General features: G+C 44.2%; 4 protein-coding genes and 2 long non-coding RNA genes across 6 annotated transcripts in view; 2 read left to right on the forward strand and 4 right to left on the reverse strand.

Moving 5' to 3' along the window:
- Nucleotides 1-144: 144 nt before the first annotated feature.
- On the forward strand, nucleotides 145-949 carry mkrn1 (makorin, ring finger protein, 1; the record flags this gene model as incomplete). Its single annotated transcript, XM_042314378.1, is given in 2 exon segments — nucleotides 145-283; nucleotides 498-949. Coding segments are annotated over 2 exon segments (355 nt in total), but the record flags the coding sequence as incomplete, so codon positions are not given.
- A 4,097-nt stretch (nucleotides 950-5,046) lies between these two features.
- tmem121b (transmembrane protein 121B) lies at nucleotides 5,047-6,968 on the forward strand. The gene has a single exon (XM_024406641.2). It carries the CDS (start codon nucleotides 5,311-5,313, stop codon nucleotides 6,538-6,540), a length of 1,230 nt encoding a protein of 409 aa, XP_024262409.1. The 5' UTR covers nucleotides 5,047-5,310; the 3' UTR covers nucleotides 6,541-6,968.
- Nucleotides 6,969-7,634: 666 nt separating this feature from the next.
- LOC121844355 lies at nucleotides 7,635-9,086 on the reverse strand. The gene is made up of 2 exons (XR_006081956.1): nucleotides 8,894-9,086; nucleotides 7,635-8,852 (listed from the first exon to the last, which is right to left on the reverse strand). It is a non-coding gene; the product is annotated as an uncharacterized LOC121844355 (long non-coding RNA).
- A 232-nt stretch (nucleotides 9,087-9,318) lies between these two features.
- Nucleotides 9,319-10,833, reverse strand: LOC121844354. Its single transcript, XR_006081955.1, has 5 exons — nucleotides 10,189-10,833; nucleotides 10,052-10,133; nucleotides 9,524-9,933; nucleotides 9,431-9,471; nucleotides 9,319-9,390 (listed from the first exon to the last, which is right to left on the reverse strand). It is a non-coding gene; the product is annotated as an uncharacterized LOC121844354 (long non-coding RNA).
- A 2,105-nt stretch (nucleotides 10,834-12,938) lies between these two features.
- On the reverse strand, nucleotides 12,939-37,338 carry il17ra1a (interleukin 17 receptor A1a). Its single transcript, XM_042314377.1, has 14 exons — nucleotides 36,916-37,338; nucleotides 35,741-35,765; nucleotides 33,876-34,022; nucleotides 31,863-31,984; nucleotides 31,646-31,772; nucleotides 31,397-31,444; nucleotides 29,675-29,829; nucleotides 26,147-26,221; nucleotides 25,939-26,005; nucleotides 23,031-23,165; nucleotides 21,894-22,135; nucleotides 20,854-21,183; nucleotides 13,927-14,596; nucleotides 12,939-13,805 (listed from the first exon to the last, which is right to left on the reverse strand). Exons 1-14 carry the CDS (start codon nucleotides 37,012-37,014, stop codon nucleotides 13,096-13,098), a joined length of 2,952 nt encoding a protein of 983 aa, XP_042170311.1. The 5' UTR covers nucleotides 37,015-37,338; the 3' UTR covers nucleotides 12,939-13,095.
- A 29,594-nt stretch (nucleotides 37,339-66,932) lies between these two features.
- rergla (RERG/RAS-like a) overlaps nucleotides 66,933-72,089 on the reverse strand; it is a 10,918-nt gene continuing 5,761 nt past the window's right edge. Inside the window, exons 4-5 of the mRNA XM_042314379.1 lie at nucleotides 71,554-71,702; nucleotides 66,933-67,604 (exon numbers count right to left, since the gene is read on the reverse strand). Coding sequence (XP_042170313.1) covers nucleotides 67,319-67,604; nucleotides 71,554-71,702 — 435 coding nt within the window. The 3' untranslated portion in view covers nucleotides 66,933-67,318. The remainder of the gene's footprint in view (nucleotides 67,605-71,553; nucleotides 71,703-72,089) is intronic.

A 72,089-nucleotide genomic window follows, 5' to 3' on the forward strand; every position in this document is an offset into this window, starting at 1 on the left:
TATATTGAGATATGCACTCAATCCTTTTTGTTTCAATATGAACCCTTTTCTTTTACAGGTTAATATGTTTAGGCCCTGTTCCTCATCTATATCTGTAATAATCACTGTCCTCTGCTGACGGTCCCGTCCGTCTCTGTTCCTTAGGACTAAAGCCTGTCGTTACTTCGACCAGGGTCGGGGCACCTGCCCGTTTGGCTCCAACTGCTTCTACAAACACGCCTTCCCTGACGGGCGGCTGGAGGAGCCCCAGAGGAGACCAGCAGGGTGCAACGGCAGGAACAGGGTAGGACGCTTCCCTGACAAATGTCCTTTCTGGCAGAAATAGATTGAGACCAATTTTGGTTTTCCTATGGGGGTTCATACGTTTCACTGATCTGGCATTTGGACATTTTGTGTCCAGAAGTTCTCAGCCCTATCGTAAACGCTTCCTGTTCTGCTTTCGTAAAACCGAAACGAATTCCTGTTTTAAAAACAAATATTCCTGTTCTCCCCTCCAGAACTCGAGGAGGACACCCCTGTGGGACCTGTTTGAAGAGCGGGAGAACAGCAGCGACTCTTTGGACAACGAGGACGAGGAGATGGTGACCTTTGAACTGAGCGAGATGCTCCTCATGCTCCTCGCCGCGGGAACCGACGACGACGTCACGGACTCGGAGGACGAATGGGACTTGTTTCACGAAGAGCTGGACGATATCTACGAGATTTACCTATAGCACCACTCCCTAACGTTAACGTTGAAAACCCCTTTATCGTTTTTGACTACCCCTCTTCACCTTTACCGCGCTGTAGAATGGACTGTCTTGTGTGTTTGGACAGTAGCTTCTCTCCTCTGTGTTGTGGCAGTGCCTTTGGGGCAGGCCTTTGGGGCAGGCCTTTGGGGCAGGCCTTTGGGGCAGGCCTTTGGGGCAGGCTTATGGGGCAGGCCTTTGGGGCAGGCCTTTGGGGCAGGCCTTTGGGGCAGGCCTTTTTTATGGGGCAGGCCTTTGGGGCAGGCCTTTGGGGCAGGCCTTTGAGGCAGGCCTTTGGGGCAGGCCTTTGGGGCAGGCCTTTGGGGCAGGCCTTTGGGGCAGGCCTTTGAGGCAGGCCTTTGAGGCAGGCCTTTGGGGCAGGCCTTTGGGGCAGGCCTTTGGGGCAGGCCTTTGGGGCAGGCCTTTGGGGCAGGCCTTTGGGGCAGGCCTTTGAGGCAGGCCTTTGGGGCAGGCCTTTGGGGCAGGCCTTTGGGGCAGGCCTTTGGGGCAGGCCTTTGAGGCAGGCCTTTGGGGCAGGCCTTTGGGGCAGGCCTTTCATTCAGAAATCAACTACATCAAGAAGAAGAAAAATAATTAACAGGTGAAAAAAACAAATGTAAATGAGAAGCCGGTGGGTGTGAAACCATTTCTCTAGAAACATCCTGTCCTTGTGAATTTATCCGTGTCAGGTTCATGTAAAGAAAAACAACAAAAAAACAAGGGGAAAAAAATTACAAACATTTTTGAAAATATCGCTAATAAACAGTGTTTATTTGTGGACGTGGGTTTGACTTACCGTTTTTACCCAGGTGATGTTTTTAAGACTTGTTTTTTTTTGTTTTTTTGTTTTGAGGATGATGCACCAAAACCAACTCTACACAACTATACTTTTTGGTGATGATGTCTGTGGTGGTCATGGGTATTGTAGTCCTCTGGTCATGCACTGAGTATATTGGGTGGAGGGAGACAGCAGTCCTGTCGACTTCGTATATTCACTCTCTTTCCCTCCGCCGAGGGTGGTGGGAACTCCCTCCGTCAGGGAGGGGGGGGGGACTTCGGGGAACAACTTACAATATCTAATGTTGTTTGTTTTTAAATGGGCCCAAGTCCACTTTCATTTTGTCCCCCCCCCCTGTCCCCTGTCCCAATCAAATCGCAGCTATTATTCAGGAACACCTGTGGTACCTAATGACAAGTCTCTCCTCAGAACCGAGCTGATAGTGACACTCGATGACTCTGTGTCCCTAGTGGCGCCATATTGTGACGATACACTGAGTGGACAAAACATTAGGAACACCTTCCCAATATTGTTGCACCCCCTCATTTCTTCGGGGGGGGCATGAACTCTACCAGGTCTGATCCTTATAGCGTAGGGCTCTAGTGAACTACCAGTGGTCTAGAGAGGGTGCCATTTGGAACACAGTCCGGTCTGGTCACTACTACTTCTCTTTGAACTCCCATTAGAATGCACTATATATTAGGTTTCTCTTGTTGTTTTTCTATGGTCCACAACCATCCATCATGACTTGAAATTAAAGTTTATTATCAAAGTTACCAGGGTTGCTTTACTGAGTGGAATTCATTATTGATCATTAAACTTGTGCTCTGATATTATGGCTTGTAGTACCACGTGTGTCTATATATACATTTTAGAATTTCACTTACATTTCTACATTTTAAGTGGGGGCTCTGACATGGTGGTTCTATGTGATCTGTTGTGTTACCCAGAATGCATTATTTTGTTACCCAACTAACTCAAGTCCCTACTCGGGAGGGGGGGTCAGTTGTTCAAGGTTTAGCATTCTCTGCCGTGCTTTGTCCTCACTCTGAAGGTCTGTTGTCGTCCCAGCCAATCAACCTCGGCGTGTTTAATGACATGTCTGTGTCCGGTGGGGAATTGATGTGACATGGGGGAGACGTCGGTCCTTATTACTGTCTTCTCTCTGCTGTCACTCTGAATGTCTCATGTCCCAGAATCCACCTCTGTTCCATATAGTCAACTATCTATTACCTGGGTCCTGTGGATCATAGTTAAAAGTAGTGTAGTTCACTACAGGGATCAGGGTGGGACGAAGCCTGGGTAACGGAGGTTCTGGATACATGGAGCCTGGGTAACTGAGGTTCTGGATACATGGAGCCTGGGTAACGGAGGTTCTGGATACATGGAGCCTGGGTAACTGAGGTTCTGGATACATGGAGCCTGGGTAACTGAGGTTCTGGATACATGGAGCCTGGGTAACTGAGGTTCTGGATACATGGAGCCTGGGTAACTGAGGTTCTGGATACATGGAGCCTGGGTAACTGAGGTTCTGGATACATGGAGCCTGGGTAACTGAGGTTCTGGATACATGGAGCCTGGGTAACTGAGGTTCTGGATACATGGAGCCTGGGTAACTGAGGTTCTGGATACATGGAGCCTGGGTAACTGAGGTTCTGGATACATGGAGCCTGGGTAACTGAGGTTCTGGATACATGGAGCCTGGGTAACTGAGGTTCTGGATACATGGAGCCTGGGTAACTGAGGTTCTGGATACATGGAGCCTGGGTAACTGAGGTTCTGGATACATGGAGCCTGGGTAACTGAGGTTCTGGATACATGGAGCCTGGGTAACTGAGGTTCTGGATACATGGAGCCTGGGTAACTGAGGTTCTGGATACATGGAGCCTGGGTAACTGAGGTTCTGGATACATGGAGCCTGGGTAACTGAGGTTCTGGATACATGGAGCCTGGGTAACTGAGGTTCTGGATACATGGAGCCTGGGTAACTGAGGTTCTGGATACATGGAGCCTGGGTAACTGAGGTTCTGGATACATGGAGCCTGGGTAACTGAGGTTCTGGATACATGGAGCCTGGGTAACTGAGGTTCTGGATACATGGAGCCTGGGTAACTGAGGTTCTGGATACATGGAGCCTGGGTAACTGAGGTTCTGGATACATGGAGCCTGGGTAACTGAGGTTCTGGATACATGGAGCCTGGGTAACTGGGGTTCTGGATACATGGAGCCTGGGTAACTGAGGTTCTGGATACATGGAGCCTGGGTAACTGAGGTTCTGGATACATGGAGCCTGGGTAACTGAGGTTCTGGATACATGGAGCCTGGGTAACTGAGGTTCTGGATACATGGAGCCTGGGTAACTGAGGTTCTGGATACATGGAGCCTGGGTAACTGGGGTTCTGGATACATGGAGCCTGGGTAAGCCTGGGGGTTCTGGATACATGGAGCCTGGGTAACGGGGGTTCTGGATACATGGAGCCTGGGTAACGGGGGTTCTGGTTCTGGAGCCTGGGTAACGGGGTTCTGGACATGGAGCCTAACGGGGGGGTACATGGAGCCGGAGGTTCTGGAGACATGGAGCCTGGGTAACGGAGGTTCTGGAGACATGGAGCCTGGGTAACGGAGGTTCTGGAGACATGGAGCCTGGGTAACGGGGGTTCTGGAGACATGGAGCCTGGGTAACGGAGGTTCTGGAGACATGGAGCCTGGGTAACGGAGGTTCTGGAGACATGGAGCCTGGGTAACTGAGGTCCAGGTGTTCTGGACACATGGAGACACCAGTAGTCCATTTACTCTACTGGAGGATTCAGCTAGAAATGCTTCAGACCAGAGGGCTAGACTAGCTCTGGTCCAGGGTGTCTTCAGGCTGCTAGCTCATTATAGATAGTGATGGATGGTGAGAGCACAACGATGCCCTGCACCAGAGCTATAGGGCTAGAGCCTCAACTTCCTGTCACCTCTAGACATGGAGCCTCTACTTCCTGTATGACACCTCTGAAGAGGTGATGGAATTATAACTAATCTATTCCTGGCTACTCACTTTATAAATAGCCTTGCCTATCAATTGCCAGGCACTCCTATAATACCAAGGGATTTTGCTTAACAAATCCTAGGGATAAATCAACCGTTATATCAACAGTATGATTCGTGTCCAATGTTGCCGAATATTGGGAAAGGAGTCTCAATTTTAAAATCCTGGAAAGCTCAAATGAACAAAACGATTGGTGATACGCATCTGCACACAGCAATAATTCCGTCCACCGCATTTCATTCCAGTGGGAGAGAAAATCCATGCCTTGGTTTACGCCGCGCCCCCTATCGCTCTCCAACCTAAAAGCAAAGACAGTACAGTAGGAAGACGGATAGAAACTGCTTCTCCAATAGAAATCTCCGATCGCGCTTGTAGGCGATGTCATGACAATGTTGGCAAGCTAGGCGCATGCGGAAAAATTACGTCATTGTGCACGCCGTCAAATTAAAGGCACTCCTTCAATATAAAGTCATTTTTTAAGGATAATTAAAACGTGTCAGTTTGTCACTTTCACGAAGTTGGAGTGACAACACGTTCAACTACTTAAGACATTGGCTCGAATATAGGTTGTGCCTTTAGATTTTGAAAAAGTTAACTAAGGAAGAATTTTTCACGTCTCATTGACTTCTCAAGCCCTCAACACTGGCTTGTTCCCGGAAGTATCGCGATATTGCGCCTCTGGGTTTAGAAACTCTGTGCTAAAAGCATCTCTCACTACCAAACCAGAGAAGAAAAAGAAGAGAGGAGAGAAAGGGAAGCGAACGCGCAAATACATGCATACAATGATAGCAGAAATTGGTGCCGCCGACAATCCCAAGGCCAGCTCCAGCTATCCCCATCCCCAAGCAGCTGTGATCTGCCCAGACTCACCGGTTTCATTCGCCCCGGACTACGGAGTCGGACAGCTGTTCATACGTAGCGCCTCGTCCAGGAGGGACACACAGACGTCCGCGGGGAGTATCAACCCAGACGAGAGCTCCATCAAGCCGCTGGTATCCGGAGTATCCTCCGCTATTACAGACGCCTATATCATGACCTCTGAGGAATTCATGCAGACCGCTCCCTTGTTCGGCCAGAGGTCCAAGAGGAACGTTCTCTACAAGATCCTGTGTTTCCTCATTCTGATATTCCAAGGAGGCATTCTAGATTTCTACCTCATTATCTTCACGGATCTGTACTGGTGTTCGTGGATCGCCACGGATCTGGTGGTGATCTCTGGCTGGGGGATCTTCTTCATGAAGAACGCCAGGAGCAAGAGAGAGCGGGCGTGTGGGTTCCACCAAAAGAGCTCTATATTCGGCTGTAACCTCGGCGAGTTTACCTACGCCTACCTGGCCTGGTTAATCTACGTGATCGCCTGCACCCCTAAAATAGTCCTCATTCTAGAGACTTCGATATTAGATCTCATCGCGCTCAAAGTTCCGTTCGGTGTAACCGGATTTAAGATTATCACGTTGCTCTCGGTCCCGTTACTCTACTGTCTCGTCAATTCTATCACCGAGGACCAGAACGGAGCTACGCGCCACCGGTCCCAAAGCTGCTTCATAACCACCTGTCTGGACCTCGCAGACTGTTTTACCCTGGTGGAGTTGTTTCTGAAGAACGAGATACCGACGGTCTATTTAAAATACACGGTCATCTCGGTGTATTTCATCGCCCTGGGCGTCCCAGTGGTGTGGTTATACGAGTTGACAGCCTCCGAGATGCGCTGTCGCTGGGTCTGGGCTAGGTTCCTGGTCGGTGTGTTGGTCAACGCCCCACTTCTGGTGGTGCGGTGTTTCCAGGTGTATGTTTACAAGATGCCCGTCTCAGTGTTCATGTTCAAGAATATGTTCTTCCTGGCCTGTAAGTGTCTGGAGCTGATAGAACAGTGTTTCACAGTGCGGGGAGTCAGGAGGTTCGGTGAGGGAAGCAACCCGGCGCAGTTCTCTCACTGTGTCTCAGAGAACGAGATGTGTCCCCATGGATATGTTAACACCCTGGCGGTTACCACGCAGTCATAGGCCCGGCTTGGATCTCACCCTGGCCGTCACTACCTAGACCTAAAACGGCCTGGATTTTATTTGATCCCCCTGGAGGGTGGAAGGCACATGAGTGATGCTGAAGGAAGAATTTTGAGGGACAGGGATACGCCCTTAAACGGCACCCTATGCCCTATATAGTGCACCTACTTTTGACCAGGGCTAATAGGATTCTGATCAAAGGGAGTGCACTATATAGGGAATAGGGTGCCAATGAGGATGCACACCCACAGGTGTCAATCAACGACAGCCTTATTGACGATTTTGTCATTTATTCAGATGTGAACATTTGATAACAACAGGTGCTACAGAATCATTATGCATCAACTACACCTGCTTAAGACCTGGCTGACCTGGCAGACCTGGCAGACCTGGCAGACCTGGCTGACCTGGCAGACCTGGCAGACCTGGCAGACCTGGCACCTGCCTGGCAGACCTGGCAGACCTGGACCCAGACCTGGACCTGGCTGACCTGGCAGACCTGGCTGACCTGCCAGACCTGGCAGACCTGGCAGACCTGGCCACTGGCAGACCTGGCTGACCTGGCAGACCTGGCCACTGGCCAGCGATTGTCGTTTTGAAATGGGAGTCTTGGATATGGTGTCAATGTCGATGTAAAGTCATGTTTTACATTGGTGAAGTCTTGTCTCTCTGTGAAACTTCCAAATAGCATTTCCTAATCAATGAATAGATGGAAACCTTGTGGTAATATAGATACCTAATTAGTCTGTAATTGCGGTATACGTAATGATTCTAATGTTTAATCATGTCCTCTCATTTCCTAAACTATTTTGGGGGGAATATTTCATGTTATCAATATAAATCAATTGATATTTCTTAAAGAATTTGACATCACTATGTGTATTTTACTGTATGCTTTGAAGTAGCACGACAATGTGTCATGATGATATGAGATGGAACAGGCAGCTATAGAACAACCTCTTTATTATACTGTGTCTCTGTCTGTCTGTCTGTCTGTCTGTCTGTCTGTCTGTCTGTCTGTCTGTCTGTCTGTCTGTCTGTCTGTCTGTCTGTCTGTCTGTCTGTCTGTCTGTCTGTCTGTCTGTCTGTCTGTCTGTCTGTCTGTCTGTCTGTCTGTCTGTCTGTCTGTCTGTCTGTCTGTCTGTCTGTCTGTCTGTCAACATGTGTACTGACAGTCTTGACTGATGGCATTTATACAGTGTCAGCCTTGCCAATTTGTCACCCAGAAATGAACGGAGATTCAAAAAAGTGAATATAAATGTGATATTGTTTAGATCAAACATGATGAGACAATCTGCTCCAAGGTGCTATGAAGGAATGTGTAGCTGTGGAATCAGATGGGTGTGGTGTTGATATGCGTAATCAGATGGGTGTGGTGTTGATATGCGTAATCAGATGGGTGTGGTGTTGATATGCGTAATCAGATGGGTGTGGCGTTGATATGCGAGGTGTTTGACATCCTATTGCCGGAACTCTGGATTTAAAAAACAAAACAAAAAAAACACTGCTATTAATACCTAACAGAAGACCCTTATGTGGATGAGAGAAATATAGGTCACTGTGCAACCAATAGAACAGGGTTGAGAGAATGCAGGAATTACAGACAGATCGGAGAATAAATCACAATCGTACACTTGTCATCCCAAAATGTAGGTTTCTGTTTCTCCTTATTGATCTTCTCATACAGTGAAAAACACCAAAATGATGTTTGATAAAAAGTACCCAAATACATATTGGTAATGACTGCAGTCTGCAGAGAAGACACTATTGTACAGTTACGCAACATCAGCCGCCATCTTGTATTTACTGTGTTACAAAAAGTAGTCCCTTTAGTTTCCAGTGCCTCGGCCTCTGGTCATTAAAATAGATCTTGGCTGTGATATAATTCATTCAACCTAATGGTGATCTGTGACATTTCCTGTTCCTGTTTGTCCTTCACTTTCTTTTTTCCTGATGGGGAAAAAAAAGAGTGAGCTGAATATAGCCTGAGTTCCAGTCTGTATGTGCCATCACGCCAGCTCCTTGTTACTCAGCCTCAATGCACGCCAAACTGTTTGTGTTGTATGGAGTTGGCTAGAACACCAACTGATCTGAGACCAGGCTATGATGAAGATGCAGGTAGGTGATGAATAGGAATGAAAAAAAAACACTTAAGAAAGAAAATGTGCCTTTTTGAGTGCAGTGTGAAGTGAACAGGATTGTTGATGGGTTCCTTCATGAAGTGTTGTGGAATAAAAGGAAATTATATTTTATCATATAAAGTCAAATTAGGATATTTATATTGAGGGATTTAAAATGAGGAGTCCTTCTACCTAGCCTTATGTTGGCTGATGGGACTGAGGTGTCCTTCTACCTAGCCTTATGTTGGCTGATGGGACTGAGGTGTCCTTCTACCTAGCCTTATGTTGGCTGATGGGACTGAGGTGTCCTTCTACCTAGTCTTGAGTTGGCTGATGGGACTGAGGTGTCCTTCTACCTAGTCTTGAGTTGGCTGATGGGACTGAGGTGTCCTTCTACCTAGCCTTATGTTGGCTGATGGAACTGAGGTGTCCTTCTACCTAGTTCCTTCTTATGTTGGCTGATGGGACTGAGGTGTCCTTCTACCTAGCCTTATGTTGGCTGATGGGACTGAGGTGTCCTTCTACCTAGTCTTGAGTTGGCTGATGGGACTGAGGTGTCCTTCTACCTAGCCTTGAGTTGGCTGATGGGACTGAGGTGTCCTTCTACCTAGTCTTGAGTTGGCTGATGGGACTGAGGTGTCCTTCTACCTAGTCTTGCGTTGGCTGATGGGACTGAGGTGTCCTTCTACCTAGCCTTATGTTGGCTGATGGGACTGAGGTGTCCTTCTACCTAGCCTTATGTTGGCTGATTGAACCAGGGTTCCTTCTACCTAGCCTTATGTTGGCTGATGGGACTGAGGTGTCCTTCTACCTAGCCTTATGTTGGCTGATGGGACTGAGGTGAACTGAGGGTGTCCTTCTACCTAGCCTTATGTTGGCTGATGGGACTGAGGTGTCCTTCTACCTAGCCTTATGTTGGCTGATGGGACTGAGGTGTCCTTCTACCTAGCCTTATGTTGGCTGATGGGACTGAGGTGTCCTTCTACCTAGCCTTATGTTGGCTGATGGGACTGAGGTGTCCTTCTACCTAGCCTTATGTTGGCTGATGGGACTGAGGTGTCCTTCTACCTAGCCTTATGTTGGCTGATGGGACTGAGGTGTCCTTCTACCTAGCCTTGAGTTGGCTGATGGGACTGAGGTGTCCTTCTACCTAGCCTTATGTTGGCTGATGGGACTGAGGTGTCCTTCTACCTAGCCTTGAGTTGGCTGATGGGACTGAGGTGTCCTTCTACCTAGCCTTATGTTGGCTGTTGGGACTGAGGTGTCCTTCTACCTAGCCTTATGTTGGCTGATGGGACCAGGGTGTCCTTCTACCTAGCCTTATGTTGGCTGATGGGACTGAGGTGTCCTTCTACCTAGCCTTATGTTGGCTGATGGGCTTGTCCTTCTACCTAGCCTTATGTTGGCTGATGGGACTGAGGTGTCCTTCTACCTAGCCTTATGTTGGCTGATGGGACTGAGGTGTCCTTCTACCTAGCCTTATGTTGGCTGGGATGGTGACTAGCCTTGTGTTGGCTGTCCTTCTTACCTAGCCTTATGTTGGCTGATGGGACTGAGGTGTCCTTCTACCTAGCCTTATGTTGGCTGATGGGACTGAGGTGTCCTTCTACCTAGCCTTATGTTGGCTGATGGGACTGAGGTGTCCTTCTACCTAGCCTTATGTTGGCTGATGGGACTGAGGTGTCCTTCTACCTAGCCTTATGTTGGCTGATGGGACTGAGGTGTCCTTCTACCTAGCCTTATGCTGGCTGATTGAACTGAGGTGACCTTCTACCTAGCCTTATGTTGGCTGATGGGACTGAGGTGTCCTTCTACCTAGCCTTATGTTGGCTGATGGGACTGAGGTGTCCTTCTACCTAGCCTTATGTTGGCTGATTGAACCAGGGTTCCTTCTACCTAGCCTTATGTTGGCTGATGGGACTGAGGTGTCCTTCTACCTAGCCTTATGTTGGCTGATGGAACTGAGGTGTCCTTCTACCTAGCCTTATGTTGGCTGTTGGGACTGTGGTGTCCTTCTACCTAGCCTTGTGTTGGCTGATGGGACTGTGGTGTCCTTCTACCTAGCCTTGTGTTGGCTGTTGGGACTGTGGTGTCCTTCTACCTAGCCTTGTGTTGGCTGATGGGAACTGAGGTGTCCTTCTACCTAGCCTTATGTTGGCTGTTGGGACTGTGGTGTCCTTCTACCTAGCCTTATGTTGGCTGATGGGACTAAAACTGGTGTCCTTCTACCTAGCCTTTGTTGGCTGTCAAGATAAGGGACTGTTTGGGATTTACAGTGTCCTTATACCTAGCCTTGTGTTGGCTGATGGAACTATTGAGATGTGTCCTTGAAACGGTTAGCCTTATGTTGGCTGTTTGGAGATCTGTTTTTGAGATAGCCTGGCCCCTGGATCTGTTTAGAGATGACACAAGATAGCCTGGGCCCCCTGGATCTGTTTAGAGATGATACAAGATAGCCTGGCCCCTGGATCTGTTTAGAGAAGAGCCTGGGCCCACACTGGATCTGTTTACAGATGATACAAGATAGCCTGGCAAATAAAAGAATGGCTCTTTCTTGCTTCTGTTTGTTTAATCAATCAAGCCAAGATAGCCTACAGTGTTTTTATACTTTTCACCCTGGATGTACAAGATAGACACGGAGAGATATGAGATATTGGCCCAATTTGATGCTGGAGTTTAGAGATGATACAAGATAGCCTGGGCCCCTGGATGTGTTTAGAGAAGATAGCCTGGGCCCCTGGATGTGTTTAGAGATGATACAAGATAGCATGGGCACCCAGATCTGTTTAGAGATGATACAAGATAGCCGGGCCCCTTAGATCTGTTTAGAGATGATACAAGATAGCCTGGCCCCCAGATCTGTTTAGAGATGATACAAGATAGCCTGGGCCCCTGGATCTGTTTAGAGATGATACAAGATAGCCTGGGCCCCCTGGATCTGTTTAGAGATGATACAAGATAGCCTGGGCCCCCTGGATCTGTTTAGAGATGATACAAGATAGCCTGGGCCCCCTGGATCTGTTTAGAGATGATACAAGATAGCCTGGCCCCCTGGATCTGTTTAGAGATGATACAAGATAGCCTGGGCCCCTGGATCTGTTTAGAGATGATACAAGATAGCCTGGGCCCCTGGATCTGTTTAGAGATGATACAAGATAGCCTGGCCCCCAGATCTGTTTAGAGATGATACAAGATAGCCTGGGCCCCATGGATGTGTTTAGAGAAGATAGCCTGGGCCCCCTGGATGTGTTTAGAGATGATACAAGATACAAGATAGGGCCCTGGATCTGTTTAGAGATGATACAAGATAGCCTGGGCCCCTGGATCTGTTTACAGATGATAAAGGATAGCCTGGGCCCCCTGGATCTGTTTACAGATGATACAAGATAGCCTGGCCCCCAGATCTGTTTAAGGAAGATACAAGATAGACTGGCCACCGAATCTTTCTAGAGATGATACAAGATAGACTGGCCACCGAATCTTTCTAGAGATGATACAAGATAGCCTGGGCCCCATGGATCTGTTTAGAGAAGATAGCCTGGGCCCCTGGATCTGTTTAGAGATGATACAAGATAGCCTGGGCCCCTGGATCTGTTTAGAGATGATACAAGATAGCCTGGCTTCCTGGATCTGTTTAGAGATGATACAAGATAGCCTGGGCCCCCAGGATCTGTTTGTGCTCTCACCAACTCCATTTCTCATTGTCATGAGTTGTCATAACAACACAATCAGACAGGTACCCAGGCTAGATAAAAGACAGGTTGTAACAATGTATGTACTGACAACAACAAAAATATATATTTTATGTCCAGTTATAGGCCAATAGAAGAAGCACTGAACCACCAAGGGCTTTCTTTCTTGGATCTAGAAAACGTGTTAAAAGAGACCGAGACTAACTCTAACTGACTCCATGTTGATTTGTTTACAATGGTATTTATATTTAACAGATACTACACTTCTGTTTTCAGCATGAACGTTTTCTATGTTTTGTCGAACCCATTAAATGGGACTTTCTATTTGAGGCTTGTGCCCACAGGGCTCTGGTCAAAAGTAGTGCACTTATGTAGGGAATAGGTGTGCTATTTGGGACAAAAAAAAATCTTGATTCCCAAAATAGTGTACAGGAAAACAGATACAGGTTATTGTTACCAGAAAGAAAATTCTACGTGTAGAATGTTGTGTACAACCAGATATAAGGAAGTGATGTCAGAACTAAATATATGGATTATGCTGTACAAACCCATTGGCTGATTCATTGACTCGAGGTTTGTTCATCACTTCAAACAGGAAATCAGGAAAACTTTTATTGACAATAGTGTTATAACAATATGAAAAGACGATGCTGAACAACTAAAGTGTTTATGATCCAGAGTATACGATTAACACCTGTTTTCTAGAACGTTCTCTCCGCATTTTATTGCAGAAGCCAGAGTATTTAATTGTTTAGGTAGAGAGCCTGTTGTAGCCTGGCCAGTGCCACCAGTGGATTGTCGCTGTCCTCTCCTACAGGGTAGTGGACAGAAGAGTCCTGTTGGAAGGAGCTCCTGGAGATATAGCCCAGGTCTGACCCACTGACGGGTCTCTTCTCCTGGGCAGCAGGCTTCATCACCTCCCCACCCTCCTCCATCTCTACCGGCTGGGAGTGGGTTATCTCTGGCAGGGGAGGGAGGTACTGAATGTGACGATCCATCGGTACAGGTGGGGTAACCTGGATGGAGCTGAAGGACAGTCGTGATTGGCCCATCTTGACAGGAAGTGATAGGTAGCCGTTCTCTGTGGACACAGAGGTGATTTCTGGGATAGCACTGAGACCACAGAGTGACAGCTGGAGAGACATAAGTTGTTCCAGGGTGTCAACAGAGGGTTGACAAGAAGGACTGTATGCCTCCTCCTCTTCCTCGTTCTCTAGAGGGCAATGGTCTGCTGTTCCCCACCTCTCCTGTAGGTGGAGACAGTTCTCTCTGGCCAAGGGTGGCTCACTAGGGAGAAGATCTGACAACCCACAGGGTTGACTCTCCAGGGCATTGGGGTGCAGATCAGAGATAAGTACCCCGGGTGGGGCCTCAACGACTGGGTATGATGGGTACACCTGGTGGCTGTCGGAGTTGACCCTTGGAAGAAGCTCCAGCACACACGTCCCGTGACCTGGAAGGAGAAGACTTTATTAATACCTATCAGACAGACATTTCTTCTGTTGTACCAAACCCCTTTAGCCTGGGCACCAGTCTGTTTGTGCTATCATTCCACTCCCCTCTGATAACCTTACCTTCCAGTTTCACTTCAGGAGTCGAGACCTGGACTCCCTGGTTGTTTTCATTGATCTCTACATCATAGTTGGAGATTGGAGGCCCCTTCCTGTATTCTGGAACACACTCTAGAACAGGAGGCCCCTTCCTGTTTTCTGGAACACACTCTAGAACAGGAGGCCCCTTCCTGTTTTCTGGAACACACTCCAGAACAGAAGGCTCCTTCCTGTTTTCTGGAACACACTCTAGAACAGGAGGCCCCTTCCTGTATTCTGGAACAAACTCCAGAACAGGAGGCTCCTTCCTGTATTCTGGAACAAACTCTAGAACAGGTGGCCCCTTCCTGTATTCTGGAACAAACTCTAGAACAGGTGGCCCCTTCCTGTATTCTGGAACAAACTCTAGAACAGGTGGCCCATTCCTGAACTCTGGAACAAACTCTAGAACAGGTGGCCCATTCCTGTATTCTGGAACAAACTCTAGAACAGGCGCGACCGGCTTTTCCAGTAGAGCGTCATACTCTGTTACTGCGAACACTTCCTCCTCTGCGTTGATGTCAACACACTCCTGTTCAAACCAGTCTGGGTTCTCTAACTGGAACGCCTGGAAGGCTTCGATGGCGTCTCGCAGATCCCTCCCCGGTGGACATTTGAAGTACTCTTCCAGTCCGATCCCCTCGATGTGGCTGACCTGATTTGAATTAAATCATTCATTTTATTTGACACGTTCAAAATATACTGAACAAAAAAAAAATATATAAACGCAACAACTTTGAAGATTTTACTGAGTTACAGTTCATATCAGGAAATCAGTCAATGGAAATACATTTATTGGGCCATAATCTGTGGATTTCACATGACTGGGCAGGGGCACAGCCGTGGGTGGGTGGCATAGGCCCACACACTTGGCAGCCAGGCCCAGTTAATCAGGAGCCAGGCCCACCCACTAGGCAGCCAGGCCCATCCACTAAGTAGCCAGGCCCACCTACTTGGCAGCCAGGCCCACCCACTAAGGAGCCAGGCCCACCCACTAAGGAGCCAGGCCCACCCACTTGGCAGTCAGGTCCATCCACTAAGGGGCCAGGCCCACCCACTAAGGAGCCAGGCCCACCCACTTGGCAGCCAGGCCCACCCACTAAGGAGCCAGGCCCACCCACTTGGCAGCCAGGCCCACCCACTAAGGAGCCAGGCCCACCCACTTGGCAGGCAGGCCCATCCACTAAGGAGCCAGGCCCAGTTAATCAGAATGTGTTTTTCCCCTACAAAAGGGCTTTATTACAGACAAAAATATTCCTCAGCACATTTTTAAAGTGGCCCTTTTATTGTCCCCAGCACACACACACACACACACACACACACACACACACACACACACACACACACACACACACACACACACACACACACACACACACACACACACACACACACACACACACACACACACACACACACACACACACACACACACACACACACCACACACACACACACACACACACACACACACACACACACACACCACACACACACACACACACACACACACACACACACACACACACACACACACACACACACACACACACACACACACACACACACACACACACACACACACACACACACACACACACACACACACACACACACACACCACACTGACACACACACACACACCACACACACACACACACACACACACACACACACACACACACCACACACACACACACCACACACACACACACACACACACACACACACACACACACACACACACACACACACACACACACACACACACACACACACACACACACACACACACACACACACACACACACACACACACACCACACACACACACACACACACACACACACACACACACACACACACACACACACACACCACACACACACCACACTGACACACACACACACACACACACACACACACACACACACACACACACACACACACACCACACACACACACACACACACACACACACACACACACACACACACACACACACACACACACACACACACACACACACACACACACACACACACACACACACACACACACACACACACACACACACACACACACACACACACACACACACACACACACACACACACACACACCACACTGACCAAAACGTTGTTTTGTTGTCATTTCCATATGTCCCCATTACCAGTAAAACATCATCACAACCTGTTTCTTTCACTTACTGTGCTGTTTCGCTGTTCACTTGTTCCGTCGTTTCATTCTCAACCAGGATTTCTATGGGTCTTTGCGTGTCAAAAAAGATACACGATAAATATACACTATTTGACCAATCAGGATCTGAATATGACGCGCGTCACTTTAATTTAACGCATTCATTATTTTTTTTACGTATTACACGATCGCTCGTATTTCATATGTCACAACGATTCATCGATACAGTTTGCTATGATGCTGGTAAAGTTGTCTCGCGTACCTTCAGTGCTGGTCAAAAAGCTAGCTAGCTCATCATGGATGCAAAACGACATATGTTTCAGTAGCTATCGTTAGCTAGCTACATATATAGCTACAGTTGAAGTCAGAAGTTTACATACACTTAGATTGGAGTCATTAAAACTTGTTTTTCAACCACTCCACAAATTTCTTGTTCACAAACTATAGTTTTGGCAGGTCGTTTAGGACATCTACTTTGTGCATGACACAAGTCATTTTTCCAACAATTGTTCACAGACAGATTATTTCACTTATCATTCACTGTATCACAATTCCAGTGGGTCAGAAGTTTACATACATTAAGTTGACTGTGCCTTTAAACAGCTTGGATAATTCCAGAAAATGATGTCATGGCTGTAGAAGCTTCTGATAGGCTAATTGACATCATTTGAGTCAATTGGAGGTGTACCTGTGGATGTATTTCAAGGCCTACCTTCAAACTCAGTGCCTCTTTGCTTGACATCATGTGAAAATCTAAAGAAATCAGCCAAGACCTCAGAATTGTTTTTTTAGACCTCCACAAGTCTGGTTCATCATTGGGAGCAATTTCCAAACGCCTGAATGTACCACATTCATCTGTACAAACAATAGTACGCATGTATAAACACCATGGGACCACGCAGCCGTCATACCGCTCCGGAAGGAGACGTGTCACTCACTCACGCCGCCAAACTAGTAAAACTGACTATCCTACCGATCCTCGATTTCGGCGATGTCATCTACAAAATTGCTTCCAACACTCTACTCAGCAAACTGGATGCAGTTTATCACAGTGCCATCCGTTTTGTCACTAAAGCACCTTATACCACCCACCACTGCGACTTGTATGCTCTAGTCGGCTGGCCCTCGCTACATATTCGTCGCCAGACCCACTAACTCCAGGTCATCTACAAGTCCATGCTAGGTAAAGCTCCGCCTTATCTCAGTTCACTGGTCACGATGGCAACACCTATCAGTAGCACGCGCTCCAGCAGGTGTATCTCACTGAACATCCCTAAAGCCAACACCTCATTTGGCCGCCTTTCGTTCCAGTTCTCTGCTGCCTGTGACTGGAACGAATTGCAAAAATCGCTGAAGTTGGAGACTTTTATCTCCCTCACCAACTTCAAACATCAGCTATCTGAGCAGCTAACCGATCGCTGCAGCTGTACATAGTCTATCGGTAAATAGCCCACCCATTTTTACCTACCTCATCCCCATACTGTTTTTATTTATTTACTTTTCTGCTCTTTTGCACACCAATATCTCTACCTGTACATGACCATCTGATCATTTATCACTCCAGTGTTAATCTGCAAAATTGTAATTATTCACCTACCTCCTCATGAATTTTGCACACAATGTATATAGACTCTCTTTTTTTCTACTGTGTTATTGACTTGTTAATTGTTTATTCCATGTGTAACTCTGTGTTGTCTGCTCACACTGCTATGCTTTATCTTGGCCAGGTCGCAGTTGTAAATGAGAACTTGTTCTCAACTAGCCTACCTGGTTAAATAAAGGTGTTCTCAACTAGCCTACCTGGTTAAATAAAGGTGTTCTCAACTAGCCTACCTGGTTAAATAAAGGTGTTCTCAACTAGCCTACCTGGTTAAATAAAGGTGTTCTCAACTAGCCTACCTGGTTAAATAAAGGTGTTCTCAACTAGCCTACCTGGTTAAATAAAGGTGTTCTCAACTAGCCTACCTGGTTAAATAAGGGTGTTCTCAACTGGCCTACCTGGTTAAATAAAGGTGTTCTCAACTAGCCTACCTGGTTAAATAAAGGTGTTCTCAACTGGCCTACCTGGTTAAATAAAGGTGTTCTCAACTAGCCTACCTGGTTAAATAAAGGTGTTCTCAACTAGCCTACCTGGTTAAATAAAGGTGTTCTCAACTAGCCTACCTGGTTAAATAAAGGTGTTCTCAACTAGCCTACCTGGTTAAATAAAGGTGTTCTCAACTAGCCTACCTGGTTAAATAAAGGTGTTCTCAACTAGCCTACCTGGTTAAATAAAGGTGATCTCAACTAGCCTACCTGGTTAAATAAAGGTGTTCTCTACTAGCCTACCTGGTTAAATAAAGGTGTTCTCAACTAGCCTACCTGGTTAAATAAAGGTGTTCTCAACTAGCCTACCTGGTTAAATAAAGGTGTTCTCAACTAGCCTACCTGGTTAAATAAAGGTGTTCTCAACTAGCCTACCTGGTTAAATAAAGGTGTTCTCAACTAGCCTACCTGGTTAAATAAAGGTGTTCTCAACTAGCCTACCTGGTTAAATAAAGGTGTTCTCAACTAGCCTACCTGGTTAAATAAAGGTGTTCTCAACTAGCCTACCTGGTTAAATAAAGGTGTTCTCAACTAGCCTACCTGATTAAATAAAGGTGTTCTCAACTAGCCTACCTGGTTAAATAAAGGTGAAATATTTTTTTTTAAGTGTCTCCTAGAGATGAACGTATTTTGGTGCGAAAGGTGCAAATCAATCCCAGAACAACAGCAAAGGACCTTGTGAAGATCCTGGAGGAAACAGGTACAAAAGTATCTATATCCACAGTCAAACCAGTCCTATATCGACATAACCTGAAAGGCCGCTCAGCAAGGAAGAAGCCACTGCTCCAAAACCGCCATAAAAAAGCCAGACTACGGTTTTGCAACTGTACATGGGGACAAAGATCGTACTTTTTTGGAGAAATGTCCTCTGGTCTGATGAAACAAAAATAGAACTGTTTGTTCCTAATGACCATCGTTATGTTTGGAGGAAAAGGGGGAGGCTTGCGAGCCGAAGAACACCATCCCAACCGTGAAGCACAGGGGTGGCAGCATCATGTTGTGGGGGTGCTTTGCTGCAGGAGGGACTGGTGCACTTCACAAAATAGATGGCATCATGAGGGGGAAAAATGATGTGGATATATTAAAACAATATCTCAAGACATCAGTCAGGAAGTTAAAGCTTGGTCGCAAATGGGTCTTCCAGATGGACAATGACCCCAAGCAAACTTCCAAGTCGTGGCAAAATGGCTTAAGGACAACAAAGTCAAGGTATTGGAGTGGCCATCACAAAGCCCTGACCTCAATCCCATAGAACATTTTTGGGCAGGATGTCACTGATACCCCATTTCATTGCTTCACATTCCAGCCCTGTTTAACATTATCTAGTCTAAATATGCCATGACTCCACCAATTGTAACCTTCTGCCTCACTTTCAAAAGATACTTTTATTTTGAAGGCAAACCGCAAAGTCCACTATTGTGCCTAATCCTTATTGTGGCTAGCTTCACAACACATAACCCGGTCCGGTCGAGCCTCACTAGCCAGATGAAGCTAGCTGGCTGCTTATAACGTTAGCTTTGGGCAACAGCGTTAAGTAGCTGGCTAGCTATTTATTTTCATTAACTGAAGTTCAATTTCAATAGTCGAACAACAAGTGGCAACCTAGGTAATACTTACTCACAAGGATCCCTAAATCATTGCTTAGAATAATGAAAATGACTGCAGTTTCTACTGGTCATTATTTTCAGGCTGGTTGTATTGGTGCTAGCTAGATAAAGCTAGCTAGGTACCAAGCTAAAGCTAGCTAGGTACCAAGCTAAAGCTAGCTAGGTACTTAGCTAAAGCTAGCTAGGTACCAATCTAAAGCTAGCTAGGGCACCTAAAGCTAAGAATAATGAAAAGCTAGCTAGGTACCAAGCTAAAGCTAGCTAGGTACCAATCTAAAGCTAGCTAGGTACCAATCTAAAGCTAGCTAGGTACCAATCTAAAGCTAGCTAGGTACCAATCTAAAGCTAGCTAGGTACTAAGCTAAAGCTAGTGACCCCAGAAGTTGCGGTCAAACAAATGATGCTTTATTACCAACGCGGTATTGTAAACACATCGTTCGTGGCCGGTGTTTGCTTGTATCTGCTGTATGTTTGCAGACTTTTCTGTACAGCTTTGACAGTGCTACTGATAGTCGTGATGGCGCTTGGCTTGAACGTGCAAATTCAGAACACACAACATTAGAACTGTGTTATTTAACGTGTCCTATAGTGTTATTTGACTGGTGTCTTTTTTTTTTTGACACGCAAAGACCCAAACTCTTTCAAATGGCTGCTGGACTTGTTGACTGCTCGATCCACACAGCAGACATTGTGGGCGAGGTTAGGGATGCTGTGTTGCAGGTGTAGCGTAACATTTTACGTGGCGTCATTACGTCATGTACCTACGTTATGTGGTTTGCGCGTCAGCTATGACATCTGGTTGTTATTAACATCGACGTTAAACTAGACATCGGGCCGATACAGATGTCGTCATTTTTTTAGCTAATATCGTCCGATTCCGATGTTTTCACCGATATATCGTGCATCCCCAACTATTACCTTTATAAAGCTGGGACCAGACTGGCCGTACCTGTCCCATACACTAGGGTACAGAACAACAGACCAGGCAGGAAGCATAGGGAGATCCCATCAACAAACTGACCTGTCCCGGTGCGTACTTCTCCTGGTCCAGGATCCTGAAGCAGAGCTCCTCAAAGTGCTTCATCAGCTTGTACTTCACAGCGATGTCGAAGACAGACGGCACGTCTCGCTCGCTGCCGACCTCGTCAAAGTAGGCCACCATGTACTTCCCCAGCGCGGCGGCCTGCTGCATGTCGGGCAGGAAGAGGTTGAGGGCCGGCGTCAGCATGTCGTCGATGGGCGACCGGAGGTCCTCTCTTAACGTCACACGACTCTGGCCACACATCGCCCTCCACTTGGCCTGGACGCCACGAGAACAGAGGACCAGGATCTTGTCTGATGATTTGTTGACCTGTAGGAGAGAAGCGGAGAGAGGGAAAGGAGAGGAGAGAAGAGAGGGGGAGGAGAGAAGAGAAGAGGAGAGAGGGGGAGGAGAGGACAAGAGAGGAGAGGAGGGAAGAGAAGAGGAGAGAGGGAGAGGAGAGAAGAGGAGAGGAGAGAGGGGGAGGAGAGGACAAGAGAGAGGGGAGGAGAGGACAAGAGAGGAGAGGAGAAGGAAGAGAGAGAGAGAGAGAGGGAGAGAGAGAGAGAGAGAGAGAGAGGAGAGGAGAGAGGGAGAGGAGAGAATAAGAGGAGAGGAGAGAATAAGAGGAGAGGAGAGAAGAGAGGGGGAGAAGACAAGAAAAGAAAAAAGAGGAGAAGAGAAGAAAGGAGAAGAAGAAAAGAGGGGGAGAGAAGAGAGGAGAAGGCAAAAGAAGAGGAGAGGAGAAAATAGGAGGAGAGAAGAGTAGAAAATAAAAGAAGAGAAGAGAGGGGAGGGGAGAGGAGAGACAGATTCATCAATCTATCCATCTGTGGAAACAGATTTCTTTCCTTGCTAAAGGGAACAACGGTACAGGGTCTGAAACCAACAACACTTTTACTTCCTAACCATCTAGTCCTCTTCTCTACTGGGCCTGGACAACTGATCTAGGAGCAGTTTAGCCTTTTAGATTATATTGGTGGATATTACATGAACAAGGTGATCCTGATCCTAGATCAGCACTCCTGGTGTCTACCCACCTGTTGTCTCTGCCACTCCAGCCAGGGTAGTCTCCCCACAGTGCCCAGCCAGGTTGTGTCTAGAAGGTCCAACACAACCTCAGTTCCACACTTGGCCTGGAGGAAGGCACAGAGCTTCAGGACTATCTTCCTGTAGAGAGGATGGTCCTGAGAGTAGATCACCAACACCTTGGGAGGAACCCTGGGGAGATGAGGAGTCTGGACCTCTGGCTCTACAGCTGGGGGATAGGGGCCTGGTGGGACTGAAGGAGAGACAGAGAGGGAAGGAGGGGAGGGAAAGAGAGAGAGATGGAGGGAGAGAGAGAGGGAAGGGAGGGAGAGATGGAGAGACAGAGAAAGACAGAGAGGGTAGGAGGGGAGGGGAGGGAAAGAGAGAGATAGAGATAGGGAGGGAGAGAGAGGGAAGGGAGGGAGAGACGGAGAGATAGAGAGGGAAGGAGGGGAGGGAAAGAGAGAGAGATGGAGGTAGGGAGGGAGAGACGGAGAGAGGGAAGGGAGGGAGAGACGGAGAGACAGAGAGGGAAGGAGGGGAGGGAAAGAGAGAGAGATGGAGGTAGGGAGGGAGCGAGAGAGGGAAGGGAGGGAGAGACAGAGAGGGAAGGAGGGGAGGCAAAGAGAGAGATAGAAGTAGGGAGGGAGAGAGAGGGGTAGGGAGGGAGAGACGGAGAGACAGAGAAAGACATAGGGAAGGAGGGGAGGGTTAAGAGAGAGATGGAGGTAGGGAGAGAGAGAGAGGGAAGGGAGAGAGAGAGAGAAGGGAGGGAGAAGAGGAGAAAGAGCGATAAAGAGAATAATGAGAAAATGAAAAAAGAGAACAAGAAGATAACTATAAAAGTATCAACTAGAATGATGAAACTATGAAACAGGAAGTCAGATGGATGCTCCTCCTCTCCTAAATAGAGACTTGTCAAAATAACTTGTTTGTGAGAGATAATAAGTGAGCGATAATAAGTGAGAGATGATAAGTGAGAGATAATTAGTGAGAGATAATAAGTGAGCGATAATAAGTGAGAGATAATTTGTGAGAGATAATAGGTGAGCGATAATAAGTGAGCGATAATAAGTGAGAGATATTAAGTGAGAGATAATAAGTGGGCGATATTAAGTGAGCGATAATGGCATCTCTCCTCAACTCACCTTTCTTTCTCCGTGTCCGTAGTTGACAGACGAGACAACAGACCATTCCACCGACCAGCAGCACCACCGCGGCTGCTATGGCTGTGTAGACTTTAGGAGATGAAGAATCTCCCAGTAACACAGTTGGAGAGGTCTCTGAAATCACATCAGCATGTTGTTAGTGGAGAATCTCCCAGTAACACAGTTGGAGAGGACTCTGTAATCTCATCAGCATGTTGTTAGTGGAGAATCTCCCAGTAACACAGTTGGAGAGGTCTCTGAAATCACATCAGTATGTTGTTAGTGAAGAATCTCCCAGTAACACAGTTGGAGAGGTCTCTGAAATCACATCAGTATGTTGTTAGTGAAGAATCTCCCAGTAACACAGTTGGAGAGGTCTCTGTAATCACATCAGCATGTTGTTAGTGAAGAATCTCCCAGTAACACAGTTGGAGAGGTCTCTGAAATCACATCAGTATGTTGTTAGTGAAGAATCTCCCAGTAACACAGTTGGAGAGGTCTCTGAAATCACATCAGTATGTTGTTAGTGAAGAATCTCCCAGTAACACAGTTGGAGAGGTCTGTGAAATCACATCAGTATGTTGTTAGTGAAGAATCTCCCAGTAACACAGTTGGAGAGGACTCTGAAATCACATCAGCATGTTGTTAGTGGAGAATCTCCCAGTAACACAGTTGGAGAGGTCTCTGTAATCACATCAGCATGTTGTTAGTGAAGAATCTCCCAGTAACACAGTTGGAGAGGTCTCTGAAATCACATCAGCATGTTGTTAGTGGAGAATCTCCCAGTAACACAGTTGGAGAGGTCTCTGTAATCACATCAGCATGTTGTTAGTGGAGAATCTCCCAGTAACACAGTTGGAGAGGTCTCTGAAATCACATCAGTATGTTGTTAGTGGAGAATCTCCCAGTAACACAGTTGGAGAGGTCTCTGTAATCACATCAGTATGTTGTTCGTGAAGAATCTCCCAGTAACACAGTTGGAGAGGTCTCTGTAATCACATCAGTATGTTGTTAGTGAAGAATCTCCCAGTAACACAGTTGGAGAGGTCTCTGTAATCACATCAGTATGTTGTTAGTGGAGAATCTCCCAGTAACACAGTTGGAGAGGTCTGTGAAATCACATCAGTATGTTGTTAGTGAAGAATCTCCCAGTAACACAGTTGGAGAGGTCTCTGTAATCACATCAGTATGTTGTTAGTGGAGAATCTCCCAGTAACACAGTTGGAGAGGTCTCTGTAATCACATCAGTATGTTGTTAGTGGAGAATCTCCCAGTAACACAGTTGGAGAGGTCTCTGTAATCACATCAGTATGTTGTTAGTGGAGAATCTCCCAGTAACACAGTTGGAGAGGTCTCTGAAATCACATCAGTATGTTGTTAGTGGAGAATCTCCCAGTAACACAGTTGGAGAGGTCTCTGTAATCACATCAGCATGTTGTTAGTGAAGAATCTCCCAGTAACACAGTTGGAGAGGTCTCTGTAATCACATCAGTATGTTGTTAGTGGAGAATCTCCCAGTAACACAGTTGGAGAGGTCTCTGTAATCACATCAGCATGTTGTTAGTGAAGAATCTCCCAGTAACACAGTTGGAGAGGTCTCTGTAATCACATCAGTATGTTGTTAGTGGAGAATCTCCCAGTAACACAGTTGGAGAGGACTCTGTAATCACATCAGCATGTTGTTAGTGGAGAATCTCCCAGTAACACAGTTGGAGAGGTCTCTGTAATCACATCAGTATGTTGTTAGTGAAGAATCTCCCAGTAACACAGTTGGAGAGGTCTCTGTAATCACATCAGTATGTTGTTAGTGAAGAATCTCCCAGTAACACAGTTGGAGAGGTCTCTGAAATCACATCAGTATGTTGTTAGTGAAGAATCTCCCAGTAACACAGTTGGAGAGGTCTCTGTAATCACATCAGTATGTTGTTAGTGAAGAATCTCCCAGTAACACAGTTGGAGAGGTCTGTGAAATCACATCAGTATGTTGTTAGTGAAGAATCTCCCAGTAACACAGTTGGAGAGGTCTCTGTAATCACATCAGTATGTTGTTAGTGGAGAATCTCCCAGTAACACAGTTGGAGAGGTCTCTGTAATCACATCAGTATGTTGTTAGTGGAGAATCTCCCAGTAACACAGTTGGAGAGGTCTCTGTAATCACATCAGTATGTTGTTAGTGAAGAATCTCCCAGTAACACAGTTGGAGAGGTCTCTGTAATCACATCAGTATGTTGTTAGTGAAGAATCTCCCAGTAACACAGTTGGAGAGGTCTCTGTAATCACATCAGTATGTTGTTAGTGAAGAATCTCCCAGTAACACAGTTGGAGAGGTCTCTGTAATCACATCAGCATGTTGTTAGTGAAGAATCTCCCAGTAACACAGTTGGAGAGGTCTCTGAAATCACATCAGCATGTTGTTAGTGAAGAATCTCCCAGTAACACAGTTGGAGAGGTCTCTGTAATCACATCAGCATGTTGTTAGTGGAGAATCTCCCAGTAACACAGTTGGAGAGGACTCTGTAATCACATCAGTATGTTGTTAGTGAAGAATCTCCCAGTAACACAGTTGGAGAGGTCTCTGAAATCACATCAGTATGTTGTTAGTGAAGAATCTCCCAGTAACACAGTTGGAGAGGTCTCTGTAATCACATCAGCATGTTGTTAGTGGAGAATCTCCCAGTAACACAGTTGGAGAGGACTCTGTAATCACATCAGTATGTTGTTAGTGAAGAATCTCCCAGTAACACAGTTGGAGAGGTCTCTGTAATCACATCAGCATGTTGTTAGTGGAGAATCTCCCAGTAACACAGTTGGAGAGGTCTCTGTAATCACATCAGTATGTTGTTAGTGGAGAACAGGAAATCTATCCTATTTTTACCATGTAATATCATAGACTTGTTGATGAACCTACCACATATGTTGAATGTTTTCCTTCTTCGTACACAGTCGTTGTTGCATCGGCTAAAAAACGGATGGATCTAGTAGGACGGAAAACGAAGCTTTTACTAGGCCACTATCAGGTACACACAACAGGTCAACAACATAAACGTGTAGCGTTGCGGAACGCTGCTATTTGACGGAAACACAAGTAGGTTGTAAAGTTGTAAAGGAGGACTTACCTCCACATCAAAATAGCAACAGGTCTGGGGCCACTTCTCCAGGTCAAACACTACATTCAGCCATGTCTGGTTGGTCTTAAAGGGAAAACATAAGATATGAACTCCCTTATCTTTCTACTTGATCTCTACATCATAGACTACAGGTACAGTGCCTTGGGAAAGTATTCAGACCCCTTCCCTGTTTCCACCTTTGGTTACGTTACAGCCTTGTTCTAAAATGGATTGAATCATTTGTCACACAGTCTAGACACAATATCCCCATAATGACATCACAACACCCCATAATGACATCACAACACCCCATAGTTACAACCTTATTCTAAAATGGATTAAATAAATAAATAAAATCTCAGCAATCTACACACAATAACCCATAATGACAAAGCAAAAAGATGGTTTTAGGAATTTTGGCAAATGTATTACAAATAAAAAACAGAAATACTTTATTTATATAAGGATTCAGACCCTTTACTATGAGACTGTAAAATGAGTTCAGGTGCATCCTGTTTCCATTGATCATCCTTGAGATGTTTCTACAACTTGATTGGAGTCCACTTGTGGTAAATTCAATTGATTGAACATATATTTGGAAAGACACACACCTGTCTATATAAGGTCCCACAGTTGACAGTGCATGTCAGAGCAAAAACCAAGCCATGAGGTCCCAAGGACAGTGGCCTCCATCATTCTTAAATTAAAGAAGTTTGGAACCACCAAGACTCTTCCTAGAGCTGGTCGCCCAGCCAAACTGAGCAATCGGGGGAGAAGGGCCTTGGTCAGGGAGGTGATCAAGATCCTGATGTTCACTCTGAAGGAGCTCCTGAGTTCCTCTGTAGAGATGGGAGAACCTTCCAGAAGGACACCCATCTCTGCAGCATTCCACCAATCAGGCCATTATGGTAGAGTGGCCAGACGGAAGCCACTCCTCACTAAAAGGCACATGACAGCCAGCTTGGTCTAACGGTCTCTCAGACCACAAGATTCTCCGGTCTGATGAAACCTGACGCCATCCCTACAGTGAAGCATGGTGGTGGCAGCATCATGCTGTGGGGATGTTTTTCAGGGGCAGGGACTGGGAGACTAGTCAGGATCGAGGGAAAGATGAACAGAGCAAAGTACAGAGAGATCCTTGAGGAAAACCTGCTCCAGAGCGCTCAGGATCTCAGACTGGGGAGAAGGTTCACCTTCCAACAGGACAATGACCCTAAGCACACAGCCAAGACAACACAGGAGTGGCTTTGGGACAAGTCTCTGAATGTCCTTGAGTGGACCAACCAGAGCTTAGACTTGAACCCGATCGAACATCTCTGGAGAGACCTGATAATAGCTGTGCAGCGACGTTCCCCATCCAACCTGACAGAGCTTGAGAGGATCTGCAGAGAAGAATGGTAGAAACTCCCCAAATACAGGATTGCCAAGCTTGTAGCGTCAAACCCAAGAAGAATCGATGCTGTCATCGCTAGCAAAGATGCTTCAACAAAATACTGAATACTTATGTAAATGTGATATTTCCAGGCTTTTTTTTTTTTTTAAATACAATTTCTAAAAAACTGTTTTTGCTTTTTCATTATGGGGTATTGTGATGTCATTATGGGATATTGTGATGTCATTATGGGATATTGTGATGTCATTATGGTGTATTGTGATGTCATTATGGGGTATTGTGATGTCATTATGGCGTATTGTGATGTCATTATGGGATATTGTGATGTCATTATGGGATATTGTGATGTCATTATGGCGTATTGTGATGTCATTATGGGATATTGTGATGTCATTATGGGGTATTGTGATGTCATTATGGGATATTGTGATGTCATTATGGCGTATTGTGATGTCATTATGGGGTATTGTGATGTCATTATGGTGTATTGTGATGTCATTATGGGGTATTGTGATGTCATTATGGCGTATTGTGATGTCATTATGGGATATTGTGATGTCATTATGGGGTATTGTGATGTCATTATGGGGTATTGTGATGTCATTATGGCGTATTGTGATGTCATTATGGGATATTGTGATGTCATTATGGCGTATTGTGATGCCATTATGGGATATTGTGATGTCATTATGGGGTATTGTGATGTCATTATGGGATATTGTGATGTCATTATTGCGTATTGTGATGTCATTATGGGATATTGTGATGTCATTATGGGGTATTGTGATGTCATTATGGGATATTGTGATGTCATTATGGCGTATTGTGATGTCATTATGGGGTATTGTGATGTCATTATGGTGTATTGTGATGTCATTATGGGGTATTGTGATGTCATTATGGCGTATTGTGATGTCATTATGGGGTATTGTGATGTCATTATGGGGTATTGTGATGTCATTATGGGGTATTGTGATGTCATTATGGCGTATTGTGATGTCATTATGGGATATTGTGATGTCATTATGACGTATTGTGATGTCATTATGGGATATTGTGATGTCATTATGGGGTATTGTGATGTCATTATGGGATATTGTGATGTCATTATGGCATATTGTGATGTCATTATGGGATATTGTGATGTCATTATGGGGTATTGTGATGTCATTATGGGGTATTGTGATGTCATTATGGCGTATTGTGATGTCATTATGAGATTTGTGATGTCATTATGGCGTATTGTGATGTCATTATGGTGTATTGTGATGTCAGTATATGGGGTATTGTGATGTCATTATGGCATATTGTGATGTCATTATGGGATATTGTGATGTCATTATGGGGTATTGTGATGTCATTATGGCGTATTGTGATGTCATTATGGGGTATTGTGTGTAAATTGATGAGTAAAAAAAACAATGTAATCCATTTTAGAATAAGGCTGTAAAGTAACAAAATGTGTAAAAAAGTCCAGCAGTCTGAATGCTTTCCGAATGCTCTGTACGTGTGAAGAAGATTAGAATGTGGGGCAGAACCACAGCGATGAAGTGTGACACAGGATGTGCAGTGTCTCGCTTTGAAAACCTAAATGTTCTAGGTCAAACCACTGGAAGGGAAAACAACACGTCTCCTGAAGCGATGTCATTTGACGTAGCGAGATACAAACACAATTCTGCTGATGATGCAGTTCTTTACGCAATGAGAAGGATGTCAACAACAAAAAACGAATAGAGCAGCCTATTCCCTATATAGTGCACTACTTTTGACCAGAAGCCGATAAGTAGTTCACTTGATAGGGAGTAGGGTGTCATTTGGGACACACATTTAGTTTTTTTATTTAACTAGGTATGTCAGTTAAGAACAAATTGTTATTTTACAATGACGGCCTACCCCGGACAAACCCTCCCCTAAACCGGACGACGCTGGGCCAATTGTGCGCCGCCCTATGGGACTCCCGATCAACGACCAGTTGTGATACAGCCCGGGATCGAACCATGGTCTGTAGTGACGCCTCTAGCACTGAGATGTAGTGCCTTAGACCGCTGCACCACTCAGGAGGACTAATTAGTTAAAGGGAACCGACATATATCTATTGACTTCATAAGGCATTCATAAGCCCTTCATAACATTAATAACCATACCATGTCTGTGTCCTGCCATTGTCTGTTGCTGGAGCACAGTAGTGAGACTCTGTAGTTGTGTGAGTGCTGGTCTGTACTGAACCCAACAGTGAGCGTGGTTCTGCCTTGTGGTCCAGTAGACCGCTCCAGCGTAGTGTTAGGTCTCCACAGACTCCCTTCACACAGCAACAAAGGAACCATGTCAGAACTGAGTAGCAGCATCCTGGAATGTTCTACTACTGGAACGTTCTACTACTGGAACGTTCTACTACTGGAACGTTCTACTACTGGAACATTCTACTACTGGAACATTCTACTACTGGAACGTTCTACTACTGGAACGTTCTACTACTGGAATGTTCTACTACTGGAACGTTCTACTACTGGAACGTTCTACTACTGGAACATTCTACTACTGGAACGTTCTACTACGTTCTACTACTGGAATGTTCTACTACTGGAATGTTCTACTACTGGAATGTTCTACTACTGGAACGTTCTACTACTGGAATGTTCTACTACTGGAACGTTCTACTACTGGAACGTTCTACTACTGGAACATTCTACTACTGGAACATTCTACTACTGGAACGTTCTACTACTGGAATGTTCTACTACTGGAACGTTCTACTACTGGAATGTTCTACTACTGGAATGTTCTACTACTGGAATGTTCTGCTACTGGAATGTTCTACTACTGGAATGTTCTACTACTGGAATGTTCTACTACTGGAATGTTCTGCTACTGGAATGTTCTACTACTGGAATGTTCTACTACTTGTGTTCGTACACCTCTTATAGAATATTAGATTTGATTATTATTGTCTATTTATTTGATTTATTTATATAAAAGTATTGAGGAGTTCCTGCAACTAAGTATAAACAGTACTGGCACCCAAAAAGTGTACTGGAACCTGTTTCAGTCCAAGTCAAGAACCGGTCATAATACACTATGAACATTATACCTGTATGACTTGAGATATTTATTTAACGAGATGTTAATTACAACCACTGACCACTCACCACTTCACATAATATAACAGTAATGTGATTGGTCACTCACCACTTCACATAATATAACAGTAATGTGATTGGTCACTCACCACTTCACATAATATAACAGTAATGTGATTGGTCACTCACCACTTCACATAATATAACAGTAATGTGATTGGTCACTCACCACTTCACATAATATAACAGTAATGTGATTGGTCACTCACCACTTCACATAATATAACAGTAATGTGATTGGTCACCCACCACTTCATATAATATAACAGTAATGTGATTGGTCAATCACCACTTCATATAATATAACAGTAATGTGATTGGTCACTCACCACTTCATATAACATAACAGTAACGTGATTGGTCAATCACCACTTCATATAATATAACAGTAACGTGATTGGTCACTCATATAATATAACAGTAATGTGATTGGTCACTCACCACTTCATATAATATAACAGTAATGTGATTGGCCACTCACCACTTCATATAATATAACAGTAACGTGATTGGTCACTCATATAATATAACAGTAATGTGATTGGTCACTCATATAATATAACAGTAATGTGATTGGCCACTCACCACTTCATATAATATAACAGTAATGTGATTGGTCACTCATATAATATAACAGTAATGTGATTGGTCACTCACCACTTCATATAATATAACAGTAACGTGATTGGTCACTCATATAATATAACAGTAATGTGATTGGTCACTCACCGCTCTCCAAACACACCCTGCTCCTCTGAATCTTGGGATCTTTACAATCTAAGGTTAAATAACATCTATTACCTCACTGTTCATGAATGAATTGAATTTTGAACTTAAACGTTATAAAAAAGTATGTTTCAGGTATTGAATGAAAAGCTGTTGATGCCAATCTGATGTGCAGTAGGAACAGACAGTAGACTACTGTACAAAGTCTCTAAACTGTGTTTTACTAATCTCACCAAAATGTACGGTTCTCACCGGGCACAGTGATATGTTTATCGATGTTGTAACCAGAGTGTTTCAGGTTTGGTTTGGGGAGGTTGGAGACTGAGACAACGTATGACAGGCCGGGTTCAACCACCACTCGATCCAGGGAGAAAGACCACTGAGAGAAAATAGAGAGTCTGTTTACTAGGGTGAGTCACGTAAGAATGGATATTTACCGTTAAATTGATCACTTGTAATGCCGTCCTACCTTTTCATATGCTGGATTACGCATGGACATCTTGTCGAAGAATTCGTACCGAACACACAGATTCTGGTTTGTGGCTTCCTTCAAAACATGAAGCTCTGTTCCTTTCAGGGAACTAATGCTTCCTGATGAGAAGAAGAAGGTGGAGACGAAGATGAAGGTGGAGAAGAAGGTGAAGGAGAAGTAGATGAAGAAGGTGAAGAAGAAGGTGAAGGAGAAGAAGAAGGTGAAGGAGAAGAAGAAGGTGAAGGAGAAGAAGAAGGTGAAGAAGGTAAAGAAGAAGATGGAGAAGAAGAAGAAGGTGAAGGAGAAGAAGAAGGTGAAGGAGAAGAAGAAGGTGAAGGAGAAGAAGAAGGTGAAGGAGAAGAAGAAGGTGAAGGAGAAGAAGGTGAAGAAGAAGAAGAAGGTGAAGAAGAAGGTGAAGAAGAAGGTGAAGAAGAAGAAGAAGAAGAAGGAGAAGAAGGTGAAGGAGAAGAAGAAGAAGGTGAAGGAGAAGAAGGTGAAGAAGAAGGTGAAGGAGAAGAAGGTGAAGGAGAAGAAGAAGAAGGTAAAGAAGGAGGAGAAGAAGAAGGTGAAGAAGAAGGTGAAGGAGAAGAAGAAGGTGAAGGATAAGAAGAAGGTGAAGGAGAAGAAGGTGAAGAAGTAGGTGGAGAAGAAGGTTAAGGAGAAGAAGAAGAAGTTAAAGAAGGAGGAGAAGAAGAAGGTGACGAAGAAGGTGAAGGAGAAGAAGAAGGTGAAGGAGAAGAAGGTGAAGGAGAAGAAGAAGGTGAAGGAGAAGAAGGTGAAGGAGAAGAAGAAGGTGAAGAAGAAGGTGAAGGAGAAGAAGAAGGAGAAGAAGAAGGTGAAGGAGAAGAAGAAGAAGGTGAAGAAGAAGAAGAAGGAGAAGGTGAAGAAGAAGGTGAAGAAGAAGGTGAAGGTAAAGAAGGAGGTGAAGAAGGTGAATGATAAGAAGGAAGGTGAATGATAAGAAGAAAGAAGAAGAAGAAGGTGAAGAAGGTGAAGAAGGTGAAGAAGAAGAAGAAGAAGGTGAAGAAGAAGAAGAAGGAAAAGAAGGTGAAGAAGAAGGAGAAGAAGAAGGTGAAGAAGAAGGAGAAGAAGATGAAGAAGAAGGTAAAGAAGTTAAAGAAGGTGAAGAAGAAGGAGAAGGAGAAGAAGAAGGTGAAGAAGGTGAAGGAGAGTAGGTGAAGAAGAAGGTGAAGAAGAAGGTGAAGAAGGTAAAGAAGAAGGTGAAGAAAGTGAAGAAGAAGGTGCAGGAGAAGAAGGTGAAGGAGAAGGAGAAGAAGGTGAAGGATAAGAAGAAGAAGGTGAAGAAGAAGGTGCAGGAGAAGAAGGTGAAGGAGAAGGAGAAGAAGGTGAAGGATAAGAAGAAGAAGGTGAAGGAGAAGAAGAAGGTGAGAAAGAAGGTGAAGAAGGTAAAGAAAGAGGAGAAGAAGAAGGTGAAGAAGAAGGTGAAGGATAAGAAGAAGAAGGTGAAGGAGAAGAAAGTGAAGAAGAAGGCGAAGGTGAAGAAGGAGAAGGTAAAGAAGAAGGTGAAGAAGAAGGTGAAGAAGAGTAAGAAGGTGAAGAAGGTGAAGGAGAAGAAGGTGAAGAAGAAGGTGAAGAAGAAGGTGAAGGAGAAGAAAGTGAAGAAGAAGGCGAAGGTGAAGAAGGAGAAGAAGGTAAAGAAGAAGGTGAAGAAGAAGGTGAAGAAGAGTAAGAAGGTGAAGAAGGTGAAGAAGGTGAAGAAAGTGGTGAAGAAGAAGAAGGTGAAGGAGAAGAAGGTGAAGGAGAAGAAGGTGAAGAGAAGAAGGTGAAGAAGGTGAAGAAGGTGAAGGAGAAGAAAGTGAAGAAGGTGAAGAAGAAGGTGAAGAAGAGTAAGAAGGTGAAGAAAGTGAAGAAGAAACATAAAAGTCACAAATATACTTCTTGTGCTCCACTCCACTTATTACACATGTAACAAACAGCACCCTATGGCTTAGTGAGCTTTAATAGGGAGGCAAGGTCATGTCACATTGTGATAGTGGCCAGTCAACCCACCGTCATCCTGAGCTTTCCATCGGGCCACTAAAACAGGCACCAGGTGTCCCTCCTCATCTTTTCTAGTGTCCAGCTCCACCTCTAGGTTCACTGGGCTGCTAGGAGTGTAGTGCCAAGGCTTCAACCACCCAGGATCCAGGCAGTTATCTATGGAGGGGAGGGGAGGGGGAGAGGGGAGGAGATGGGAGGGGAGGGGAGGAGAGACGAGGGGAGGAGGGGTGGAGATGGGAGTGGAGGGGGAGAGGGGAGGGAAGGAGAGAAGAGGAGATGGGGAGGAGGAGGGGGAGAGGGGAGGAGATGGAAGGGGGAGAGGGGAGGAGATGGGAGGGGGAGAGGGGAGGAGATGGGAGGGGGGGGAGAGGGGAGGAGATGGAAGGGGAGGGGGAGAGGGGAGGGAAGGAGAGAAGAGGAGATGGGAGGGGGAGGAGATGGGAGGGGAGGGGGAGAGGGGAGGGAAGGAGAGAAGAGGAGATGGGAGGGGGGAGATGGAAGGGGAGGGGGAGAGGGGAGGAGATGGGAGGGGAGGGGAGGAGAGAAGAGGAGATGGGAGGGGGGGAGAGGGGAGGAGATGGGAGGGGAAGGGGAGAGGGGAGGAGATGGGAGGGGAGGGGGAGAGGGGAGGGAAGGAGAGAAGAGGAGATGGGAGGGGGGAGAGGGGAGGAGATGGAAGGGGAGGGGGAGAGGGGAGGAGATGGGAGGGGAGGAGAGAAGAGGAGATGGGAGGGGAGAGGGGAGAGGGGAGGAGATGGGAGGAGAGGAGAGAAGAGGAGATGGGAGGGGAGGGGTGGAGATGGGAGTGGAGGGGGAGAGGGGAGGGAAGGAGAGAAGAGGAGATGGGAGGGGAGGGGGAGAGGGGAGGAGATGGGAGGGGGAGAGGGGAGGGAAGGAGAGAAGAGGAGATGGGAGGGGAGGGGGAGAGGGGGAGGAGATGGAAGGGGGGGGGGAGGAGATGGAAGGGGAAGGGAGATGGGAGGGGAGGGAAGGAGAGGGGAGGAGATGGGAGGGGAGGGGAGGGGAGAGGGAGATGGGAGGGGAGGGGGAGAGGGGAGGGGAGGGAGGGAAGAGGAGGGGAGGGATGGAGGGGAGGGGGGAGAGGGGAGGGGGAGAGGGGGAGGGAAGGAGAGAAGAGGAGATGGGAGGGGGAGAGGGGAGGAGATGGAGGGGAGGGGGGAGGGGAGGGAAGGAGAGAAGAGGAGATGGGAGGGGGAGGGGAGAGGGGGGAGATGGAAGGGGGGGGGAGAGGGGAGGGAGGGAAGGAGAGGGGAGGAGATGGAAGGGGAGATGGGGGGAGGGGGAGGGGGGGAGAGGGGAGGAAAGGAGAGAAGAGGAGATGGGAGGGGAGGGGGAGAGGGGAGGAGATGGAAGGGGAGGGGGAGAGGGGAGAGGGGAGGAGATGGAAGGGGAGGGGGAGAGGGGAGGGAAGGAGAGAAGAGGAGATGGGAGGGGAGGGGGAGAGGGGAGGGGAGGGAAGGAGAGGGGAGGAGATGGAAGGGGAGGGGGAGAGGGGAGGGGGAGAGGGGAGGAAAGGAGAGAAGAGGAGATGGGAGGGGGGAGGGGGGAGGGGAGGAGATGGAAGGGGAGGGGGAGAGGGGAGGAGATGGGAGGGGAGGGGAGGAGAGAAGAGGAGATGGGAAGGGGGAGGGGAGGAGATGGGAGCGGAGGGCATTTAATCCAATATGTCTACTTTGAACAGAAATGTTTTCCATCTTTATTACACTTATTGATGAAGGAAGTGATCGACTATCACATCATAAAGGAACCAGGCAACCGTGATCCCAGCTGGTCTGAACACAATAACCACACAATGTAAAACACTGTGTGGACCAATAGTAACAGTCTACGGTACGTTTAGAGATACTACTCACTGATGTTGGCTTCACATCTCAAACCCTGCACAAAAAGAGGAAGGCACACAGGCACATGAGCAAATGAAAACCATAGAACAAGAAACAACAACAACTTAGAATGTACGATGGACTAATCGTGTATTTCTGTTAAGTCTGGCGCAAACCTGACTTCTCTCCGTTTTAGATATATTTCCACACTATGAGGTTGGAATAATATTGTGAAATTGTGAAAATGTTGATAATGCCCGTTTAGTATAAAGAGCTGTTTGAAAAGCCTTCCTGAAATGGCTGCCCGTTTTAGCGGGATGGAGTGTTGGCCTGCCAGGTGGTAAACTAGTTCATAAAAGACCACTGGAAATGTTGGCCTGCCCCAATGACATCACAATGCTGTAAAGTGACATCACAAGGCTGTAAAGTGACATCATAAGGCCTGCCCAGTAACATCACAAGGCCTGCCCAGTGACATCACAAGGTCTGCCCAGTAACATCACAAGGTCTGCCCAGTAACATCACAAGGCCTGCCCAGTGACATCACAAGGCCTGCCCAGTAACATCACAAGGCCTGCCCAGTGACATCACAAGGCCTGCCCAGTGACATCACAAGGCCTGCCCAGTGACATCACAAGGCCTGCCCAGTGACATCACAAGGCCTGCCCAGTGACATCACAAGGCCTGCCCAGTGACATCACAAGGCCTGCCCAGTGACATCACAAGGCTGTAAATTAGATTATTATTATTTTTTAAACAGCTGCATTTGTCCTTTAATAGTTTTGAATCATTTACAAATAAATGTACTTGCTGAGATTAGTGGTATTTTTTATTTTGTTAATATGACAATTTCAAAGAATGATAGAATGAATAGTCATCTATTTTGATAAGACATTTATTTTATCATGATCAAGTAAATGAGTAGCCTGAGGCATAATTCAAGTCAGCCTGATGGACGGATTATAGATACGGCAATTACATATTTTATTTTTTAATGTAACTTTTATTTAACTAAGCAAGTCAGTTAATTAAGAACAAATTCTTATTTACAATAACGTCCTACCCCGGACAAACCCGGACGACTCTGGGACCATTGTGCGCCGCACTACGGGACTCCCAATCACCGCCGGATGTACTGATGCAAATGCACTGGGAGAGTTTGACTCTTTTGCCGAATACATTTTTAAAAGTCAGTCGTCATTTACCTCTTGAGTACAGTTTAGTGTGGGCCATTCCAAAATCCGTAGACTTGATGAAGTAGAGACAAACGCCAACAACAATCCCACCGTGAGAAGTAACTTCATTTTCGTTAGGTCAAAAGCAAGTAGCTTTCCCTCCGCGAATCATTTCCACAGCTCAAAAACAACAACACATTTACAATTGTCATTGGGAATCATAAATGTAGCGCACATTGAAACAAAGAAAAACGATCTCTAAATCTGCAAACGCGCATTTACTGTACAATACAGTAGACTATACTTAGACAGACAATACATTAGATGCCATTCACGCGAGGAGTCCACGAAATGTCTCATGAAGGTAAATCCCCAGAACTACCCGTGAAGGAAGGTCGGTACAACGTCTAAATGATTAACTTACTGTAACTTCCTGGTGGTTATGCAAATGAAAAGAACACCTGACCTACTGGAAATATTGTTTTCTTTCCTTCCACTCTGCGTGTGTCAGGTGCGTGGGTATATAGGAGTTCTCCCAAAATGGCACCCTATTTCCTGTGTAGTGCACTACTTTTAACCAGGTCCAATAGGGATCGGGCCAGAAGTAGTGCACTATGAAGGAATAGGGTGCCATTTGGGAAGGCCTCATACAGTACTGGTGTATTATAGTCATTGCACATTTGTTTTTCTAGTTAGACTTGTTTCACTCCAAGTTATCATATTTGTATTTGATAACCTTTTTAGATTCTACAACTACATTTAACTATATAACTAGATAACTATATATAACTATATAACTATATATAACTATATAACTAGATAACTATATATAACTATATAACTATATATAACTATATAACTAGATAACTATATATAACTATATAACTAGATAACTATATATAACTATATATATAACTATATAACTAGATAACTATATATAACTATATAACTATATATAACTATATAACTAGATAACTATATAACTATATAACTAGATAACTATATATAACTATATAACTAGATAACTATATATAACTATATAACTAGATAACTATATATAACTATATAACTAGATAACTATATATAACTATATAACTAGATAACTATATATAACTATATAACTAGATAACTATATATAACTATATAACTATATAACTATATATAACTATATAACTAGATAACTATATAACTATATAACTAGATAACTATATATAACTATATAACTAGATAACTATATATAACTATATAACTATATAACTAGATAACTATATATAACTATATAACTATAACTATATAACTATATAACTATATATAACTATATATAACTATATAACTAGATAACTATATATAACTATATAACTAGATAACTATATAACTATATATATATAACTATATAACTAGATAACTATATATAACTATATAACTAGATAACTATATAACTATATATAACTATATAACTAGATAACTATATATAACTATATAACTAGATAACTATATATAACTATATAACTATATAACTATATATAACTATATATAACTATATAACTAGATAACTATATATAACTATATATAACTATATAACTAGATAACTATATATAACTATATATAACTATATAACTAGATAACTATATATAACTATATATAACTATATAACTATATAACTAGATAACTATATATAACTATATATAACTATATAACTAGATAACTATATACTATAACTATATATAACTATATAACTAGATAACTATATATAACTATATATAACTATATAACTATATAATAATATATAACTATATATAACTATATAACTATATAACTAGATAACTATATATAACTATATAACTAGATAACTATATATAACTATATATAACTATATAACTAGATAACTATATATAACTATATATAACTATATAACTAGATAACTATATATAACTATATAACTAGATAACTAGATATATATATAACTATATAACTAGATAACTATAATATAACTATATAACTATATAACTAGATATATAACTATATATAACTATATAACTAGATAACTATATATAACTATATATAACTATATAACTAGATAACTATATATAATATATATAACTATATAACTAGATAACTATATATAATAACTATATATAACTATATAACTAGATAACTATAACTATAACTATATATAACTATATAACTATATAACTAGATAACTATATATAACTATATAACTAGATAACTATATATAACTATATAACTATATATAACTATATAACTAGATAACTATATATAACTATATAACTATATATAACTATATAACTAGATAACTATATATAACTATATAACTAGATAACTATATATAACTATATAACTAGATAACTATATATAACTATATAACTAGATAACTATATATAACTACATTTAACTATATATAACTATATAACTAGATAACTATATATAACTATATAACTAGATAACTACATTTAACTAGATAACTATATATAACTATATAACTAGATAACTATATATAACTATATAACTAGATAACTATATATAACTATATATAACTATATAACTAGATAACTATATATAACTATATATAACTATATAACTAGATAACTATATATAACTATATAACTAGATAACTATATATAACTATATAACTAGATAACTATAACTATAACTATATATAACTATATAACTATATAACTAGATAACTATATATAACTATATAACTAGATAACTATATATAACTATATATAACTATATAACTAGATCCTTTGCTGTTGTTCTGGGATTGATTTGCACTTTCGCAGTACATTTCATCTCTGCCCACAAATATTCTATAGTGAGGAACTATATATAACTATATAACTAGATAACTATATATAACTACATTTAACTATATATAACTATATAACTAGATAACTATATATAACTATATAACTAGATAACTACATTTAACTAGATAACTATATATAACTATATAACTAGATAACTATATATAACTATATAACTAGATAACTATATATAACTATATAACTATATATAACTATATAACTAGATAACTACATTTAACTAGATAACTATATATAACTATATAACTAGATAACTATATATAACTATATATAACTATATATAACTATATATAACTATATAACTAGATAACTATATATAACTATATAACTAGATAACTATATATAACTATATAACTATATATAACTATATATAACTATATAACTAGATAACTATATATAACTATATAACTAGATAACTATATATAACTATATAACTAGATAACTACATTTAACTATATAACTAGATAACTATATATAACTATATAACTATGTATAATTAGATAATTATATATAACTACATATAATTAAAGAACTAAAAACAACTATAACTACATAACTATATAACTATGTATAACTAGATAACTATATATAACTATCTAACTATTAGATAGCTATATATAACTATGTACAACTAGATAACTATATATAACTATCTAACTATTAGATAGCTATATATAACTATGTACAACTAGATAACTATATATAACTATCTAACTATTAGATAGCTATATATAACTATGTATAACTAGATAACTATATATAACTATCTAACTATGTATAACTAGATAACTATATATAACTATCTAACTATGTATAACTAGATAACTATATATAACTATCTAACTATGTATAACTAGATAACTATATATAACTATCTAACTACTGTATAACTAGATAACTATATATAACTATCTAACTATGTATAACTAGATAACTATATATAACTATCTAACTATTAGATAACTATATATAACTAGATAACTATATATAACTATGTATAACTAGATAACTATATATAACTATCTAACTATTAGATAGCTATATATAACTATGTATAACTAGATAACTATATATAACTATCTAACTATGTATAACTAGATAACTATATATAACTATCTAACTATTAGATAACTATATATAACTAGATAACTATATATAACTATGTATAACTAGATAACTATATATAACTATCTAACTATTAGATAGCTATATATAACTATGTATAACTAGATAACTATATATAACTATCTAACTATGTATAACTAGATAACTATATATAACTATATAACTATGTATAACTAGATAACTATATATAACTATCTAACTATGTATAACTAGATAACTATATATAACTATCTAACTATTAGATAGCTATATATAACTATGTATAATTAAATAACTAAAAACAACTATAACTAACAACTATAACTACATAACTACATAACTATATATAACTAGATAACTATATACAGTTGAAGTTTACATATACCTTAGCCAAATACATTTAAACTCCGTTTTTCACAATTCCTGGCATTTAATCATAGTAACAAATCCCTGTCTAATGTCAGTTAGGATCACCACTTTATTTAAGAATGTGAAATGTCAGAATAATAGTAGAGAGAATTATTTATTTATCACATTCCCAGTGGGTCTGAAGTTTACAGACACTCAATTAGTATTTGGTAGCATTGCCTTTAAATTGTTTAACTTGGGTCAAACGTTTTGGGTAGCCTTCCACAAGTTTCCCACAATAAGTTGGGTGAATTTTGGCCCATTCCTCCTGACAGAGCTGGTGTAACTGAGTCAGGTTTGTAGGCCTCCTTGCTCACGCACGCTTTTTCAGTTCTGCCCACAAATATTCTATAGGATTGAGGTCAGGGCTTCGTGATGGCCACTCCAATACCTTGACTTTGTTGTCCTTAAGCCATTTTGCCACGACTTTGGAAGTATGCTTGGGGTCATTGTCCATTTGGAAGACCCATTTGCGACCAAGCTTTAACTTCCTGACTGATGTCTTGAGATGTTGCTTCAATATATTCACATAATTTTCCTCCCTCATGATGCCATCTATTTTGTGAAGTGCACCAGTCCCTCCTGCAGCAAAGCACCCCTACAACATGATGCTGTCACCCCTGTGCTTCACAGTTGGGATGGTGTTCTTCGGCTTGCAAGCCTCCCCATTTTCCTCCAAATGTAACGATGGTCATTAAGGCCAAACTTCTATTTTTGTTTCATCAGACCAGAGGACATTTCTCCAAAAAGTACAACCTTTGTCCCCATGTGCAGTTGCAAACCGTAGTCTGGCTTTCTTATGGAGGTTCTGGAGCAGTGGCTTCTTCCTTGCTGAGCGGCCTTCCATGTAATGTCGATATAGGACTTGTTTTACTGTGGATATAGATACATTTGTACCTGTTTCCTCCAGCATCTTCACAAGGTCCTTTGCTGTTGTTCTGGGATTGATTTGCACTTTTCGCAGTACATTCATCTCTAGGAGACAGAACGTGTCTCCTTCCTGAGCGGTATGACGGCTGCGTGGTCCCATGGTGTTTATACTTACGTACTATTGTTTATACAGATGAACGTGGTACCTTCAGGCGTTTGGAAATTGCTCCCAAGGATGAACCAGACTTGTGGAGGTCTATAATTGTTTTCTGAGATCTTGACTAATTTCTTTTGATTTTCCCATGATGTCAAGCAAAGAGGCACTGAGTTTGAAGGTAGGCCTTGATAAACATCCACAGGTACTCCTCCAATTGACTCAAATGATGTCAATTAGCCTATCAGAAGCTTCTACAGCCATGACATCATTTTCTGGAATTGTCCAAGCTGTTTAAAGGCACAGTCAACTTAGTGTATGTAAACTTCTGACCCAATGGAATTGTGATACATTGAATTATATGTGAAATATTCTGTCTGTAAACAATTGTTGGGAAAATGACTTGTGTCCTGCACAAAGTAGATGTCCTAAACGACCTGCCAAAACTATAGTTTGTGAACAAGAAATTTGTGGAGTGGTTGAAAAATGAGTTTTAATGACTCCAACCTAAGTGAATGTAAACTTCTGACTTCAACTGTATATAACTATGTATAATTAGAGAACTATATATAACTTTGTATAATTAGATAACTATATAACTATGTATAACTAGATAACTATATATAACTGTGTATAACTAGATAACTATATATAACTATTTATAACTAGAGAACTATATATAACTATGTATAATTAGATAACTATATATAACTAGAGAACTATTTATAACTATGTATAAATAGAGAACGATATATAACTATGTATAACTAGAGAACTATAAATAACTATGTATAATTAGATAACTATATATAACTATGTATAACTAGATAACTATATATATTAGATAACTATCTAACAATGTATAACTATATGACTATGTTTAACTAGAGAACTCCATATAACTATGTGTATTAGATAACTATATTTAACTATTTATAACTAGATAACTATATATAACTAGAGAACTATTTATAACTATGTGTATTAGATAACTATATATAACTAGAGAACTATTTATAACTATGTGTATTAGATAACTATATATAACTAGAGAACTATTTATAACTATGTGTATTAGATAACTATATATAACTAGAGAACTATTTATAACTATGTGTATTAGATAACTATATATAACTAGAGAACTATTTATAACTATGTGTATTAGATAACTATATATAACTAGAGAACTATTTATAACTATGTGTATTAGATAACTATATTTAACTATTTATAACTAGATAACTATATATAACTAGAGAACTATTTATAACTATGTGTATTAGATAACTATATATAACTATATACAGTTACTGCGTAGAACTAGATTATTTATTCTAAGAGTGTAGGTTGACTACCAGAGGAAGTAGAACACCGACATACTGTGTATTTGACTTCTGCTGAGCTTTCAGTGTAGGGTGCATTTCGTCCCATTGACCAGTAGATGGTAGTATTCCCCCAGGGTCAGAGTATCAAGGCCTAAAACAACCAGGTGAGGAGAGTTCCTTACTAATCAGTGACCTTAATTCGTCAATCAATTACAAGGGAGGGTTGAAAACCCGCAGACACACGCCCCTCGGTGGAATGAGTTTGTCGCCTGGGATGTAATGCAAGCGATTGTGCCACCAGGTGGCAGAAGACCATGTCTGAAGAATGAACAGTTGAGGTGATTGCATCTATACTCTATTGAATATTTTTTTTTTAAAGAATGACAAAGAACCTGAACTGACCCCTGTATTCATTAAATCACGTTGAAAATGAGACACGTTAATGACTGAATGAGATCCTTGTGCAGAGAGACAGAACATTTACAGAGGTATTGGGTCATACGGATGCAGTCAGACTTCATACAGGGCATTCGGGAAAGTATTCAGACTCCTTGACTTTTTCCACATTTTTGTTACGTCACGGCCTTATTCTTACGGCCTTATTCTTACGGCCTTATTCTTACGGACTTATTCTTACGGACTTATTCTTACGGACTTATTCTTACAGCCTTATTCTTACAGCCTTATTCTAATGGATTAAATCGGGAATACTTTACGAATGCACTGTACATATCAATCAGACCATTTAATGGATTAAATTGTCTGTTAAAAATAGACAATCGAACACAAGAACATGTTTCAGTTTAATACAGTACGCTAAACAACAGGATATAGATTCACCAATCACGGCTGTTGATGCCGAGAAGTCTTTCCAGCGTATCAAATTCACTTTTTTTTAAAGCAAAACTTTGGAAGCTTTCAATTTTCCAGCTGAAAAAATACAATTTGATAAAAATATTATATAAAATGTCCTAAAGCAAAACATATACTTTCAATTTTCCAGCTGAAAAAAATACAATTTGATAAAAATATGATATAAAATGTCCTAAAGCAAAAAATATACAGAAATAATACATTATCAGATGAAATGACTTTAGAAAAGGGGCACAAGACAGGGATGTCCTCTCTCTCCCCTCCTGTTTCCACTGGCAATTGAACCGCTTACAGAATAATTCAGACAGGACACAAACGTAACAGGTGTCAGTACTGGTAAACATGAATATAAACTAAACTCATTTGCAGACGATTTCCTGATATTCCGGACCGATATTGAAAACTACGAAAAAATATTTTCAGAATTCTTCGAAAATCTCAGAAAATAAAATTAACACGTCCAAAAAATGAAATAATGGCAAAAAATAAAACTACTAACTCATGATCTACAGTCATCCTTTAAGTGGGCTAAAACACATATATACTACTTAGGATGCTTAACAAGTGACAACACACATATATATTCCTCTATATGACCTGACAACCCAGACTACTAAATTAACTAACATCCTAACAGTCCTGTCAGTCACTACTATGATTCCTCTATATGACCTGACAACCCAGACTACTAAATTAACTAACATCCTAACAGTCCTGTCAGTCACTACTATGATTCCTCTATATGACTTGACAACCCAATACTTAGGATGCTTAATGTGTGACAACACACATATATATTCCTCTATATGACCTGACAACCCAGACTACTAAATTAACTAACATCCTAACAGTCCTGTCAGTTACTACTATGATTCCTCTATATGACCTGACAACCCAGACTACTAAATTAACTAACATCCTAACAGTCCTGTCAGTTACTACTATGATTCCTCTATATGACCTGACAACCCAGACTACTAAATTAACTAACATCCTAACAGTCCTGTCAGTTACTACTATGATTCCTCTATATGACCTGACAACCCAGACTACTAAATTAACTAACATCCTAACAGTCCTGTCAGTTACTACTATGATTCCTCTATATGACCTGACAACCCAGACTACTAAATTAACTAACATCCTAACAGTCCTGTCAGTCACTACTATGATTCCTCTATATGACCTGACAACCCAGACTACTAAATTAACTAACATCCTAACAGTCCTGTCAGTTACTACTATGATTCCTCTATATGACCTGACAACCCAGACTACTAAATTAACTAACATCCTAACAGTCCTGTCAGTTACTACTATGATTCCTCTATATGACCTGACAACCCAGACTACTAAATTAACTAACATCCTAACAGTCCTGTCAGTTCACTACTATGATTCCTCTATATGACCTGACAACCCAGACTACTAAATTAACTAACATCCTAACAGTCCTGTCAGTTACTACTATGATTCCTCTATATGACCTGACAACCCAGACTACTAAATTAACTAACATCCTAACAGTCCTGTCAGTTACTACTATGATTCCTGCGTCATCCCTAAGCCGTGGTATATTGGCCATATACCACCCCCCCCATGCCTTATTGCTCTAATTATAATGCCATCTTATGTGGTGGAGCACTAGGTCTTTGTCCCAAATGGCACCCTATTCCCTATTTAGTGCACTACTTTTGACAAGGGCCTATGGGGTTCTGGTCAAAAGTAGTGCACTATGTTGGGAATATGGCGCCGTTTGGAAATAGCAGCACTCCAGTGGAAACAGCAGCTGCCCAGTGGAAACAGTAACGGCCCAGAGGAAACAGTAGCGACCCAGTGGAAACAGCAGCTGCCCAGAGGAAACAGAGGAGGCCCAGTGGAAACAGAGGAGGCCCAGTGGAAACAGCAGCTGCCCAGAGGAAACAGAGGAGGCCCAGTGGAAACAGCAGAGGCCCAGTGGAAACAGAGGAGGCCCAGTGGAAACAGAGGAGGCCCAGTGGAAACAGAGGAGGCCCAGTGGAAACAGAGGAGGCCCAGTGGAAACACAGAGGAGGCCCAGTGGAAACAGAGGAGGCCCAGTGGAAACAGTAGCTGCCCAGTGGAAACAGAGGAGGCCCAGTGGAAACAGCAGACGGCCCAGTGGAAGGCCCAGCAGCGGCCCGGAGGAAACAGCACGGCCCAGTGGAAAGTGGAAACACAGCCCAGTGGAAACAGCAACGGCCCAGAGGAAACAGCAACGGCCCAGTGGAAACAGCAACGGCCCAGTGGAAACAGCAACGGCCCAGAGGAAACAGCAGAGGAAACAGGCAAATTAATAGTGATTCATGATTCAACTAATCTGTCTCCAATGAGGATTAATGATAGCCTACAACGAATATTACTGTAACACACACACACACACACACTTCAAGCCCTCTCAGTGTCTAAACATCTCAGTCCCACCTGCTAGATGCTCCTCTTCATCAGCCCATGTCCTGTCCCATAACAACAGTGAGATGCTCCTCTTCATCAGCCCATGTCCTGTCCCATAACAACAGTGAGAACACCTGTACCTGCTGTGGGTAGCAGCACACAACTCCCAGATTTGATATTAGGCATTAAACAATCTCTCTGAACAGCCCCCATGACAGAGTCTCTGCTCTAGTGGAGAGGCACGGTGACTCCCAGGTTTGATATTAGGCATTAAACAATCTCTCTGAACAGCCCCCATGACAGAGTCTCTGCTCTAGTGGAGAGGCACGGTGACTCCCCCCCCAATCCTGAACTGTTACAGACGCTTCACACATGGCCGTTAGGTGGTATGACGCTGCAATGGACAGCTACCGTTTTACTCACTCCTGACCAGTTCTGCTTTCTTGTGTGTTTGTTTTGAGCTCATCTTGAACTTCTGTTTCCACCATCGATTCCTACGACCAGAAAGAGTTTCAGGACATCAGGACAGCGATCGCTAACCTTCGATGTGGAGCTGGTCCAGTTTATTCTCCAGTGATTGAACGTTTGTCAATAAAGCCGGAGGGGAAAGGTGGTAGTTTCGTCAGGGTGCCCCGCATGTCGGCCTCTCTTACGCAGTCTCTTCCTTTCCCAAGTTGGCTGGATGTCCTTTGGGTGTAGGACCGTTCTTGATACACAGGGGGAAACTGTTGAGCGTGAAAAAAAACCCAGCATCGTTGCAATTCTTGACACACTCAAATGGGTGCACCTGGCACCTACTTCCATACCCTGTTCAAAGGCACTTACATCTTTTGTCTTGCCCATTCACCCTCTGAATGACACACATACACAATCCATTTATCAATTGTCTCAAGGCTTAAAAAATCCTTATTTAACCACCTGTCTCCTTCCCTTCATCTACACTGACTGAAGTGGATTTGTGACATCTATCTATGATTCTATAAGGAATCATAGCTTTCACCTGGATTCAGCTGGTCAGTCGATGTCATGGAAAGAGCAGGTGTTCCTAATGTTTTGTACACTCAGTGTCCATCTAGCTGGTTTTTCTATGCATAGGCAGGACCCAAACGGTAGCTGGGGGTAAGCTAAAGGGGGGAGGGGTGTGTCTCTCTGTTAACACCAGCTGGTTCTTTAATATTAAGGAAGTCTTGAGTTTCTGCTCACCCGAGGTAGAGTGCCTCATGATAAGCTGCAGACCACACTATTTACAGAAAGAGTTTTCATCTATATTTTAATGGTAGCTGTCTATTTACCACCACTAACTGATGCTGGCACTAAGACCGCACTCAACCAGCTGTATAGGTGGCCTAGTGGTTAGAGTGTAGAGGCGGCAGCGTAGCCTAGTGGTTAGAGCGTTGGGCCAGTAACTGAAAGGTTGCTAGATCGAGTCCCTGAGCTGACAAGGTAAAACATCTGTTGTTCTGCCCCTGAACAAGGCAGTTAACCCCACTGTTCCTAGGCAGTTAACCCCACTGTTCCTAGACAGTTAACCCCACTGTTCCTAGGCAGTTAACCCACTGTTCCTAGGCAGTTAACCCACTGTTCCTAGGCAGTTAACCCACTGTTCCTAGGCAGTTAACCCCACTGTTCCCTAGGCAGTTAACCCCACTGTTCCCTAGGCAGTTAACCCACTGTTCCTAGGCAGTTAACCCCACTGTTCCTAGGCAGTTAACCCCACTGTTCCCTACTGGCAGTTAACCCACTGTTCCTAGGCCAGTTAACCCCACTGTTCCTAGGCAGTTAACCCACTGTTCCTAGGCAGTTAACCCACTGTTCCTAGGCAGTTAACCCAGTTAGGCAGTTACCCCACTGTTCCTAGGCCAGTTAACCCCACTGTTCCTAGGCAGTTAACCCACTGTTCCTAGTTAACCCACTGTTCCCAGTTAACCCCACTGTTCCTAACTAGGCAGTTAACCCACTGTTCCTAGACCAGTTAACCCACTGTTCCTAGACCAGTTAACCCACTGTTCCTAGGCCAGTTAACCCACTGTTCCTAGGCAGTTAACCCACTGTTCCTAGGCAATTAACCCACTGTTCCTAGGCAGTTAACCCCACTGTTCCTAGGCCAGTTAACCCCACTGTTCCTAGACCAGTTAACCCACTGTTCCTCGGCCGTCATTGTAAATAAGAATTAGCCTGTTTCCACTGACTTGCCTAGTTAAATAAAGGTTAAAAAATTGGCCCATAAGCAAACAGGAAATTGTTAATTCAGACGTGGCGCTCCTAGTGGCCGGGGATTTTAATACAGGAAGTAAAATGTGTTTTTACTACCATTCTACCAAGCGTGTAAGACTCTAGATCACTTTTTTACTCCACATACAGAAATGCACACAAAGCTCAACCTCCATTTGGCAAACATGACTCAAACAGGAAGTACCAGTGATGCGCTCAATATAGAGGATGCTAAGCTACAGGACTGTTTCTCCAGCACAGAGTGGAACATTTCCCGGGATTCATCCAATGGCATTGAGGAGTTTTACCACATCAGTCACCGGCATCATTGACAAATTTGTCATAGACTCCAGCCACCCAAGTCGTAGTCTCTCTGCTACCTGACTGCAAGCGCTACCGATGCACCAAGTCTGAAAACCAACAGGACCCTGAACAGCTTCTACCCTCCGAGCCATAAGACTGATAAATAGTTAGTTAAATAGTTAACCAAATAGCTAACCGGACTATCTGCATTGACCTTTTTTTGCACAAACTTTTTTGACTCATCACATCTGCTTCTGCTAGTGTTTGTCTATCCTGTTAATAGCCAAGTTATGACCTCGTACCTCTGCACATTGACTCAGTTCTGGTACTTCCTGTATATAGCCAAGTTATGACCTCGTACCTCTGCACATTGACTCAGTTCTGGTACTTCCTGTATATAGCCAAGTTATGACCTCGTACCTCTGCACATTGACTCAGTTCTGGTGCACAGTGTATAAAGCCAAGTTATGACCTCGTACCTCTGCACATTGACTCAGTTCTGGTACTTCCTGTATATAGCCAAGTTATGACCTCGTACCTCTGCACATTGACTCAGTTCTGGTACTTCCTGTATAAAGCCAAGTTATGACCTCGTACCTCTGCACATTGACTCAGTTCTGGTGTTATGACCTCGTACCTCTGCACATTGACTCAGTTCTGGTACTTCCTGTATATAGCCAAGTTATGACCTCGTACCTCTGCACATTGACTCAGTTCTGGTACTTCCTGTATATAGCCAAGTTATGACCTCGTACCTCTGCACATTGACTCAGTTCTGGTACTTCCTGTATATAGCCAAGTTATGACCTCGTACCTCTGCACATTGACTCAGTTCTGGACTTTTGTATATTTCTCTAGTTTGACCTCGTACCTCTGCACATTGACTCAGGAAGGGCCCAGTTCTCAGTAAGCATTACCCTGCACATTTAGTTCTACACCTGTTGTTATGACCTCGTACCTCTGCACATTGACTCGGTTCTGGTACCCCTGGCCCATCAGTTAAGACATTACCCTGCACATTTAGTTCTGGTACACCTGTTGTTGGGAAGGGCCCATCAGTCAGTAAGCATTACCCTGTTCCTGTCTAGCATCAGTAAGCATTACCCTGCACATTTAGTCTACACCTGTTGTTGGGAAGGGCCCATCAGACTACCCTGTAGTCTACACCTGTTGTTGGGAAGGGCCCATCAGTAAGCATTACCCTGTTAGTCTACACCTGTTGTTGGGAAGGGCCCATCAGTAAGCATTACCCTGTTAGTCTACACCTGTTGTTGGGAAGGGCCCATCAGTAAGCATTACCCTGTTAGTCTACACCTGTTGTTGGGAAGGGCCCATCAGTAAGCATTACCCTGTTAGTCTACACCTGTTGTTGGGAAGGGCCCATCAGTAAGCATTACCCTGTTAGTCTACACCTGTTGTTGGGAAGGGCCCATCAGTAAGCATTACCCTGTTAGTCTACACCTGTTGTTGGGAAGGGCCCATCAGTAAGCATTACCCTGTTAGTCTACACCTGTTGTTGGGAAGGGCCCATCAGTAAGCATTACCCTGTTAGTCTACACCTGTTGTTGGGAAGGGCCCATCTGGTCAGTTAAGCATTACCCTGTTAATGGAACACCTGTTGTTTTGGAACCCTATTCTCTGGTCAATTGGAAGATAATATTTGTTTTGGGCTGGTCAATTGGAACCCTATTCGAATGTCAGGCTATTCGCTCAAATGGAACCCTATTCTCTGGTCAAATGGAACCCTATTCTCTGGTCAAATGGAACCCTATTCTCTGGTCAAATGGAACCCTATTCTCTGGTCAAATGGAACCCTATTCTCTGGTCAAATGGAACCCTATTCTCTGGTCAAATGGAACCCTATTCTCTGGTCAATTGGAACCCTATTGTCTGGTCAAATGGAACCCTATTCTCTGGTCAAATGGAACCCTATTCTCTGGTCAAATGGAACCCTATTCTCTGGTCAAATGGAACCCTATTCTCTGGTCAAATGGAACCCTATTCTCTGGTCAAATGGAACCCTATTCCCTGGTCAAATTGAACCCTATTCTCTGGTCAGGATGGGTAATGTACACTATGTATCAGATTACTCATGCGAAGTTACACCACATGATTTGGGTCAAATGTAGTCATCTGTGGAGAATATTGTCTCGTCTCTTCAACCACCATTAACACTGCACATCCTAATGGAAAAGGAAACTGCTTTAGACGACATAACAAACAGATAATGCCCCTCCTACATGTGAGATTGACCGGGGCCTGGGTCTATTTTCTACTCCGTGAGTCGGCCTCGGGGCCTAACTGTTGTCAGACGCAACGAGAGCATCTGGGCTTTGTGTTTGTTTACTTTCCGATGACCTCTCTCTCTCTCTCTCCTCCATTGCATAGCAGATATGTATAGGTAGTCTGTCAAATAGACTCATTCAGACTGTCACACCCTGATGTAGAGAAGGGCTTGAGTCCTGGGGGTGTTGATGGCAACTGTGTGTCTCTGTGTGTATGTGTGTGTGTGAAGAGATTCGTACAGGTGTGACAACCAACCTGTCAACCTGCTTCACACCGTAACACCACAGCTTTGAACACCATTCTTTGTCTAGTTGAGTCTTGCCAAGAGGTATTCTGAATTGAGACAAAGGTGATAGCAGCTTTCAGTCTGGTGTAACCAGGCTATAGCAGAGGGCCCCGAGCATGGAAAGCCAAAGGGAGAGCAGCTTTCAGTCTGGTTAACCAGGCTATAGCAGAGGGCCCCGAGCATGGATTAGCAGAGCGCCCCGAGCATAGCTTTCAGTCCAGGCCGAGCATGGAAAGCAGAGAGCAGCTTTCAGTCCCAGGAGCATGGAAAGCCTGGTTTAAAGGGGAGAGCAGCATTCAGTCTGGTTTAACCAGGCTATAGCAGAGGGCCCCGAGCATGGAAAGCCAAAGGGAGAGCAGCTTTCAGTCTGGTCTGGCTTTAACCAGGCTATCAGTCTGGCAGGCTATAGCAGAGGCCCCGAGCATGGAAAGCCAAAGGGAGCATGGAAAGCCAAAGGGAGAGCAGCTTTCAGTCTGGTTTAACAGGCAGGAGGGCCCCGAGCATGGAAAGCAGAGAGCAGCTTTCCCTGGTTTAACCAGGCATGGCATGGAAAGCCAAAGGGAGAGCAGCTTTCAGTCTGGTTTAACCAGGCTATAGCAGAGCGCCCCGAGCATGGAAAGCCAAAGGGAGAGCAGCTTTCAGTCTGGTTTAACCAGGCTATAGCAGAGCGCCCGAGAATGGAAAGCCAAAGCACAGCTCAGGCGCTGAAAATGGCTGAACTGGGTGAGGTCATAATCCCCTTTACCAAAAAAACACCGAATATACTTCTTGTCCTTCTGATTCAGAGAATTAAGAGTATTATTTGACTGGGTGATTTACAGTAATATGAGTATTATTTGACTGGTGGATTTACAGTAATATGAGTATTAATCGTCTGGTTAATTTACAGTAATATGAGTATTATTTGTCTGGTTGATTTACAGTAATATGAGTATTAATTGTCTGGTTGATTTACAGTAATATGAGTATTATTTGACGGGTTGATTTACAGTAATATGAGTATTATATGTCTGGTTGATTTACAGTAATATGAGTATTATTTGTCTGGTTGATTTACAGTAATATGAGTATTATTTGACTGGGCGATTTACAGTCATATGAGTATTATTTGTCAGATTGATTTTCAGTAATATGAGTATTAATTGTCTGGTTGATTTACAGTAATATGAGTATTATTTGACTGGTTGATTTACAGTAATGATTTACAGTAATATGAGTATTATTTGTCTGGTTGATTTACAGTAATATGAGTATTATTTGACTGGTTGATTTACAGTAAAATGAGTATTATTTGTCTGGTTGATTTACAGTAATATGAGTATTATTTGTCTGGTTGATTTACAGTAATATGAGTATTGTTTATCTGGTTGATTTACAGTAATATGAGTATTATTTGTCAGATTGATTTACAGTAATATGAGTATTAATTGTCTGGTTGATTTACAGTAATATGAGTATTATTTGTCTGGTTGATTTACAGTAATATGAGTATTATTTGTCTGGTTGATTTACAGTAATATGAGTATTATTTGACTGGGTGATTTACAGTAATATGAGTATTATTTGACTGGTGGATTTACAGTAATATGAGTATTAATCGTCTGGTTAATTTACAGTAATATGAGTATTATTTGACTGGTTGATTTACAGTAATATGAGTATTAATTGTCTGGTTGATTTACAGTAATATGAGTATTATTTTACAGGTTGATTTACAGTAAAATGAGTATTAATTGTCTGGTTGATTTACAGTAATATGAGTAATATTTATCTGGTTGATTTACAGTAATATGAGTATTATTTGTCTGGTTGATTCTTAAGAGAGAGAGAAGCCCTAGAATGGAAAGACAACACTAGAGTGCTGGAAATGTCTGAGCTGGATGAGATCATAACCCCCTTTACCAAGAAACCATCCAAATAGATATTGATTTACACACAAAATGACACCCGTGGTATTTTGGGTTTTAAATCTGTGTGATTTGTGGAGATGATAAATGTGTTTGTTCTTTTACCTCGGGCCGTCATTGAAAATAAGAATTTGTTCTTAACTGCCTTGTTCAGGGGCAGAACAACAGATTTGAACCTTGTCAGCTCGGGGGATTTGATCTTGCAACCTTTTAGGTTAATAGTCAAACGCTCTAACCACTAGGCTACCCTACCACCCCTACGCTCGAACCACTAGGCTACCTGCCGCCCCTACGCACGAACCACTAGGCTACCTGCCGCCCCTACGCTCTAACCACTAGCCTACCCTGCCACCCCTACGCTCTAATCACTAGGCTACCTGCCGCCCCTATGCTCTAACAACTAGGCTACCCTGCCACCCCTACGCTCTAACCACTAGGCTACCTGCCGCCCCTATGCTCTAACAACTAGGCTACCCTACCGCCCCTACGCTCCAACCGCTAGGCTACCCTGCTGCCCCTACGCTCCAACCACTTGGCTACCCTGCCACCCCTACGCTCCAACCACTAGGCAACCCTGCCACCCTACGCTCCAACCACTAGGCTACCCTGCCACCCCTACGCTCCAACCACTAGGCTACCCTGCCACCCCTATGCTCCAACCACTAGGCTACCCTGCCACCCCTACGCTCCAACCACTTGGCTACCCTGCCGCCCCTACGCTCGAACCACTAGGCTACCCTGCCGCCCCTACGCTCTAACCACTAGGCTACCCTGCCGCCCCAGGTTGCCTAGTAACATTCTTTGTTCCAGACAAAGAAACCACAAGACTTACGTCAGGAATGTCCCAAAGCTGAACACATGGGGTGTGTCCCAAAGCTGAACACATGGTGTGTGTCCCAAAGCTGAACACATGGCGTGTGTCCCAAAGCTGAACACATGGGTTGTGTCCCAAAGCTGAACACATGGTTTGTGTCCCAAAGCTGAACACATGGTGTGTGTCCCAAAGCTGAACACATGGCGTGTGTCCCAAAGCTGAACACATGGGTTGTGTCCCAAAGCTGAACACATGGTGTGTGTCCCAAATGGCACACTATTCCCTATGGGCTCTGGTAAAAGCAGTGCACTAAATAGAGAATAGGGTGCCACTTGGGAGGCGAACCCATGGTACATTTAGTAAATGTCCCTCTACAGACTCCAGGTGTTTGTTAACAGTGTGGTTCTCTGTTGCCTGTAGCAGGTTGACAGGACCTCGATAGTGTACCTTACACTCAGGTGAGTCTATACTAGAGAGATGACTCCTCCAGGTGAGTCTGGGAGTCTATACTACAGAGATGGCTCCTCCAGGTGAGTCTGGGAGTCTATACTACAGAGATGGCTCCTCCAGGTGAGTCTGGGAGTCTATACTAGAGAGATGGCTCCTCCAGGTGAGTCTGGGAGTCTATACTACAGAGATGGCTCCTCCAGGTGAGTCTGGGAGTCTATACTTCAGAGATGTCTCCACCAGGTGAGTCTGGGAGAGAGTTGATTTCTGCTGCATCTTCTGCCACATCACAGGAGATTACCTCTGAGATTACCACTCTCTCTTGTTGTCACGCTCTGTAAGAGATGAAGAGACAGGGAAAATTGCTCCCCTACCCACAATCCCCCCAAAACTCTCTCGCTCTCATGTAATCTCTGAAACTCGCTGTCCCTACCAGACGAGCTAAATCACTTCTATGCTCGCTTCGACGCAAGCAACACTGAGGCATGCATGAGAGCGTCAGCTGTTCCGGGCGACTGTGTGATCAATCTCTCCGTAGCCGATGGAGGTCAACATACACAAGGCTGCGGGGCCAGATGGATTACCAGAACGTGTGCTCCGGGCATGTGCTGACCAACTGGCAGGTGGTCAGACCCGTAGCACTCACGTCCATAGCCATGAAGATCTTTGAAAGGCTGGTAATGGCTCACATCAACACCATTATCCCAGAAACCCTAGACCCACTCCAATTTGCATACCGCCCAAACAGATCCACAGATGACGCAATCTCTACTGCACTCCACACTGCCCTTTCCCACCTGGACAAAAGGATCACCTATGTGAGAATGCTATTCATTGACTACAGCTCAGCGTTCAACACCATAGTGCCCTCAAAGCTCATCACTAAGCTAAGGAACCTGGGACTAAACACCTCCTTCTGCAACTGGATCCTGGACTTCTTGACGGGCCTCCCCCCAGGTGGTTAGGGTAGGTAACAAGACATCTGCCACGTTGATCCTCAACACTGGAGCTCCCCAGGGGTGCGTGCTCAGTCCCCTCATGTACTCCCGGTTCACCCACGACTGCATGGTCAGGCAAGGCACGACTCCAACACCATCATTAAGTTTGCAGACGACACAACAGTGGTAGGCCTGATCGCCGACAACGACGAGACAGCCTATAGGGAGGTGGTCAGAGACCTCGCCGGGTGGTGCCAGAATAACAACCTATCCCTCAACGTAACCAAGACTAAGGAGATGATTGTGGACTACAGGAAAAGGAGGACCGAGCACACCACCATTCTCATCGAAGGGGCTGTAGTGGAGCAGGTTGAGAGCTTAAAGTTCCTTGGTGTCCACATCAACAACAAACTGGAATGGTTCAAACACACCAAGAGAGTTGTGAAGAGGGCATGAAAAAGCCTATTTCCCCTCAGGAAACAAAAAAAAATTGGCATGGGTCCTGAGATCCTCAAAAGGTTCTACAGCTGCAACATCGAGAGCATCCTGACCGGTTGCATCACTGCCTGGTACAGCAATAGCTCGGCCCCCGACAGCAAGGCACTACAGAGGGTAGTGTGTACGGCCCAGTACATCACTGGGGCAAAGCTGCCTGCCATCCAGGACCTCTACACCAGGCGGTGTCAGAAAAGGGCCCTCAAAATTGTCAAAGACCCCAGCCGCCGAGGTCATAGACTGTTCTCTCTACTACCGCATGGCAAGCGGTACCGGAGTGCCAAGTCTAGGACAAAAAGGCTTCTCAACAGTTTTTAACCCCAAGCCATGAGACTCCTGAACAGGTAATCAAATGGCTACCCAGACTATTTGCATTGTGTGCCACCCCCAACCCCTATTTTTACGCTGCTGGTACTCTCTGTTTATCATAGACGCATAGTCACTTTAACTATACATTCATGTACATACTACCTCAATTGGGCCGACCAACCAGTGCTCCCGCACATTGGCTAACCGGGCTATCTGCATTGTGTCCCACCACCCGCCAACCCCTCTTTTACGCTACTGCTACTCTCTGTTCATCATATATGCATAGTCACTTTAACCATATCTACATGTACATACTACCTCAATCAGTCTGACTAACCGGTGCCTGTATATAGCCTCACTACTGTTATTTTCTAAATGTCTGTTTACAGTTGTTTTATTTCTTTACTCACACACACACCCCTCCATAAAACCACAACAGACAACCAGACTTGATTACAGTGTTTATTATAGTTTTACATTATTTCATGAGTTTATAATTCAGACTTTAATCCAGGGAACAATTAACAACATGAAGATGGAACTAAACAGACAGACATTCATTATTTTATGATACATTACCTTTCCCTGGAAACCACAGTAACCACAGAAAGAATTTCCCTCCAAAAACAACCTCCATGCCAATAAACTGCTGGCTCTCTTCAGTAGCGGTATTCAGGCGGCATCCCAAATGGCACCCTGTTCCCTATTTAGTGCACTACTTTCGATAAGGGCCCATAGGGCTCCGGTCAAACATAGTGCATTATATATTAGGGTGCTATTTGGGATACAGATGAGTCATAATGAAAGATGTATGAAACATGGACTGTGTCTGCCACTGTGGCATTGAGCAGTAGAGGCATTAGGGCCAGTCATGGAGTCTCCCTGTGGTGTCATTTACTTTACATAACAACTAATGGAGTCTCCCCGTGGTGTCATTTACTTTACATAACAACTAATGGAGTCTCCCTGTGGTGTCATTTACTTTACATAGCTAATAATGGAGTCTCCCCGTGGTATCATTTACTTTACATAACAACTAATGGAGTCTCCCCGTGGTGTCATTTACTTTACATAGCAACTAATAATGGAGTCTCCCGTGGTGTCATTTACTTTACATAACAACTAATGGAGTCTCCCCATCATTTACTTTACATATTTACAACTAATGGAGTCTCCCCGTGGTGTCATTTACTTTACATAACAACTAATGGAGTCTCCCCGTGGTGGTACTTTCATTTACATTTACATAACAACTAATGGAGTCTCCCGTGGTGTCATTTACTTTTACATAGCAACTAATGGAGTCTCCCCGTGGTGTCATTTACTTTACATAACAACTAATGGAGTCTCCCCGTGGTGTCATTTACTTAATGGACATCATTTACTTTACATAACAACTAATGGAGTCTCCCCGTGGTATCATTTACTTTACATAACAACTAATGGAGTCTCCCCGTGGTATCATTTACTTTACATAACAACTAATGGAGTCTCCCCGTGGTGTCATTTACTTTACATAACAACTAATGGCGTCTCCCCGTGGTGTCATTTACTTTACATAACAACTAATAATGGAGTCTCCCCATGTGGTGATATACTTTACATAGCTAATAATGGAGTCTCCCTGTGGTGTCATTTACTTTACATAGCAACTAATGGAGTCTCCCCGTGGTGTCATTTACTTTTTCATAACTAAACTCATTTGGAGTCTCCCGTGGTATCATTTACTTTACATAACAACTAATGGAGTCTCCCCGTGGTATCATTTACTTTACATAACAACTAATGGAGTCTCCCCGTGGTATCATTTACTTTACATAACAACTAATGGAGTCTCCCGTGGTATCATTTACTTTACATAACAACTAATGGAGTCTCCCGTGTATCATTTACTTTACATAACAACTAATAGTCATTTACTTTACATAACAACTAATGGAGTCTCCCGTGGTATCATTTACTTTACATAGCTAATAATGGAGTCTCCCCGTGGTATCATTTACTTTACATAGCTAATAATGGAGTCTCCCGTGGTATCATTTACTTTACATACTTTACTAATAATGGAGTCTCCCGTGGTATCATTTACTTTACATAACAACTAATGGAGTCTCCCCGTGGTATCATTTACTTTACATACTAATAATGGAGTCTCCCGTGGTATCATTTACTTTACATACTAATAATGGAGTCTCCCCGTGGTGTCATTTACTTTACATAACAACTAATGGAGTCTCCCGTGGTATCATTTACTTTACATAACAACTAATGGAGTCTCCCGTGGTGTCATTTACTTTACATAGCAACTAATGGAGTCTCCCGTGGTGTCATTTACTTTACATAGCAACTAATGGAGTCTCCTAACTAATGGAGTCTCCCGTGGTGTCATTTAACAACTAATGGAGGTGGTGTCATTTACTTTACATAGCAACTAATGGAGTCTCCCCGTGGTGTCATTTACTTTACATAACAACTAATGGAGTCTCCCCGTGGTATCATTTACTTTACATAACAACTAATGGAGTCTCCCCGTGGTGTCATTTACTTTACATAACAACTAATGGAGTCTCCCCGTGGTATCATTTACTTTACATAACAACTAATGGAGTCTCCCCGTGGTGTCATTTACTTTACATAACAACTAATGGCGTCTCCCCGTGGTGTCATTTACTTTACATAACAACTAATAATGGAGTCTCCCCATGTGGTGATATACTTTACATAGCTAATAATGGAGTCTCCCTGTGGTGTCATTTACTTTACATAGCAACTAATGGAGTCTCCCCGTGGTGTCATTTACTTTACATAGCAACGAATGGAGTCTCCCCGTGGTGTCATTTACTTTACATAACAACTAATGGAGTCTCCCCGTGGTATCATTTACTTTACATAACAACTAATGGAGTCTCCCCGTGGTATCATTTACTTTACATAGCTAATAATGGAGTCTCCCGTGGTGTCATTTACTTTACATAACAACTAATGGAGTCTCCCCGTGGTATCATTTACTTTACATAGCAACTAATGGAGTCTCCCCGTCGTGTCATTTACTTTACATAACAACTAATGGAGTCTCCCCGTGGTATCATTTACTTTACATAACAACTAATGGAGTCTCCCTGTGGTATCATTTATTTTTACATAACAACTAATGGAGTCTCCCCGTGGTATCATTTACTTTTTACATAGCTAATAATGGAGTCTACATAGCTAATAATGGAGTGGTATCATTTACTTTACATAACTAATAATGTCTCCCGTGGTATCATTTACTTTACATAGCTAATAATGGAGTCTCCCCGTGGTATCATTTACTTTACATAGCTAATAATGGAGTCTCCCGTGGTATCATTTACTTTACATAGCTAATAATGGAGTCTCCCCGTGGTATCATTTACTTTAATGGCTAATAATGGAGTGGTGTCATTTACTTTACATAACAACTAATGGAGTCTCCCCGTGGTATCATTTACTTTACATAGCTAATAATGGAGTCTCCCCGTGGTATCATTTACTTTACATAGCTAATAATGGAGTCTCGCCGTGGTATCATTTACTTTACATAGCTAATAATGGAGTCTCCCCGTGGTGTCATTTACTTTACATAACAACTAATGGAGTCTCCCCGTGGTATCATTTACTTTACATAGCAACTAATGGAGTCTCCCCGTGGTGTCATTTACTTTACATAACAACTAATGGAGTCTCCCCGTGGTATCATTTACTTTACATAACAACTAATGGAGTCTCCCTGTCATATCATTTACTTTACATAACAACTAATGGAGTCTCCCCGTGGTATCATTTACTTTACATAGCTAATAATGGAGTCTCCCCGTGGTATCATTTACTTTACATAACTAATAATGGAGTCTCCCCGTGGTATCATTTACTTTACATAGCTAATAATGGAGTCTCCCCGTGGTGTCATTTACTTTACATAGCTAATAATGGAGTCTCCCCGTGGTGTCATTTACTTTACATAGCTAATAATGGAGTCTCCCCGTGGTATCATTTACTTTACATAGCTAATAATGGAGTCTCCCCGTGGTATCATTTACTTTACATTAATGGACTTTACATAGCTAATAATGGAGTCTCCCGTGGTATCATTTACTTTACATAGCTAATAATGGAGTCTCCCGTGGTATCATTTACTTTACATAACTAATGGAGTCTCCCCGTGGTATCATTTAATGGAGTCTCCCCGTGGTATCATTTACTTTACATAGCAACTAATGGAGTCTCCCGTGGTGTCATTTACTTTACATAACAACTAATGGAGTCTCCCGTGGTATCATTTACTTTACATAGCTAATAATGGAGTCTCCCGTGGTGTCATTTACTTTACATACAACTAATGGAGTCTCCCCCATTGGTATCATTTACTCATTTACATAGCAACTAATGGAGTCTCCCGTGGTGTCATTTACTTTACATATTAATGGAGTCTCCCTTTACATTTAACAACTAATGGAGTCTCCCCGTGGTATCATTTACTTTACATAACAACTAATGGAGTCTCCCTGTTATATCATTTACTTTACATAACAACTAATGGAGTCTCCCCGTGGTATCATTTACTTTACATAGCTAACTAATGGAGTCTCCCCGTGGTATCATTTACTTTACATAGCTAATAATGGAGTCTCCCCGTGGTATCATTTACTTTACATAGCTAATAATGGAGTCTCCCCGTGGTATCATTTACTTTACATAGCTAATAATGGAGTCTCGCCGTGGTATCATTTACTTTACATAGCTAATAATGGAGTCTCCCCGTGGTGTCATTTACTTTACATAACAACTAATGGAGTCTCCCTGTGGTATCATTTACTTTACATAGCAACTAATGGAGTCTCCCCGTGGTGTCATTTACTTTACATAACAACTAATGGAGTCTCCCCGTGGTATCATTTACTTTACATAGCTAATAATGGAGTCTCCCTGTGGTATCATTTACTTTACATAGCTAATAATGGAGTCTCCCCGTGGTGTCATTTACTTTACATAGCTAATAATGGAGTCTCCCGTGGTGTCATTTACTTTACATAGCTAATAATGGAGTCTCCCTGTGGTGTCATTTACTTTACATAGCTAATAATGGAGTCTCCCTGTGGTGTCATTTACTTTACATAGCTAATAATGGAGTCTCCCCATGTGGTGATATACTTTACATAGCTAATAATGGAGTCTCCCTGTGGTATCATTTACGTTACATAGCTAATAATGGAGTCTCCCCGTGGTGTCATTTACTTTACATAACAACTAATGGAGTCTCCCCGTGGTGTCATTTACTTTACATAGCTAATAATGGAGTCTCCCCGTGGTATCATTTACTTTACATAACAACTAATGGAGTCTCCCTGTGGTGTCATTTACTTTGCATAGCAACTAATGGAGTCTCCCCGTGGTGTCATTTACTTTACATAGCAACTAATGGAGTCTCCCCGTGGTGTCATTTACCTTACATAACAACTAATGGAGTCTCCCCGTGGTATCATTTACTTTACATAACAACTAATGGAGTCTCCCCGTGGTGTCATTTACTTTACATAACAACTAATGGAGTCTCCCTGTGGTATCATTTACTTTACATAGCTAATAATGGAGTCTCCCCGTGGTATCATTTACTTTACATAGCTAATAATGGAGTCTCCCTGTGGTATCATTTACTTTACATAGCTAATAATGGAGTCTCCCTGTGGTGTCATTTACTTTACATAGCTAATAATGGAGTCTCCCTGTGGTGTCATTTACTTTACATAGCTAATAATGGAGTCTCCCCATGTGGTGATATACTTTACATAGCTAATAATGGAGTCTCCCCATGTGGTGATATACTTTACATAGCTACTAATGGAGTCTCCCCGTGGTATCATTTACGTTACATAGCTAATAATGGAGTCTCCCCGTGGTGTCATTTACTTTACATAGCTAATAATGGAGTCTCCCTGCGGTATAATTTACAGTACATAGATAATAATGGAGTCTCCCTGTGGTATCATTTACTTTACATAGCTAATAATGGAGTCTCCCCATGGTATCATTTACAGTACATAGCTAATAATGGAGTCTCCCTGTGGTATCATTTACTTTACATAGCTAATAATGGAGTCTACCCATGTGGTATCATTTGCTTTACATAGCTAATAATGGAGTCTCCCCGTGGTATCATTTACTTTACATAACAACTAATGGAGTCTCCCCGTGGTATCATTTACTTTACATAGCTAATAATGGAGTCTCCCCGTGGTATTATTTACTTTACATAGCTAATAATGGAGTCTCCCCGTGGTATCATTTACTTTACATAGCTAATAATGGAGTCTCCCCGTGGTATCATTTACTTTACATAACAACTAATGGAGTCTCCCCGTGGTATCATTTACTTTACATAGCTAATAATGGAGTCTCCCTGTGGTGTCATTTACTTTACATAGCTAATAATGGAGTTTCCCCGTGGTATCATATACTCTACATAGCTAATAATGGAGTCTCCCCGTGGTATCATTTACTTAACATAGCTAATAATGGAGTCTTCCCGTTGTATCATTTACTTTACATAGCTAATAATGGAGTCTCCGGTGATATAATTTACTTTACATAGCTAATAATGGAGTCTCCGGTGGTATCATATACTCTACATAGCTAATAATGGAGTCTCCCTGTGGTATCATTTACTTTACATAGCTAATAACGGAGTCTCCCTGTGGTATCATGTACTCTACATAGCTAATAATAGAGTCTCCCCATGTGGTGATATACTCTACATAGCTAATAATGGAGTCTCCCTGTGGTATCATATACTCTACCTAGCTAATAACGGAGTCTCCCTGTGATATCATATACTCTACATAGCTAATAACGGAGTCTCCCTGTGGTATCATATACTCTACATAGCTAATAACGGAGTCTCCATGTGTTATCATATACTCTACATAGCTAATAACGGAGTCTCCCTGTGGTATCATATACTCTACATAGCTAATAACGGAGTCTCCCTGTGGTATCATATACTCTACATAGCTAATAACGGAGTCTCCTGTGGTATCATATACTCTACATAGCTAATAACGGAGTCTCCCTGTGGTATCATATACTCTACATAGCTAATAACGGAGTCTCCCTGTGGTATCATATACTCTACATAGCTAATAACGGAGTCTCCATGTGGTATGATATACTCTACATAGCTAATAACGGAGTCTCCATGTGGTATCATATACTCTACATAGCTAATAACGGAGTCTCCCTGTGGTATCATATACTCTACATAGCTAATAACGGAGTCTCCCTGTGGTATCATATACTCTACATAGCTAATAACGGAGTCTCCATGTGGTATCATATACTCTACATAGCTAATAACGGAGTCTCCATGTGGTATCATATACTCTACATAGCTAATAACGGAGTCTCCATGTGGTATCATATACTCTACATAGCTAATAACGGAGTCTCCCTGTGGTATCATATAGTCTACATAGCTAATAACGGAGTCTCACTGTGGTATCATTTACACACACACACACACACACACACACACACACAGTAGAGAGTATGGTAAGCACGAGTCAGAAAGTCTGTAAGCAGCAGCAGTCCTATCAGTCCACTAAGCTCTGTTCTAAGTGTAGAACCATTTATACCACATAGAGCTGTCCCTTGGTGGTTGGCAACCAGAGGAGTGGAGGTTGGTGGGGGCCTTGGTGGTTGGCAACCAGAGGAGTGGAGGTTGGTGGGGGCCTTGGTGGGGGCCTTGGTGGCTTGGTGGGCAACCAGAGGAGTGGAGGTTGGTGGGGGCCTTGGGGGGCCTTGGTGGTGGGGGCCTTTGGGCAACCAGAGGAGTGGAGGTTGGTGGAGGTTGGTGGGGGCCTTGGTGGTTGGCAACCAGAGGAGTGGAGGTTGGTGGGGGCCTTGGTGGGGGCCTTGGTGGTGGGGGCCTTGGTGGTTGGGTTGGCAACCAGAGGTGGTGGAGGTTGGTGGGGGCCAGAGAGGAGGTTGAGTGGGGGCCTGTGGTGGTTGGCAACCAGAGGAGTGGAGGTTGGTGTGGTTGGCCCAGAGGAGTGGAGGTTGGTGGGGGTTGGCAACCAGAGGAGTGGAGGTTGGTGGGGGGGGCAACCTTGGTGGGGGTGGTGGTTGGCAACAGAGGAGAGGTTGGTGGAGGGGGGCCTTGGTGGTTGGAGTGGAGGTTGGTGGGGGCCTTGGTGGTTGGCAACCAGAGGAGTGGAGGTTGGTGGGGGCCTTGGTGGGGCCTTGGTGGTTGGCAACCAGAGGAGTGGAGGTTGGTGGGGGCCTTGGTGGTGGGGGCCTTGGTGGCAACCAGAGGAGTGGAGGCCTTGGTTGGTGGAGGTTGGGGGGCCTTGGTGGTTGGCAACCAGAGGAGTGGAGGTTGGTGGGGGCCTTGGTGGTTGGCAACCAGAGGAGTGGAGGTTGGTGGGGGGGGGCCTTGGTGGTTGGCAACCAGAGGAGTGGAGGTTGGTGGGGGCCTTGGTGGTTGGCAACCAGAGGAGTGGAGGTTGGTGGGGGCCAGAGGAGTGGAGGTTGGTTGGTGGTTGGCAACCAGAGGTGGGGGCCTTGGTGGTGGCAACCAGAGGGTGGAGGTGGGGGCCTTGGTGGTTGGCAACCAGAGGAGTGGAGGTTGGTGGGGGCCTTGGTGGGGCCTTGGTGGTTGGCAACCAGAGGAGTGGAGGTTGGTGGGGGCCTTGGGGGGCCTTGGTGGTTGGCAACCAGAGGAGTGGAGGTTGGTGGGGGCCTTGGTGGTTGGCAACCAGAGGAGTGGAGGTTGGTGGGGGCCTTGGGGGGCCTTGGTGGTTGGCAACCAGAGGAGTGGAGGTTGGTGGGGGCCTTGGTGGTTGGCAACCAGAGGAGTGGAGGTTGGTGGTTGGCAACCAGAGGAGTGGAGGTTGGTGGGGGGGGCCTTGGGGGTGGTGGTTGGCAACCAGAGGAGTGGAGGTTGGTGTGGGGGCCTTGGTGGTTGGCAACCAGAGGAGTGGAGGTTGGTGGGGGCCTTGGGGGGCCTTGGTGGTTGGCAACCAGAGGAGTGGAGGTTGGTGGGGGGCCTTGGTGGTTGGCAACCAGAGGAGTGGAGGTTGGTGGGGGGGGGCCTTGGGGGTGGTTGGCAACCAGAGGAGTGGAGGTTGGTGGGGGCCTTGGTGGTTGGCAACCAGAGGAGTGGAGGTTGGTGGGGGCCTTGGTGGGGGCCTTGGTGGTTGGCAACCAGAGGAGTGGAGGTTGGTGGGGGCCTTGGTGGTGGCAACCAGAGGAGTGGAGGTTGGTGGGGGCCTTGGTGGTTGGCAACCAGAGGAGGTTGGTGGAGGTTGGTGGGGGCCTTGGTGGTTGGCAACCAGAGGAGTGGAGGTTGGTGGAGGTTGGTGGGGGCCTTGGTGGGGGCCTTGGGGGGTGGTTGGCAACCAGAGGAGTGGAGGTTGGTGGTGGGGGCCTTGGTGGTTGGCAACCAGAGGAGTGGGGGGCCAGTGGTTGGCAACCAGAGTGGAACCAGAGGAGTGGAGGTTGGTGGGGGCCTTGGTGGTTGGTGGCAGAGGAGTGGAGGTTGGTGGGGGCCTTGGTGGTTGGCAACCAGAGGAGTGGAGGTTGGTGGGGGCCTTGGTGGTTGGCAACCAGAGGAGTGGAGGTTGGTGGGGGCCTTGGTGGTTGGCAACCAGAGGAGTGGAGGTTGGTGGGGGCCTTGGTGGTTGGCAACCAGAGGAGTGGAGGTGGAGGTGGTGGGGGCCTTGGTGGTTGGCAACCAGAGGAGTGGAGGTTGGTGGGGGGGCCTTGGTGGTTGGCAACCAGAGGAGTGGAGGTTGGTGGGGGCCTTGGTGGGGCAACCAGAGGAGTGGAGGTTGGTGGGGGCCTGGCAACCAGAGGAGTGGGTTGGCAACCAGAGGAGTGGGTTGGTGGGGGCCTTGGGTTGGCAACCAGAGGAGGTTGGTGGGGGCCTTGGTGGTGGAGGTTGGTGGGGGCCTTGGTGGTTGGCAACCAGAGGAGTGGAGGTTGGTGGGGGCCTTGGTGGTTGGCAACCAGAGGAGTGGAGGTTGGTGGGGGCCTTGGGGGGCCTTGGTGGTTGGCAACCAGAGGAGTGGAGGTTGGTGGGGGCCTTGGTGGTTGGCAACCAGAGGAGTGGAGGTTGGTGGGGGCCTTGGTGGTTGGCAACCAGAGGAGTGGAGGTTGGTGGGGGGCCTTGGTGGTTGGCAACCAGAGGAGTGGAGGTTGGTGGGGGGGTCTAATTATTATTGACTCTTTTCATGATCAACAATAATAATAGCAACAGCAAGTAAAGTAGGTGAAGCCCATGTTGTTGTTGGTGGTGGGTCCATTCAACGTGATCGACCTTTTCCCACAATCCCTTTCACCATTCAACAACAGTCCCAAGGGGAGTAACGAAGTAACAAGGCTTCTTTAGGCCTGGGGTAAATACTTGACCTTTCCCATCTCCCCTTTCACACTGATTTCCTCCGCTTCCCGAAGACATTATTGATGAGTTTGGCCATGGACTTGGAGCCACTAGGTCTCCGTCTCCTCTCCTTGGCCTTGCCCCCAAGGCTGGCGTTGTGGACCATCTTCGAGAACATGAGGACCACTTCCTGGTAGTGTTCTGCTGCAGAGAGCTCGTAGAACTGTGTCTGGGACTCGGCTGCCAGACGCTGGCCTTCCTCTCGACGCACCTCCCTCACGTGGCACAGGTCCTGCTTGTTACCCACCAGGAACACCAGAGTGTCTGCATCCCTGAGGGGAGAGAGAGAGAGAGAGAGGGAGAGGGAGAGGAGGAGAAAGACAGGGTGAGCAGGAAATCAAAATATATGAGACACAGTAAGGACGGACATAACGAGTCCCTGGATGTAAGACAAGACAAACCAGGAGGACAGAAACGGTTGTGACATTTAAAGACTATGGGACATCTAAAAATGACACCCTCTTCCATTTTACATGACACTATTTCTTACCAGAGGCATGTCAAAATGAGGTCAAGAAGCAGTCCAAAGTATTGCTCTCTTTATAGGGAATAGGGTGCCCCTTTCAGGTGTAACCTACGAGACTAAAACCTCGATGGAGAGTTGAGGGTATCGTCATTGTATGTGTCAGTGCTAAACTGTAGGTCTGTTGTTGTTGTTGTCCACAAACTATTTTGGTGGGGCATTTACAGTATGTAGTAACGTTGAATGCTGTGGGTGAAGACTCCCTCTTTACCCAGAAGACCCTTAGAGAAATGTTCCGGCATTACCCAGAAGACCATTAGACAGATGTTCCCTCATACCATTAGACAAATGTTCCCTCATCCCATTAGACAGATGTTCCCTCATCCCCAGAAGACCACTAGACAGATGTTTCCTCATCACCCAGAAGACCACTAGACAGATGTTCCCTCATCCCCAGAAGACCATTAGACAGATGTTCCCTCATCCGCAGAAGGCCATTAGACAGATGTTCCCTCATCCGCAGAAGACCACTAGACAGATGTTCCCTCATCACCCAGAAGACCACTAGACAGATGTTCCCTCATCCCCAGAAGACCACTAGACAGATGTTCCCTCATCCCCAGAAGACCACTAGACAGATGTTCCCTCATCCCCAGAAGACCACTAGACAGATGTTCCCTCATCCCCAGAAGACCACTAGACAGATGTTCCCTCATCCCCAGAAGACCACTAGACAGATGTTCCCTCATCCCTAGAAGACCATTAGACAGATGTTTCCTCACACACAGAAGACCACTAGACAGATGTTTCCTCATCCCATTAGACAGATGTTCCCTCATCCCCAGAAGACCACTAGACAGATGTTCCCTCATCCCTAGAAGACCATTAGACAGATGTTTCCTCACACACAGAAGACCACTAGACAGATGTTTCCTCATCCCATTAGACAGATGTTCCCTCATCACCCAGAAGACCATTAGACAGATGTTCCTTCATCCCACTAGACAGATGTTTCCTCATCCCTAGAAGACCATTAGACAGATGTTCCCTCATCACCCAGAAGACCACTAGACAGATGTTTCCTCATCCCATTAGACAGATGTTCCCTCATCACCCAGAAGACCATTAGACAGATGTTCCTTCATCCCACTAGACAGATGTTTCCTCATCCCTAGAAGACCATTAGACAGATGTTCCCTCATCACCCAGAAGACCACTAGACAGATGTTTCCTCATCACCCAGAAGACCACTAGACAGATGTTTCCTCATCACCCAGAAGACCACTAGACAGATGTTTCCTCATCACCCAGAAGACCACTAGACAGATGTTTCCTCATCACCCAGAAGACCACTAGACAGATGTTTCCTCATCCCCAGAAGACCATTAGACAGATGTTCCCTCATACCCAGAAGACCACTAGACAGATGTTCCCTCATACCCAGAAAACCACTAGACAGATGTTTCCTCATCACCCAGAAGACCACTAGACAGATGTTCCCTCATCACCAAGAAGACCACTAGACAGATGTTCCCTCATCACCAAGAAGACCACTAGACAGATGTTTCCTCATTACCCAGAAGACCACTAGACAGATGTTTCCTCATCCCCATTAGACCACTAGACAGATGTTTCCTCATCACCCAGAAGACCACTAGACAGATGTTCCTCATACCCAGAAGACCACTAGACAGATGTTCCCTCATACCCAGAAGACCACTAGTGAAAACATTCCAGCAATCTGTTCAGCCATAACAGAGAGACGACATGAGACGCCTCAACAGCAATAGAATTCTCATAGTGACAGGATAATTCAATAGCAGCTAGATATTTACAAGAGGATTGGTATGGGGGCAGAATGATGAGTTAGTGGTGTAGTGGTGTATTGGAATTACTACCAGCAAGAACTGAAGGTCATACAGACAATAGATCTTGGCTCTGAATAAATAAAAAAAAGTACTGAATAATTGTCACATGGACATGAGCCAGAGAGTTGAATCTCTGTGGTAAAATCTATCAATGGGATTACGATGTAACAGTTGTTGGGCAGTGTGGGCGGCTGTTAAACCCACATCGACATCCAATCTATTGATGTACAATGACAATAATAGGATGGAATGTCAAGTCCCACTGCCTCCCCTCTCCCCCTACGCCAAGTGGATGGAAGGTCTGTATCAGAGTGAGAGTCTACCTTTTGGTAGGTGAGGGGAACTGGAAGGTCTGTATCAGTGTGAGAGTCTACCTTTTGGTAGGTGAGGGGAACTGGAAGGTCTGTATCGGTGTGAGAGTCTACCTTTTGGTAGGTGAGGGGAACTGGATATGGTGGGTAGATGGACTGGACAGGTGAGTGGACGGACAGGACGGACTGGACAGGTGGGTGGACGGACTGGACAGGTGAGTGGACAGACTGGACAGGTGAGTGGACAGACTGGACAGCTGAGTAGACGGACTGGACAGGTGAGTAGATGGACTGGACAGGTGAGTGGATGGACTGGACAGGTGGGTGGATGGACTGGACAGGTGAGTGGATGGACTGGACAGGTGAGTGGATGGACTGGACAGGTGAGGGGATGGACTGGACAGGTTAGTGGATGGACTGGACAGGTGAGTGGATGGACTGGACAGGTAGGTGGATGGACTGGACATGTGAGTGGATGGACTGGACAGGTGAGTAGATGTACTGGACAGGTGAGTAGATGGACTGGACAGGTGAGTAGATGGACTGGACAGGTGAGTAGATGGACTGGACAGGTGAGTAGATGGACTGGACAGGTGGTGGATGGACTGTACGGACTGGACAGGTGGGTGGATGGACTGGACATGTGAGTGGATGGACTGTACAAGTGAGTGGATGGACTGGACAGGTGAGTGGATGGACTGGACAGGTAGGTGGATGGACTGGACAGGTGAGTGGATGGACTGGACAGGTAAGTAGATGGACTGGACAGGTGTGTAGATGGACTGGACAGGTAAGTAGATGTACTGGACAGGTGAGTAGATGTACTGAACAGGTGAGTAGATTGACTGGGCAGGTGAGTAGATGGACTGCACAGGTGAGTGGATGGACTGTACGGACTGGACAGGTGAGTGGATGGACTGTACGGACTGGACAGGTAGGCGGATGGACTGTACGGACTGGACAGGTGAGTGGATGGACTGGACAGGTGAGTGGATGGACTGGACAGGTAGGTGGATGGACTGGACAGGGGGGTGGATGAACTGGTCATGTGAGTGGATGGACTGGACAGGTAGGTAGATGGACTGGACAGGTGAGTGGATGGACTGTACGGACTGGACAGGTGCATGGATGGACTGGACAGGTGAGTGGATGGACTGTACAGACTGGACAGGTGCATGGATGGACTGGACAGGTGTATGGATGGACTGGACAAGTGGGTGGATGGACTGGACAGGTGGGGTGGGGTGGATGGACTAGACAGATGAGTGGATGGACTGGACAGGTAGTGGGTGGATGGACTGTACGGGTGGGGTGGATGGACTGGACAGGTGCATGGATGGACTGGACAGGTGAATGGATGGACTGGACAGGTGAATGGATGGACTGGACAGGTGTGTGGATGGACTGGACAGGTGAGTGGATGGACTGGACAGGTAGTGGGTGGATGGACTGTACGGGTGGGGTGGATGATCTGGACTGGACAGGTGACTGGACGGACAGGTGAGTGGACAGACTGTACAGGTGAGTAGATGGACTGGACAGGTGAGTAGATGGACTGGACAGGTGAGTGGATGGTTACCTTTTGGCCACTCCCAGGTTTAACTCTCTGATCAGGTGTACTATGGCTTTAGCCTTGATGAAGGAGGAGCGGTCACTGATGTCATATACCACTACGAAGCCATCAGCCCAGTGGATCTGGTCGGTCAGAGTCGACTTCCCCTCACAGGCCTGCAGAGCAACACAAACAGCAAGGACATGTTGCTATAACCAAGCAATCTGATACACACCAGTGGAGGCTGGTGAAGGGAGGGTGGGCTCATAGAAATGGCTGGAATAGAATAAGGCTGGAATGGAATGAGAGAAACCCCATTCCATTCATTACAACGAGCCTGTCCTCCGATGTAAAGTTACCCCAGCCTCCACTAAGCCTGTCCTCTGATGTAAAGTTACCCCAGCCTCCACTAAGCCTGTCCTCTGATGTAAAGTTACCCCAGCCTCCACTAAGCCTGGCCTCCCATGTAAAGTTACCCCAGCCTCCACTAAGCCTGTCCTCTGATGTAAAGTTACCCCAGCCTCCACTAAGCCTGTCCTCTGATGTAAAGTTACCCCAGACTC

The sequence above is a fragment of the Oncorhynchus tshawytscha genome, unplaced genomic scaffold (genome assembly GCF_018296145.1).
Source record: "Oncorhynchus tshawytscha isolate Ot180627B unplaced genomic scaffold, Otsh_v2.0 Un_contig_12409_pilon_pilon, whole genome shotgun sequence".
Taxonomy (NCBI): domain Eukaryota; kingdom Metazoa; phylum Chordata; class Actinopteri; order Salmoniformes; family Salmonidae; genus Oncorhynchus; species Oncorhynchus tshawytscha.

Excerpts from the sequence above, each read along its gene's own strand:
- tmem121b (XM_024406641.2), top strand. The coding sequence starts at position 5,311 with ATGCATACAATGATAGCAGAAATTGGTGCCGCCGACAATCCCAAGGCC.
- il17ra1a (XM_042314377.1), bottom strand. The coding sequence starts at position 37,014 with ATGAAGTTACTTCTCACGGTGGGATTGTTGTTGGCGTTTGTCTCTACT. Across the intron at positions 31,773-31,862 it reads GTAATCCAGCATATGAAAAG|TGGTCTTTCTCCCTGGATCG; the intron begins GTAGGACGGCAT and ends ATTTTCTCTCAG. Across the intron at positions 14,597-20,853 it reads AGAAGTACGCACCGGGACAG|GTCAGCCACATCGAGGGGAT; the intron begins GTCAGTTTGTTG and ends AATTCAAATCAG.